Source organism: Porites lutea, chromosome 2 (genome assembly GCF_958299795.1).
Source record: "Porites lutea chromosome 2, jaPorLute2.1, whole genome shotgun sequence".
Lineage (NCBI taxonomy): Eukaryota > Metazoa > Cnidaria > Anthozoa > Scleractinia > Poritidae > Porites > Porites lutea.
The window spans coordinates 12,966,002-13,017,017 of record NC_133202.1 but is presented as its reverse complement, the minus strand read 5'-3'; the positions used below and the strand labels follow the sequence as shown (position 1 = coordinate 13,017,017).

At 39.4% G+C, this 51,016-nt stretch overlaps 3 protein-coding genes and 1 non-coding gene across 5 annotated transcripts; 2 read left to right on the top strand and 2 right to left on the bottom strand.

The window, feature by feature from the left end:
• Positions 1–3,428: 3,428 nt before the first annotated feature.
• Positions 3,429–4,805, top strand: LOC140925656 (uncharacterized protein F54H12.2-like). Its single transcript, XM_073375568.1, has one exon. The coding sequence runs from the start codon at positions 3,429–3,431 to the stop codon at positions 4,803–4,805; it is 1,377 nt and encodes a 458-aa protein (XP_073231669.1).
• An 8,191-nt stretch (positions 4,806–12,996) lies between these two features.
• On the bottom strand, positions 12,997–16,135 carry LOC140927773 (uncharacterized). 2 transcript variants are annotated; one of them, XM_073377454.1, is made up of 2 exons: positions 15,633–16,135; positions 12,997–15,113 (listed from the first exon to the last, which is right to left on the bottom strand). In XM_073377454.1, the coding sequence occupies exon 2, from the start codon at positions 13,961–13,963 to the stop codon at positions 13,013–13,015; it is 951 nt and encodes a 316-aa protein (XP_073233555.1). In that variant the 5' UTR covers positions 13,964–15,113; positions 15,633–16,135; the 3' UTR covers positions 12,997–13,012. The 2 variants fall into 2 exon arrangements, with proteins under 2 accessions (XP_073233555.1, XP_073233556.1); XM_073377455.1 differs by having other exon boundaries at positions 12,997–14,851.
• Positions 16,136–17,098: 963 nt separating this feature from the next.
• Positions 17,099–17,171, bottom strand: Trnaa-ugc (transfer RNA alanine (anticodon UGC)). Its single transcript has one exon. It is a non-coding gene; the product is annotated as a tRNA-Ala (tRNA).
• Positions 17,172–37,498: 20,327 nt separating this feature from the next.
• On the top strand, positions 37,499–42,656 carry LOC140925655 (contactin-associated protein 1-like). The gene is made up of 4 exons (XM_073375567.1): positions 37,499–37,571; positions 39,193–39,458; positions 40,740–40,854; positions 42,052–42,656. Exons 1-4 carry the CDS (start codon positions 37,499–37,501, stop codon positions 42,654–42,656), a joined length of 1,059 nt encoding a protein of 352 aa, XP_073231668.1.
• Positions 42,657–51,016: the final 8,360 nt, after the last annotated feature.

The window sequence follows — 51,016 nt, the reverse complement described above, 5'->3', positions numbered from 1 at the left end:
ATGTGGATTGCCTCCTTATTCCTATGAAACATTTAGAACATTTGGAACTGGTATCTTTTGAGGTACTCTTCTGAAACAGGCAATTACTTGTTCTGTCAATTTTTAGATAAAAGTGTTGAAAAGGAATTGTTTGTGGTTGTTTTCTTGTTAGGGATAGGGTTAGGGTTAAAATGCTAATAAGGTTAGGGTTAAACCCTAGCCCCTTGCAATTAGGGTTAGGGTTAAAATGTTAATTAGGTTAGGGTTAAACCCTAGCCCTTGAGAATTAAACATGTTCAAACAGGGGGAATGAAATGTGTTCTAAAAATAGAATATAGAGACGTATAAAAATCGATCATTTGTTTTGAAAAGTATTCATTCAGTCATAGGAAACCTTCAGTATAGAAGTACGGTGTGGATTTGTCGTCGTTTGTTAAACGACCTATGCTCTGAAGACACTTGTCCTCCTATCCCAATGTTTCAATGGATGATAAATCATAACCATACAACCTGGGGACATTATGCAGTGTACATCACTTGGCTGCATCGACACCATCCATCCGAAGGAATCAAGGTGTTTGACTATTTAAAGAAACATCATGCCAACAACATGTATTCATTTTGGTATTTAGCAAGTCGTCCTTTAGTGTACTATGTCAACGAAATTATCCCCTTCGTATGTCGATCCTACCGAGCCTGGATCACTGGGAGGTGTTGCCAAATTTGCCAAAGCACACAAGATTCCCGTGTCCAAAGCCAAGAAGGAACTGCAACAAGTACTGAGTTACACTCTGCATAAACCAAGACGTCGGCGGTTTAAAACATTACCCACCCTGATGTTTAACATCAACGAACAATTTGTGATGGACTTGGTAGACATGCAAAAACTAGCCAAATACAACAAAGGGTACAAATATTTACTGACGGTAATTCATGTGCTCTCAAAATTTGCCTGGGTGGAGCCGTTAAAGAGTAAAAGCGCAACAGCGATGGTAGAAGCCTTACAAAGACTATGGGCAAGATTAGGAGATCGTTTACCTCAAAAAGTACAGACGGATTCTGGCGGTGAATTTTATAATGTTAAAGTGCAATCCTTTTTTAAAAAACAGGGTGTGAATCATTTTTCTACGCATGGAGATCCTCACGGTTCCGTAGTGGAACGTTGGAATCGAACTTTGAAAACGAACATGTTTCGCTATTTTACTGCGCATAATACGCTCAAGTATATTGATGTGTTGCCTGCTTTAGTGAAAGCATATAATCATTCCTATCATCGTAGTATTCAAGAAAAACCTGTCAATGTCAACGAGTCCAACGAAACCGAAATTTGGTATCGTTTATACGATACGAAAAAAGACAACAAAGTGAAAAAACCGCAATGTCAGGTAGGTGATAAAGTAAGACTCAATAAAAAATTTCGTCCTTTTAAAAAAGGGTATTTGCCTGGGTGGACCGAAGAAGTGTTTTTAGTGAAACAAATCTATACGACAAAACCAGTGGTAACGTATAAACTCACGGAATGTGACGGGTCTCCTATAAAAAGAACTTTTTATGAACCAGATCTGCAAAAGGTCAATGTCGCAGACGATTCATTATTTCGTATTGATCAAGTTTTAAAACGCAAAGGAAAACAAGTCTTTGTGTCTTGGAAGGGTTGGCCGAAAAAATATAACTCTTGGGTGTGGAAAAAAGATTTGCAAGTGTTATGAAGAGTTTTCGATTAACCTTGATCAGCGATCCAACGGAAGAACATCCCCAAAACAAAAATAATAGTTTTAAAGTTCGTTTACCAGTGTGACTCAATTTAGAAGTCAATAACTGGCAAGCCAGTTTGTGGAGTGTGTCTGTTTCCGATGTAGGACATAGTTCTGCGGTCATTCACAGTAATAGTGACACCAAGATACTCAACTATCGCTACACCATGACCAAGCGTCATGCAGTGGCCCGTGATTGGTTTATTAACTTTGAGTCCAAAGACAAAACTGTGACTTTAAAAGATGTCATGGGTAGTTCGTATCCTGTCTATTGAGGTCATCAATTATGGCAGAATATTTTGACCCATATGGAACAAACCATCATGGAAGATGTAAAGTCAACCTTTGACACTTGGAAAACAACCAAAGGTAATACAGCCTCTGTTTCCCTGAAATCTACTTGGAAACCCACGTTTGAATGGAACGAAAACACCCTCGTGTTGAAAAAAGTACCCCGTGAAGATGTGTTTGCTCGTGACAAACAACTAAACATTCACCCCCTTTCCTCTGTAGGGATACATGTGGATTTTGCAGAAAAGTTTGGTTTATCGTTCAAAGACAAAAACAACCAATACCAATTAGGACCCAATTTAGACTTTGTCTTACCCACAACCACTTATACAACAGACACTCCGCTCGTCAAAAGCAATGATAACTATCAATGGCTAGGAAAGCATTTTGCGAGCATTAGTCCATTAGATTTAGGAGGAAACTCGCTATTCAAAGTCAAACAAGAGAATGGTCAATCGTATCTGTATCTCACGCGTACTGTGGATTGGCATTTTCAAAATCTAAATGCCTTGTTTAATTCACATGTGGGAACCGTAAAACAAGCGGTCATGATTTATTGCGATGCTGTAGAATCTACCATTGTAGGAGCACAACGACATTCACTGTTAAGAAAAGTGGAATTAGAAAGAAAAGGAGAAGGGAGAGCAACCATAGAACCTTACCATCGTGAATGGATTCGAGTTCGAAATCAACACATGGAAAGCATTGAAGTTTCGTTGGCTACACCAGATGGTTCCTTGTTGGTCTTATGCCCAGGCAAAACCATCATTACCCTTGGTTTTCAACAAGTATAAAAGAGACCCTTTATTATGGAAACATCACAACTACAGCAAACAACATGTTAGGAGGATCCCTGACACGTTATCATACCCCCACTATGTACGGGAGTGGTTTTATGCAAGAATTGGTAAAATTAGCGGGGCCGAGTGTAGTTCGCTCGATTGGACACGGATTACATGCTTATGAAAAAGGGGCGTCAGCCTCCGAAGCCTTAAAAGGTTCAGGAGACGTTTTAAAAAGAGGACTCAAACGTAAAATACCCGCGGCTATTGGTCTGGCTGTGAAAAGCAAAGCCAAACAAAGCTATAAAAAGAAACGACAACATTTGAAAGACATTTTAGGTGTGTAAAACATGCGGCGAGGACAAAAATCACAATCTCACATAAGACATCAACGATCAGTGGGTCGTTACCATTCTCCCTATCAACGCGGAGGCACTATTTTTAGACAACCTACCAACCCATGGAGATCCACTACCTATAAACCATTAGATCCAACGATTCTTCGTTCTTTAAGAAAACAAAAAGGAGGGAAAGTGCATCCAGTCATCTACCCTTGGAAAAACAAAGGACGGAAACGTATAAATAGACGACGCAGACGACGTTAAGCTATCAGTCCGTCAACATGTCGCTGAATCTGTTTGACATTCCCAACATTGACTATAGGTATGAAGCCAAACGGTGGATTCCTTTCAAACCAGCTAATACTGGAACACGTCCTATTCTTTTTACTGTACCGGCAGGAGATGATTATTATGATTTGAATGAAACCAAGCTAGAAATCAAAGTGCGTATGAACACCACAGGGACAGGAGGACTTTCCAATGATGAAACAGGGGCTTCGGATGGTAATGATACCAAATATGTCTATTGCGTCTACAATTTTGGTCATTCTCTCTTTAATCAAATGAATGTGTCTTTCAATGGAGTGTTGATGACAGAACAAAGCAATGCCTATCACCAGAAAGCTTACCTAGAAACCCTACAGAATTTTAATCGCCAAGAAGGAGAAACGACCTTGGCAGCTCAAGGATGGGTGAATGAACTCAATGTCCTTGAAGAATTAACCCCTACCAATGCAGGCACTAATGATAAACCCAACCCCAACGACTGGAGTGGAAAAACAGGCTTGAAAGCACTCACCAGTCGCTTACTCGGCAAAGCGTATCATACCTTTATCATCAAACCCCACATCGCGGTGTTCAAAACAGGCAAATGTTTGGTTCCTAACGTGCAGATTGATTTGGAATTGTATTTGAATGACAGCAACATGTTTCTGTTTGGTACCCCAGACACGACTACGACTGTCAACAAAAAGATTCCAACACTGGGAGACAATGATTTGTTTGTCACTCTGTGGATGAAAAAAGTCACTCTCAATGCCTCTGTGTATTCCGGGCTACAAAAAGAAAGAAGTTTGAGTAAAACCAAAAAAGTCCGCTACCCTGTAGCTCGAAGTGAAATCCGAACGTATTCGTTCGATGGAAACAGCACTCGTTGGTCTCAGGACAATGTCTTCTTGAACAAGGTTCCTGTCAAAGTCATTATCGGACTCATGAATTCCACGAATTACAATGGAGGTCTGAAGTATTACCCTTATGCTTATGAAAAGTTTGATGTCACCAGAGTTCGACAGCGAATTGACGGCGAAGAATACCCGTATAGAGCCTTGGAGCTCACAGGCAATTCCAAAGCAGAAGATTTAGTAGGCTATGATCGCTTTCTCACAGCGTCAGGCGCTTACAAGCACCACAGGGTGCCCATGCTGCTCCCAAGCGACTGGGGACAAGGCAAGAATTGTACCTTGTTCATGTTTAACAATGCTCCAGGGGATGCTGACGATCCTAACCATAGAAATCCTAAAATCACGGGGAATGTCAGCTATGAAATTGACTTCAGAGCGAATGTAGGTCACAATGTAACCGTGGTAATTTGGAGTGAGTATGAAAATGTCTATGAAATAGACCAGTGGAGAGGTATTCTTTATTCCATCAACAGCTAGGATGGAGTTCGCACCTCTCAGTGATACAGTCCTCAATTACTTAGCAAAAGACGATCGCGAATTACGACATTATTTTCGTGGTGTGTTTCCAGCAGATCAATTACCGCCTGTGTCTAAGAAACGAGTGAATGCTTACATTGTTAACACAGATCCAGCTAGTCAACCGGGTGAACATTGGTTAGCGATTTGGACACATCACACTACCTGTGAAGTCTTTGACAGTTATGGGTTACCGCTATCTACCTACAAAAACCCTACCTTACAAGCTTGGTTTAACCAGTGGAAAGAAATCATTAGCAGTGATCAGTCTTTACAAGCCATGGATAGTTTTACATGTGGGCATTACGCCCTTTTCTTTTTAAAAGCAAAAGCCAGACATGCCTCTTTTCAAGATTTTTTAGCTCAGTGGCATTCCAATAATTTAGTGTTAAATGATAGACGAGTCGCAGACCAACTGCAGCGTCTTATTAAAACAGAGCTGACAGAGTATGAGCAATCTAATGTAAACCGTGCTTCTTTTTTCATTTATTAATAAAATTGTGTGTAACTTCTGACTGCGTCATTTTTTATCATGATATTACGGGGGATGTTCAAAAAGTGCTCAAGGCACTGTTAGAAAAAGAATGGTCTTATTGGAAAGATCATAAACAAGAATGGATCAGACTCTGTCTGGATCCAGCGGAACTGTGGGATGGGTATCATTGGCATTTTCTACGATGTTTAGTGCAAGCGAAGTTGTGGTGGGACTTAAAAAATCATATAAAAGGAATAGGTGAAACGTATTTGAATGATCAGATACTTCTACTCATTCAGTTGAACTCACCGCGATTGTATCAACAACTATGGCCCGAAAGCGAAAACAACGAGTAAAAAAACGAAAAAGTCAAAAAGGGGGTGCGAGATTTAGGCGAAAACCACGTCTGGTAGATAAAATTGCCGAGAGAGTCGCCATGGGGTTGTCTGGTCCTTCACCGAATTTTATCAAATTAGGGGCCTTTTTAGGAAAACAAGCACTGAAAGGTATAAAAGATAACGTTCGTCATTATCAAAGAGGCAAAGGACTTGGCACAGTCTTATCCACAGCAGCCAAAATTGGCTATAAATTAGGCAAGGACAAAAACTATAAACGTATGGGCGCAGTGGGAGCAACGGGTCATTACACTCATTTTCGTAAGCCGTGGGAAACATGATTCGACAACCCTCTAGTGTGATTGTAGCAGGTCCCTCAGGTAGCGGGAAAAGTGAATTAGTGGAAAAATTACTCAACGAAAAAACATTGTTTGACCCTCCTCCGAAAAAATAATGTATTGTTATGACCGATGGCAACCCCGATTTGATCGCATGAAAAAACATATTATGTTTTACAAAGGACTTCCTCCTGAAGGATCTCTCGTAAAATGGTTTAAACCAGAGCATCATGGCATACTCATTTTGGATGATTTAATGGAAGAATCGGGGAGTGATAAACGCGTCTTGGATTTATTTACGAAAGATTCTCACCATCGAGGTATTACTGCTCTTTATATTACACAAGATCTCTTTCCCTCGGGCAAGTTTGCGAAAACCATTAACCGCAATGCACACTATGTGATTTGTTTTAAATCACCCAGGGATAAGACAGGTATTCGACATTTACTGCTTCAGGTGTACCCTGCAAAATGGCGTCAAGTACTCAAATTGTTTTAAAAGCTGACCTCCCGTCCTTTTGGGTATTTTATGTTGGATTTACATCCTGCCTCCGATGACTGTTTTCGCATTTGGAGTCATTTAACCAAAGAAGAGGGAGCTACGCGTGTTCATACCTTTGACGAAGAAATAAATAGCCGTTCACTCTCAAACAAACGCAAATTTAAACATGAAACGAAAAGGACAACCAAAAAGAAGAAAAGGTAAACCAGGGGTAGGAAGGCAACGAGGCGGGATTGCTCCCATGTTAGCCGCAGCGATTCCAGCTTTAGCGGCTGGAGGAAAAGCGGTTGTGTTAGGAGGTTTAAGTGCATTAACAAAATTTGGTACTAGGAAAGCAATCCAAGCGTTAGAGAAAAAGAAGTATAAAAGGAAGAGACGTCAACGAACACAAAGAAAGAAATAAACATGACGGGACGTATGACCAGACAGAGTCATTTTTTAAACGATGTGTTAAAAGAAGCTAACCAAAATAAGCGGCAACAAAAATTACGGTATGCGAATGCAGATCAAATTAATGCTGTGAGTGAGTTAGTGATGAACACGTTGCGAGGGAGTGTCAAACCTGGGAGAAAAACAGTGAGTCGTTTAACACCGTATCGTCAATCTCTTCGAGTCATTGCCAACCCTCGTCAGAGTATAAAAAAGCGCAAACATTTGATGAGTTCACAGACTGGCGCTGGCGCGTGGAAAGAATTACATCGCTGTTATCACTGTGCTAAACGGCAATATCGCTATTAAGTCATGAAACGTAAAGTGTTACAACAACTTCTTTGTCTATTAGACTATTTGCTCCTACTAGCACAAATGATCAAAGAGTTTCGACAAAAAGTCAAAGAGAGATACAGACCCAAACCAATATAAAGACAAGGCTAAACTCTTATTTTCATTAGCGAGCATGGACGGCATTTCATCCACACCGATTGAAAACTCAGTGCAATTTTTACGTTTGCGAGATAAATATAAATCTAATCTTTTAGACGATAGCCGTTTAACCAAAGCAGCAGGTTTAGTCGCGCAAAAAGAACTTTTGTTGGAGAGTCCTGCCCCGGATACACGGAAAGAACCCCGTTTAAAATCGGTCAACCGAGAATTACAACAATGGGTCAAGAAAATTCGTCAACCAGGAGGAACACGAGGAATAAGTCGCGATGAAGACGACAGTGATGAGGATGAAGGAAATTTAGTCGTAGGCCCGTTACAACAATTTATGGGAAACATTTCAAAAATCAGTAAGGCTATAAAAAGGAAAGCAGAACCGGTCACCCCTCAATCAGTGTTACAAACTCCTGTGGTCAAACAAACTCCTTCTACGAGTAAAAAACCCAAGTTAACCTTTAAGACCGGATCCAAGGCAAAGCGGTTGTTACCTAAGACCCCTAAAAGGACTCCTTCAACTGCTTACAAGACCCCTAAAAAGAAAAAGACTCCTTCCCCTCCTTCCAGTGTTTTTAGTACGGCGGACGAAGACGTTCCCGCTGAATCCCCTTGGAAAAAAACTCAGGAGAGTATTAAAAAAAAATTTAACGAGGCAGCAAAAAGAGCTCAAGAAAGAGCCTTAAAGAGACTCGCACCTGCTCCAGGTTGGAAACCGTTTGGGACACCGGCGAAAAGACGATTGGATGGCAAAGACTGGTAAGAAACAGGGTCGCAGAAAAAGACCGCAAAAGGGAAGAAAGCGGGGTCAGCGTGGGGCTGCGTTGGAAATTCAAAAATTAATTGAAAAAAACAAGCAAAGAGTTTCATTGGCCTAAAGCAAATTTTCTTGGCCCAGGGACCAGGCTTCAAAAAAGACTAAGGAGGGGTGACCGAGGCGTCAACAGATTAGACGAATTAGCGAAAATCCATGACATCGATTATTCCAAAGCGAAAAAATTTACAGGACACGTGGAAAGCGGACGATAAAATGATACGCGCTATTACAAACCTCCTAGGCAAGAAAACCAAACAAGAACGGATCGTCAAAACCAGTATGCAAGTAAAACGCAAACTTAAGCTGTAATTCTGTTTGTTTTATTCACTTAATAAAAATTTGTTGTTACAATTGAATTGTTGTGTGTCTTATTCTTTCTTAAAATGCAGTCGAATCACACACTGACTATCCGATTGAAATTGAACTAGTGTACCATCCAATTCTTTGAGCGTGATTTCAACCTCTTCCCAATGATTGTCTTGTACCTCGTAAAAGTTTTCTCGGGTGGGTGAAAACGCATAGCGTTCTCTTCCTTGAGGCGCGTAGTACACTTGACCCAGTGATTGCGTGACGGTCACGCTGTTAGCGGTCACTTTGGCTGAGACTTCCAGGGGCCTGGGGTAGAGGTTTAAGGCATCTTCAAAACTTTGATTGAGGTTAATAAAACGCCAATCGGAGAGAGTACTTAAATGAAGCCAATTGCCAAGTATTTGGGTGGGTTTTCCCGTCTCCAAGGAACTGGCTCCTTTAGTGTGATTGGGGTAGCTATGTACCAAATTTGGTCCCATGCTATCGGCTTGATTAGACTTGGTATTTATCCAATGCAATGTTTCCGCCAACGGTTTGTAGATATAAATTGAATTGTCCGTATGGCTATGAGTTAAGACGAGTTCCGGTTGCACCCCGTCTTTATTCCACGCTAATGTATGCCAACGGGCTGAACTAAACTTAAAACCATCATCCAAACTAGTGTGCGCTGTTTCTTCTATTCTATGTTTCACTGTATTAAAAAAATCCACCCCTTCTTGACAGGCACCTGCTTTTTCCCATTCACGTAAATCACTTGCACTGATATAGCCTTTTTGCGACACACCGGATTGATTTGCTTTTTCAGTCTCAGCCCATAATTCCATTAAATTCACATCGGCACTCTGCAAGTCTTTAAATAGAGACATTTTAGGCAAAATTGCCGAAGCAATTGAGACTTTCCATCCTTCCCCGAATAATCTTAACTGTGGTTTGACTTTAAACTGATTGGCCACAGTACTTGTGTACTTTTGGGTGACATCGCTTACGAGGGTCAGGTAAATGTTCGACATCTTACGAAAAGTAACTTGACCAACCCTGTTCCCTCTATTTATACAAACAGAGACCACACCAATCAATTGTGTCGCGAACTTAGTTTATTAAGCCATTTCACCTCCCTTCGATGAAATGTTACAAACCCTAATTTAATCTCAAAACAAAGCATGCAATTGTTCTTATCGGGGGTTCGCGCTTCCAAGCTACTGTACCCCTATAAAAAACTGTATACAAAAGCTAAAGCGGGTTGGCGCTACCAAGCAAACCGTACCCGCACTATTTACAAGTCCATTAAAAGTTCGACGTCTCCACCGAGCCAGTTGTAACCGTAGGGTGTGGAAGAACGAGTGGCGGGGTCAATCACACGCTTATCAAACACAAGTTGATAATGTTTTTTACGCTCCGTGAGCTTGATTTTCTTGGTCACTTGATCCCTTTGGAAAAAATCAGGAATCGTAATAGCCATTCGGCGCGCCTTTTCCAAGGGCTCGTCCAATTCTTTCAGGATGTTTTCTTTCATGGTGTGGTAATTCAAGACTTGTTTCGTCTCATAATTCAGCGAAAACCCACGTACTTTGCATTCCACTTTGCCTTTCTTGGTCAGGTACCCATAGTTTTTCGCCCCGCCACTGCAAAATTCCACGATAACGTCACCGCCAATCTCATCAGTGAATTCCCCCAAATACGATCCCAACGGTAGCTTGTCTTGACCCCGCTTGGTTTTATAAATGACCGAGTCTGTATCGTAATACAAGACTCGGTCACCTGAAAAATCAAGGGCATCATAGAGCTTTAGGCGAGCCAGCGATGTCGTAAACGCCACGATGAACACGTTTTGCTTGAACGAGCGTTGGTATTCGTCTTCTGCTTTAGTCACAACCAACTCCATGACGTCTTCCGAGCAAATCCGCACACTGTGGATATCATTCACAGGGTCTTCTAACAGCTGGAACAGTTGCGAGGGCTGGGTGATGCAGTGGGTAACAGGCTTGTTCTGCCGTTCGCCAAATTTACCCCATAAACTGAAAGATAGAATAAAAAAATATACATTTGTTATTGTTTCCTTGACGGTCCGCACATTATAATTTTTTATTTCGGTCGTGCATTTGCCGTTGCACAGTATAAAACATTTCGCCAACTGAAATATGTTGAAAAACACTGCAATGTAAGTTTGAAAAAAGCAGACTTTTTACACATATTTCCCATACATTTCCTTCTAATTTTTGTTTTGTAGCGTGCAACAACAAATGCACAGTACAAAACATTTCGCCAACTGAAATATGTTGAAAAACACTGCAATGTAAGTTTGAAAAAAGCAGACTTTTTACACATATTTCCCATACATTTCCTTCTAATGTTTGTTTTGTAGCGTGCAACAACAAATGCACAGTATAAAAAATTTCGCCAACTGAAATATGTTGAAAAACACTGCAATGTAAGTTTGAAAAAAGCAGACTTTTTACACATATTTCCCATACATTTCCTTCTAATTTTTGTTTTGTAGCGTGCAACAACAAATGCACAGTACAAAACATTTCGCCAACTGAAATATGTTGAAAAACACTGCAATGTAAGTTTGAAAAAAGCAGACTTTTTACACATATTTCCCATACATTTCCTTCTAATGTTTGTTTTGTAGCGTGCAACAACAAATGCACAGTATAAAAAATTTCGCCAACTGAAATATGTTGAAAAACACTGCAATGTAAGTTTGAAAAAAGCAGACTTTTTACACATATTTCCCATACATTTCCTTCTAATTTTTTTTTTGTAGCGTGCAACAACAAATGCACAGTATAAAAAATTTCGCCAACTGAAATATGTTGAAAAACACTGCAATGTAAGTTTGAAAAAAGCAGACTTTTTACACATATTTCCCATACATTTCCTTCTAATTTTTGTTTTGTAGCGTGCAACAACAAATGCACAGTACAAAACATTTCGCCAACTGAAATATGTTGAAAAACACTGCAATGTAAGTTTGAAAAAAGCAGACTTTTTACACATATTTCCCATACATTTCCTTCTAATTTTTGTTTTGTAGCGTGCAACAACAAATGCACAGTATAAAACATTTCGCCAACCGAAATATGTTAAAAAACACTGCAAGTTCAACTTAAAATGTGCAGACTTTCACTGCAACTTAAAATTCATACCTGAATTCCGCCACCAATCTTGGCATTCTCAAATTCCAGCCACTGCAGGGCCTCCCCACTCTGGTTTCGTTCATTGTGGCGCCACCCCCCGAGGGGTTCCAAGGCAATCGTGTAGGGTTCCAAAAACTTTTTCTGGAATACTTTAAACGCAGTACTCGCAATGGTCACACATTCCACAGTAGGGTCTATGCCTGTCAACTCTAACATTTCGCTAGCAAATTTTTCCATGGATTCCGTTAACACTTTGACATCACTTTTCAGGTACGCAGATAGTTCTTTTTGACAATCAAAGATGGCACCACTGTCCACTTTTTCTTTGTGCCAAGTCATGAATTCCTTTCTTCGTTTTTCGCTCATACGTTCAGGATGGTATTCTTCCGCTTTTGGGTACACACCAATGTAACTGATCTTGTCTTCAGAAATGTACGAATAAGGAAAGAAACCCTTATGCGCTTCCTTCAAATTAAACGTCGCCGGCAACCGTTCCAAAGGCATGTTAAAAAAATTAAGGGAATCCCGAAAAATGACATTACCACACTGAAACGATAAAAATTTCGCCCCCATACTCAAGACCTTTTCCACTTTGTAGCCCTTATCATACAACAATTGCAAAATAAACGACGAATCAAACCCTCGCATATTGTGAGCAAACAGAAACACCTGCCGTTGTTTCATTTCTGCGGTCACCGTTTTTGCCATCACATCCTCCAACATATCCGATGCCTTTCCTGCTTCGCGGTAGCTACCTTTCACATTGACATATTGCCACCCCACACGAACATCCTCAAAATCACGATTTTCATCCAACCCACATTCAAAGTCAATGCAGCACACCAGCGGTGGCGGTTTCTCGTCCTCTTCTTCTTTACTTTTTTCCAATGTTTCAACTTCGGCCAGATCTTCGAGAATCGTACGGTCTTCCTCGCTAAATTCGTCTGCTTGGTCAAGAAGCTTGCTGTAATCTATTTCAAGGGGTTGAATGTAACACTGATGGTTTGGCAATACTTTGTTTCGACAGTTGGGGCAACGATATTCTCCGCACACATGCTTCTTTTTCTTGGAATACTTGTACACTTTACAACACTCCGGGCACTTTTTGAACAAACGACATACGCTTTTCTTGTGAGCGGTAAAACAGTTTTGACCGTAAAAGGACCGACCGCAATCATTGCAGTAGACATGGGCAGGCTTTCTTTCTTGATAATCAGTGCATTTACCGTTTTTTCTTCGACACATGTCACAGTTTTGACGAGAACAATTATGGTGCTCTGCATTCTCCTGATTGTAACCTTTGTTACATCGGTGACAGTAATAGGTCTTGTTTACGAGGGCTGGCACACTTCGTAAACCGTGAAAATGCTGTTGCACTTTCAGCAGACACAGTTTTTTAGGCGCAAAATCAAACGACGGGTCACAATACTATAGCGCACCACAGACTCCTTCATAGATTTTAATCTGGTACCCTTGAGGACCAAGATGGTCTTGCATTCGCTGTATTTCTGGCAACCCGCACATTCCCCAGGAACCCCGGTTTCTTGATGCAGTTTGTACGCAAGATGACCCTGCAGTCCTTGTCCTTTAAAAATCGTTTGATACTGAGGGTCTTGGTCCACAAAGGCTTTGGCGGAAACCAAGGCTCGGGAAAAACACAGGTCATCTTTGTTCTTAATGGTAATCACGGATTTCTTTTTGAGTAACTGCTCAAAGGACTTGTTGCCAGTCTTGTTTTTCGCAGGTCTTCCACCACGTTGCTGAGTCTTAAAAAAAGACAGTTCAGCGTAAAAATCACCGCTCGCGGCATCAAAACTTTCCGCTGAGTTGAGCTGTTTAGCCAGTCTTTCTAGCCATTGTCGAGTAAGTGGGGATCCCTGAATCCACTCACTAAGCGGAACCCTCGGACAGCTGGTCCACGTATGTGTCCCTGTACTGTGGTGAATAGCCATGGACATGGAATAATCCTGAGGATTGACAATACCATTGCGAGGATCGCGGATGAAATTAATCAAACCTTGGTGGAAGGCTTCCGCCACCGCTTCTCCTTGATATTCCCCATTCGGCTGACGTAACTGCTGCAGAGAAAATCGGACTTGCATTTGAATTGCCACACCACGGTGAAAAGAACGCGGAGCTCTCACTCGCTCCATGTTCACAGAAAACAAGGGATTCCCTCCTTGCTGGTCTGCTCGGCGCGCCGCGATTAGCAAATCGCTTTCATCCTCCGAGTCCATTAATTCTTCACCTTGACTAGTCGTCCAGTCAGGTATTTCCTCCAACAAGGAATCGAGCCCATCGTTCATAAGAGCATGAATATACGGATCCATCGTTTTCAAAAAATAGTTTTGCAAAAAGCTCCACACAGTAAGACAGTAAAAACTGAATGACGCTTTCAGAGACGCGAATGAGTTAAATTAGCTGTGGAGTACGCGCTTTGAATGTCATTAAGTTATCCTAAACAAAAAACGTTCAAGGTTGTCCAAGATTGCCTAATGACCTATTTTAACTTAGTCAGTTATACTCTTTGTTCTTTTTCTAATTTATTTTTAACTGATCCCTTCTATAATAATTCTTTGTTCGTTTTTTCTAATTAATTTTTGGCTGAGTCAGCTATACCCTTTGTTCGTTTTTCTAATTAATTTTGGCTGAGTCAGCTATACTCTTTGTTCTTTTTTCCTTGAGCGTTCATTTGACAAATCTCAGTTCATTCAGTGTTAAGAAAATTCCCTCCCCAGCCTGAGCGTTCATTTGACAGATCTCAGTTTATTTCTTTTTTCCCAAAGACACAAGTAAATTACACGCAAACTTAACTTTTATTTACATTTTACCTCCCTTCGGTAAAACGGTGCAATAACTTTCTTAGTAAATGCAATGAGAGGAACGTATTTTAACCGCTAGTCGGCTAAAGTCCTTTTCAAAGCACTTTTTTCGTATTTACAAACTGGAACATATCAGATTCCTAATGAATCTGGTCCAACAAAGTCATCTTGATAATCTCGAAAGAACCAGGGAAATTCTAATCTTAGGTGAGCGAGGTTCGCTCAAAACGTTCGATCATTGTTTCAATACTAGGAAAAAAAGGATTGTCAAAAAGCTTTAAATCATCGATCGTTGTATTTAAAATTGTGATACGAAAACCAGTGGTCTGCCTATTGATTTCAATCCACTCTGTAAAAGGATTTAGCGGTGAAAAACGGATATCTTGCATCACTTTTCTAAAAGAAACCCAAAGAATTCATTATTCTCTGTTCAAGATTTCTGCGTCTACGTAAAGCGCTAGTGTGTCTATATAACTTAAAAAGTTTTCTTCGCTCACTTTGAAAATCAAAGGCTTCATAACGATTATATCTCATTTGACCCTCCACGCTCAAACCCTCAATACAAATTCGAATACATTGAGAACAGTGTTCTTGATTAAAGGAAAGCCACTGTACTGAGCTACAGCAGCGACGTCTCTTAATCTGCCTCAAACATTTTCTAAAGAAAATAAAAACAAAACTTACATAAATTCTAAGCGTCTACGAATTGGCGTATAGTAAAAACGTCGAATTAAACGCGCCTCTTCATTTTTATCAAGAAATTTCTGTTGCTTTTTTAAACGTAAACCGTCTAGTGTTAACTGCGTTGTTTTAATTCTTTTACATTGGGAACACATGGGTATCTTCGCATTCACGGGAATCCATTCTGTTTTATGGCAATACATGTTCCATCTTCGAAGTTTCAACTGATTCAAACAATTTCTAAAAATAAAACATTCAACAAGCGCGTTTAAAAACACGTTTTACAGTTCAATCATACAACATTTGGTCTTCACACTTAACCATGTGCAATCTCTAATCCAAAACAGGGATTCCAGAATCGGTCTAAAAACACAACATGAACTAAAGTAAATCATCGATTTGTTTCCACAATCGATTTAAAAACGCAACATTGCTTGGGTAAATTTTTGAGTTTGAAAACAAGGCTTCGATAAAACACAAATCTGCGTAGACAAACCTGAAATTGACGCGATGTTGTTCTCTGTACTTATTTCTGTCTTCAATGTATTGCTGAGCTTGAAGTTGTTGGGCAACTGGATGCCAAGGAACAAGAAACGTCTCTGCCATTAAACCCTTGTTTGGCACTGCGTCAAAGGCGAGCTGATATAATGTCTTCATCTTGAGCAATCGGATATCTTGACACTGTGATGAGCAGAGCAAAATGACTTTCCCAAATTCACCCTTCCTTTATGCTATTCATGCGAGATTCACGCTCATTGGCGCGGGGGACAACAAATGGGAAGCGGCAAAAACCAATTAACTTTTCTTGTTCTTTCAAGTTTTTAAACTTTAGCGGCAAAAAAGTTCGCTGCTCTTTTAAGTTTAACGGCGGCCGACAGAAACAATTACCCTTTTCGCTCTTTTTCAAGTAGGACTCTTTTGTTTTGTAATCTGTTTTAAGATGAACCAGAAAAAATTTTATTTTCAACGATGGCTTCGCCTTTTGAAACCGAGGGAACTTTCCTAACACAAGAACAAGCAGACCATATTAACGAGAGGCATGTTTCAAAGAACGAACATTTGAGAGCCTCTAAGTTTGAGTCACAAATCGATTTAGTCGATTTGTTAAAGGCCGTCTCCGAACTCACCTGGGAACATCACGAAGACGTCTCCGTAATACACGAGGGCTGGAACGAATATCATGGACGCTTTTATTTGTTCGTGTTTAAACTAAACCGGCAAATTGGTACAGATCCGGAAGGATTTCCTGCCAAACACATCGCTGTGTATTATTATGAGAAAGTACCAGGCGAGAAATGGCAAATAATTTCAGCTTACCCATTTAACTTCGCGTACTATTCTCAATTTCTAAGTAGGAAAAACAGATCCTACTAATTCGTCTTTTGACGAATCCACAAACGGTTTTTTTAGAAACCACCACATGATTTAAAGTCAATGACCAATAATGAGAAAGACTAGTTTATTTTGTAGTAAACTTTCGTCGGGAACAGGCTTAGCGCAGTGCGTTAAGCGTTAGTACCGACGACAGGTAAATTTTCATTACGTTAAAGCTTACGGGTTCGATTCTCTCTCTTTCTCTCTTTCAGGTCTTCTCTTTTTCTAAGACCTAGGGGCAACATTATTTTAGCTGACTCAGCGAGTTTTCATGCAAATTTTGAAGCGCGCGTGAATTAGCATACGAAACCACGCTCATATATCTCTCGTTCTCATTTCTCTAATGCACACACTTTAAACATGTCTACAGATAAGGAGCTCGGCGATGCTTGGTTTGGTTGTCAGGCTGAAGTAAAACATCTGAAGGCTGTCTTAAATCTTAAAGAAGCTCACATTCTCTCATTCAAAAAATATATACGAACCCTCAAAAGAAAAGAAATGAGGAGACAACAAAGAGACAAGCCTGACTACGGGTCAGGAGATTCCAGGTTCAAGTCCTGGTAGAGTCGATAAAAAAATTTTTCTTTTTGGAAGCACAGAGTTTCGATCTCTGAACCTCTCGCTTGCAAAGCGAGCGCTCTACCGATTGAGCTATACCCCCGTTCTCTTCTTGCACATTTAACAACAACGTTTTAGAACGTTTTTACATAAGATTCAGTACTACGCATGCGCAGGGGACAGACATTCTGTCCCACAATTGTAAGTCGTGACTGTCATCCACATATATAAATTCACCTTTACATATTCATAAGTAACTAAGTTCCAAGTCCTCTCCGAGCGCTCTCCGAGCGCCATCTTCAATTTTTAATTTGATTGACAACTTAGAACAATAGCCTTAAAACAATAGCGGCGACGGCATCCTTTGATACCCGAAGTGACCACCTTTACTACTCGAGCCGAGTACAAAGAAGCGTTTGCTGCAGCCAAACTCGATGACACATACAAGAAGAAGGTTTCTAATCTCTCCGTCACAAAGACCAGTGTTGGACGACTTCTCGAAGCAGACGTTCAGCCAAACTTCGTTGCACAGCTAATCGGGCACAACAATTTGAAAAGCCTCGACAGCTACTTTGCATTCAGCATCTCTGAAGTGACAGCGAGAAATGTCTGCTATCCTGAATCGTGAGCCAGGTACATCCGCTCAGTCCCAAGAAAACTAAGTCAGTACCTCCACTACAACACAGCAAAATGTCTTCACAGTCCAACAAATCCGGCCTCAGGCTTTTTTTGCCGGAGCGCATATTGACAATTTCGAAGGCTACACATTTAACATCAACGTTTTCTGTGGTGATCAGTCGAAAATCGCAAGGCTGAATGAGAACTGACCGCTGAGCGATCGAGGCACAAACAGGCATTACTTACATTGCAGTTGCACTTTTGGTCACTTTTCATAAATTGTTATTTCAACCACAAGCTTTTTCATCGAGCCTGTGTGAAAAATTTTGTCTTCATTCATTGACGAAGTTTGTACAAAGCTGCATGAACTTTGAACAGCTATTTTTTGTCCCGTTTGGACTGGAGACCAGTGACAGAAGAAAGCCAGCTAATTGCATGAGCCCGCGCAGGGAAGCAAATAAAATTATCTACGTTTTTGTTCCCTTGCTTTCTTGTTTGGCCATATAATAAACATCTTATTAACCGAGCTTGGTCGGTCTGTATGGGAGAATCTTGACCTCGGTCGCCGGTACAGACCTCACTGCGTTCGGTCTGTATTGGCGACCTCGATCAAGATTCTCCCATGCAAACCTCCTGCTCGGTTAATAAGAGCTAAGAACCAATGCTAATTGCTGATCATAAACCTCAATTTAGAAAACGCCATAATTTAAAGCATCCTAACACCCACACTCCGCAGATGAATACCTGACGCCCAGGAAGATATACCTAGAAGAGCCGGAGAAAATGATTTACTCACTTTTTACTCAGATTTTGTTTAGTATTACCTCTATAGTTTTTGCAACCGAAGAACACTTCAAATCTGCTTTTTTCATTGTTAAAGAGAATAAGCGTTCAACAGACCAAACAATTAAAACAGTTGGTTCTTCTAGTTTGATGACCTGCAGCCAGGCATGCATGAGTCGCTCATGGTGTACCTTTACTAACTTTAATTTAAGAGCAATAAAGGAAATTGAGAACTGAACAAGCACAAGTTCTCTCCAATCACCGATGACTCTAAGCTCACTGATGAACCAGGCACTACTTTCACAATGCTTCTTAACGTAAGAAAGGTTATTAACGTTTGCTTGCCGGGACTATAAGTCATTTATGTTCAGAATTGAAATCAAATGTACAAAATAAACGATTTCGCGATGAACTTGCAAAGATTGAAACATTTACAAATTTAGCGGTTTTTCATTAAGGTATTAGGTGAATCTGACAAAAAATTGTCTTTTTATTTTAATTAATAGGCACTTGATGGCCGGGGGAAATTACAAACTTAACGGATTTTAATTAAAGCGTTCTGAGAATTTTTCAAAGGGTGGAGTCAGCAACATACTCGTATAGCCGCCGGTCCCGTTAGAACTTTTTTTTACTGTTTTTAGACTTGAAAACAATGAATAAAAACCTGTAACGGGAAAATGCGTTCGGGGGACCTAAGTAAACCGCGCGACCGCATAGTAATATTGCTTTTAATCCACCTGTTCTTGGGAAACCAACCAGTATAATTAATTGCTTAGTTTTATTAACATGAGTGCACTCTGTTTTTCAAAGCAGAATTAACTATTCTACTATTTTGTACGTTTTATTTTTTCTTGTTTATTTGTTGTTGTTGTTATTTTTATTTTTATTTTTGCATTCTACGAAAAACCAAAACCCAGATTTGTATTATCATGCATTACAATAACGATATCAAGGCAAGCAATTCACCATTAATTATTTACTCCTTGCTCACGAAATTTACTACATTGATCATCTTGTTAACTAAACAGTTTCTTTTTGTTATACCGATCACACTCCATTGTGCAGCCTTATTTCAGTCGTGATCATGTAACGCGATGGGATTTGGTTGTCCGATTACCGAATGCCTAAATGGAGGCTACTGCTCTTTTCATAAAAGAAAAGCCAGTTTTGCCTGCTCTTGTAAACCACCATGGACTGGAGAAAAAATGCGAAAAAGGTAAAGCCTAAATAGTTCCAAGAGGGTTTTGTTCTCGCAGGAGAAGGACCTGAACAAATAATTCACTTTTAGAGAATAAGATTGCATTTGACATGTGCACTGGGATTCATGGATCAAATTCCTGGGCCACATTGGAGGCAAGTACTCTCAGCTCTGCTCTTTCCCTTGCTACCCATAATCCACTTGCACTTGCAGTCGACTCATTTCCAGTGTTGACGCTGCAGCGCGTACAATTCTTATGCGGAGTACAGGACATGTTGCAATGAATAATGAAGCACTCGTATCTTGTGAAAATTAGAAGTCTGAAAATAGGTTATATATATTAACGACTGGAATAACGAATTAAAGTAATAATTGGGAACCATAATTCTTATTGCAGCTGCGTCATCATGCAGCGATTTAAGAGTGGTTGTCAGAGAAAACCGGGCAAAATGTTAAAAATGTCAACGGAAGGGGGTCGACAGAATAAGTTCATACTAACATCATAGATAGGTCTGGTGTAGTAATGGACAAATATACCAAACATACGTTCTTCACTGCTCTTGTATTAGAGATACGAGCATCACTTTTTTCGACCCCCTCGGACGCCATTTTTATAAGTAAATTTTAACCATTTTCCGAAACTCACAGAACCCTCCAAATTTAACGAGCGAAGTTTATTTTTTGTATGCGATACAACACATTACAGAACTACTTTCTAAAACCATAAGATTTGTTAAGTATCCACGGACAAGACTAAAATTTTCTTATTTTATCTGACCTAAACTCAGTGTCTGCAAACGAGCAAAAAATCGGGCATTTTTGAATTGATCTACAGCACACAACTAAAACGACAGAACAACTCTGACAGCCAAATCGTAGTCTACTATCATCCATGTAACCAAAACACTAATAATCATTTTGGGCCGTTGAAACAGGAAGAAATTAGAAAACTCACATTTGTTATAGTTTCCAAGCTTTTTCTTGCAAACAGGCCGATCCCTTCGTGTTTGTTTTAAGTCCTCTTCGTGAATTTTCCATCATATTTCGCTGTAAAGTATGTTCAGCAGGTGGAGAACATATCAAAAAGCTCGAAATACCTGCTAGGGTACATTTTCAAAGGGCAAAAAGTGCTGAACGATAGGATGAAACTAGAAAATAACAAAGCGACGCCATCTTGAAAATTCAGCACTCAGGGGGTACTGGCACTAGTAGCTGCGTTCGATATCTAACCTAAGGACAAAAATTGCAAATTTTTCACGACTCAATTGTCTCGTAATTCCCAAAAGAGACTTGAGCACATAGACTACGAAACCTAATACAGAAATGTAACCAGAAAGCCTCGGATTCATGTAAGAAGTTCCTTTATCGAACGTTGGCTGTTAGGTCCTATTACGAAGTATTACCAGGAGTCCATGGGCTCCTGTAACTACCAGTAAGATAAAAAACAAAAAACAAACAAACCAGCTTATCAGCGACCTACCCCAGTCTTATTTCTTCTTCAGTTTCTTCTTTTAGTTGAATTTAGCTTGTTTTTCTTTCAAAGGAAAAAACAAGAAGAACGCTTGATCGCAGCTGGTTAATTGCTTCATTCCCTCCTCATTTCGAGGTGTCCCGTGAATGTAGATAATATTAAAGATCTATTTTGTCTCTTTATGAATCACTTAACTTCGCTCTCATGGGAGCTAGCTAGACTTGCTATATATCATCCTCGCGAGTTTCTAAGCGTGCGGGCTAACTACGGGCAGTAGATTTTGCTTGCTGTAAAATTTGCAATAATCTCTATCACCTAAAATAGACAGTTGAATCAGCGTGCGGAGCGGCCAAGAGAGCGGACGAAGTAATTTTTGAAAGCCCGGGGGGGATTCCGCATATGAAAGTGGTGGAGATGCTCGTCGTCTCGCTTAGGGGTATAAATTTCGGATTTTGGTCTCTTTTAGGGTGTTCTGGGCAAAACGCCATCATATTTAGCCGTGACGGTCTCGTTCAGGGTAGCACGCGAAAAAATATAAAAATATATATTTGATATGTATATCTTTAATTCGTTTTATTTACTCCATTCATATCATCCAAGTTTTCTCATTTGTCTGTGTTTCAACATGGTCTCTTTTAGGGATCAAAAAAAGCTTGGGCCACGCCCAGATCGGTCTCCTTTAGGGGTTTATTCAAAATTTCCGACGAGCATTCCCACCCCTTTCATATGCGGAGTTCCCCCCCCGGGTTTGAAAGTAAGCCTTTTAACCGATGATCTCATCGCTATCACTTCGCATTTCCATAAGGTAATAGACTGTTGACAAGAGCTGTCAAAATAAACCATTCCAGATCTGGTTAAACGGAAGGATTCGGAAGGAGCTTTTGTTAAAAAGTACCATTACAGGGGTTCCTACGGCTCTCACTCCGTACCCCTTCCCCTCATTGTTTTTCCTGCCCACTTCTTTTTCAGTATGCTCTTTGCACGGTCCACACAAGCTAAACGCCCCGGGTCCGGGCGAATTTTTTACCTGTGCAACCCGTTTAGAGGGAACGTGCAAATTCTCCATAGATTGCAATACTGTTTGCAGCTCAAAAACTTTACGGTTTTGCGGATCGCATGTAAAGAAAAGGCGGATCCATGCAAGTTTTTGGCAGTTCAAAAATTTTTAAAAGGGGTCTGAGTGTTAACTCGAGTTTTGACATCTTCTACATCTCTTCGTCACTTGATTTGTCAAAAACACTCTCAATACGGCGTTTAACACAAGCAGAATCCATGTTCACAGTCCTCACATTTAGAGTAATTGTTAAGGTCTTGCCTTAACTTCAGAGGAGGCACTGATGACAGAAACGGAATTTATTCATCTGCTACGGAGATAATTTCCAACGCCATTTCGTTTGTTAATCCTTTCCACGGCGCTGTTGCAAAAAATGCGCGCGCGATTCACACAAGATGGCACAAAATGTGCTGAATATTGTACATTTAATGGCTATGATACATATTTCGATGAGGTCAGCCCCATCCCTGGAAAAAGTATCCAGTTACGGTCTACTACCCCGACTTGTATATATATATATATATATATATATATATATATATATATATATATATATATATATATATATATATATATGTATATATATATATATATATATATGGCTCCTGGTAGAGTATAAAAAAGTAATTTTGTGGAATTTTGCAGCGTAATTAAACTGCTAGATAACTCTGTCCGACATCAGAAGCCCGTAAACCACAATTTAAAAAAAAATGTATGAGTAAAGACTACACATCAATATTAATATTAATAATTGTAAAAATTCTAGTATGAGCCTTTAAAATTGTTGGATGACCTTCTTCACCTTAGACACTCGTGTCAGTCAAGTGTGAATCGACGTCCGCCATTTCGAATTTTGTTCAAAAAAACCTCTGACCTAGCAGCCCGGCTGCATCTTGCGCCCATCATCTGCCCCCAAGGAGTGAGGATCTGGCCCCCTTTTCATAGGAAATTCATAAATTGTCTACTAAAACACTGTGCAATTTGGAAGCAAGGCCAATTTAAGCACTAAAAGCTGCTCAGATATCTCAGAATAGGAAGAAAACTAGTAAGAAAAAATGCTCAGAAATTACGTAAAAAGTTGCTTGAAACGAAAAATGTTGCTCGAAATACTACAAGTTGCGAAAAAGTTGGCGAGCAACTTCAGGGAAGCTCTAGGGAGAAGGGGGAGGGGGGGAGGGGTGGGAGGCTACTCAATAAAGCTTTTTTCGGAGAGGCTTCGCCCTGAGGTCCAGTCCCTTACCGTTAAATATACTATTTTTGACAAAAGGTACCCCTTTCGTGTATCTTCCATTAAAAAGTTGTACCCTTTATATCTGCTTCGTGAGAATAAATCGGTAAGAAAGGAGGTCTTCCGGTCATTTTCGAGTAACCTTAACATGTAAATGATATTGCCATAAGGCAGGTTTCTTCGAAGAATTTTAATAATAGGTTCTATAAAATACTTAATGAAAGATTTTCCTCTCCTTTCACATACTTCAACTTGTGATTTCCTAGCTACCCTTTGATACACCTGATGCTTGAAAGAGGTACCCTTTGGGCGAAGCCTTCGGGACTATGAAACTGTGCATCATGAAATCATGAACAGGAGATGAGTGGACCCTCGGACATGGACGGTGATTGAAGACTGACGCAAAAATAAATGATACAAAAAAGAGTCCAAAGAAACGCTAAGACATATGGGATAACTCAAAATGAAGTGAATGAAGAGCAAATGAAGACTGAATAAAGTAATGCCAATTGGTCACCTGTTCACCACACCCCATCATTCCGCCGAAAAAAAAAACGAGAAAAATTTAACTAAAAGTAGTAATTGAAGACGAAATAGGACTGTAATAGGTCGCTGATAAGCCGGTTTGTTTGTTTTTGTTTTTTATCTGTTTGGTAATTCATCACTTGTGGACAAGGCAGCTACTAGTGCCAGTCCCTCCTGAGTGATGAATTTTCAAGATGGCGTCGCTTTGTTATTTTCTACTTTCATCCTATCGTTCAGCACTGTTTGCCCTTTCAAAATGTAACCTAGGCAGTATTTCGAGCTTTTTGATATGTTCTCCACCTGCTGAACATACTTTACAGCGAAATATGATGGAAAATTGACGAAGAGGACTTAAAACAAACACGAAGGGATCGGCCTGTTTGCAAGAAAAAGCTTGGAAACTATAACAAATGTGAGTTTTCTAATTTCTTCCTGTTTCAATGGCCCAAAATGATTATTAGTGTTTTGGTTACATGGATGATAGTAGACTGCAATTTGGCTGTCAGAGTTGTTCTGTCGTTTTAGTTGTGTGCTGTAGATCAATTCAAAAATGCCCGATTTTTTGCTCGTTTGCAGACACTGAGTTTAGGTCAGATAAAATAAGAAAATTTTAGTCTTGTCCGTGGATACTTAACAAATCTTATGGTTTTAGAAAGTAGTTCTGTAATGTGTTGTATCGCATACAAAAAATAAACTTCGCTCGTTAAATTTGGAAGGTTCTGTGAGTTTCGGAAAATGGTTAAAATTTACTTATAAAAATGGCGTCCGAGGGGGTCGAAAAAAGTGATGCTCGTATCTCTAATACAAGAGCAGTGAAGAACCTATGTTTGGTATATTTGTCCATTACTCCACCAGACCTATCTATGATGTTAGTATGAACTTATTCTGTTGACCCCCTTCCGTTGACATTTTTAACATTTTGCCCGGTTTTCTCTGACAACCACTCTTAAAGAAGGGCGACCTTGAAGCAGCAAGTGGAAGTTACAGCATTGATCCAGATGGCGAGGGAGCTCTGGAGCCATTCTCAGTGTACTGTAACATGACAGACAAGACTAGTGTTGGCGTGATAGTCATCAGTCACGACAGTGAGAACCGAACACTTGTGATAGGATTAAACCCTCTGGGAACTACTCACGTGACATTCACTACACTGGCGCGAGTCCATCTCAGCTGGCTAGTCTCACCACTGTCTCTTCACACTGCGAGCAATCTATCAAATAATTATGAGTGTTATCACTCCATGCTATTCAGAGAGGGCGGATATGCTTGGTGGGTGTCACGTGATTCTACTAAGATGACTTACTGGGGCGGGGCATCACCTGGAAGTGGTAAGTGCGCATGCGGAATGAACAACTCATGTGCAGACCCCAGTTATGGCTGTAATTGTGATGCGAATGACAATGTTTGGCGTGAAGACAGCGGTCTTGACAAGACAAAGCTTCCAGTAAAACAGCTCAGGTTTGGAGACACTGTCAATAATACCACACTCTAGAAAAGTTTAAGTGTTATGGTATTGCACACTGACTTGTTTATCACATAGTCACACACTTGTTGATTCCATCATAATTAATGTATTGATTATACAGCAAAAGTTAGAAAAAAGACCTTTGAGTTGCTTGTGCATCTAACAATTTGTGACCCTCCACAGGAATTTGATGCTAAAGGTGAAAGCACGCGCACGACACGCTTGCACGACACGCTTAGCGTGCCCTAGATCACGGATATGCGCATATTAAATTGAAAAAACAAAGACGGACACACTTGCCTTTGTTTTGGCAAATTTAACACGCTAGACCTTTTGTTTTATTGTAGCGTGTCATATGTCACGGTAAGTGTGCGAATTATAGCACGGTTAGCGTGCAATTTGGGTAAGACGCGCTGAACACGCTTGATTACTAAAACCGCTATTAAGATGATAAAAATCGCTTGGGTTTTCAGCGGATTTAATCAGCATTGATAACTGGTCGAAATGAATCAAATATACCAATTAAGACTGTTTTGGAATTTGATCGTAACCGTGGCCATTTGAAAATCACGACTTAATGGTGGTCTAGCCTGGAGTTAACGCGAGATCAGTGTAAACCAATTCCTCCGACTGTCGGCTGTTGATCGGAATCGCAAAGAGGCCTGCTATCGCATGCGAGGCACTGAAGTTATGTCGCCTGAAAATTATAGTTATGCCACCGGAATATTTATTAGCAGTAATGCACAGAGAAATGAAGTTGAATAAATTAGTTTAATATATTTCTTTAAGCCATGCTGAGACGTACGAAGGTAATTAGATCGGAGAAACAAAAACTGCCTACAATTTTCTATAGGTTGAGGAAGGCTAAACATTTCTAGATGACCGTTCCATGCATGTACAATTTTCGAAGGTTATCTAATAAATTCCTTACGATTTTCTGAACCTTAATTTTTTCCATTTCATTCCCCAGTTAAGCTATTTTTCTTAGAGAATTAAGGAATCCTAAAATTTTCGGAACCGAAAATACGATAAAATTCTCACTTTCGTAAAACTTTCAATTGGAAGCTAAATGTTTCGGGAAAATAATGCTGAAGCCCTTGTAATTTCGAAAAGACTGAAGGATGCATTTAGGAGGAAAATCGCCGTCAGGTGCCCCTGACGAACGAAGCGCTATCAATCATAATTTATGTGAAGATATCTCGTTACGCGGCTATGCTAAGACGAATCAAGCGCTGTAAACGTGTACTATATCTCGTTCTTCACAGGACGAAAAAAACAAGAATCTGTAAACTAAAAACACTGTAGAATGAGGGAGGATTGCGGGCGACTTTTCTTTGAATTTTGCGCGGCAAAACTCATATTATCAGGTTTTGGACGACATAACTTCAAACGACATCACTTTCGAGTAGCTTGACCGTCACCCCTTTAGATCGAGCTCGATGAATTAATTCAATGACCGAACTTTATGGAACAAATGATTGCCTTCAAGAATTTCACGCGGACTACTTTTAATTTAGTTCTTTTTCTCTTTTCTCAGTGTGTGACAGACAGAGATTTAATTCTCGGATCGAACTTTAGTACTCTAAACACGCCGTATTATCTGGAAAGAACTTTGATTTTGCAATGCTAATATTAATACAGTTCTACCCATAAATCCAGTAGGTCACACCGTTCACTGTTTATACTTTTCAAGCGACAACGTTTTCTCAATCAGATACTATCGCTGCGATCGCTGAGGTATAACTTTTTCTTTCTCGATAGCTACCAAGAAGGGTGCAGTTCATAATCATTTACCGATCCTTTTTGTAGAGGAAATTTATTTAGCTTATAGATAACACGCCTTGCGTGCTTTAGCGCACACTGAAAGCGTGTTGTGCTTTTTCGCACGGAGCTTTTGTTTGAAAACTTTAACACGCTCTTTTGTTCGACTTGCCCACGCTTAATTGTCTCAAGCGTGTCCTCTGAAACAAAAGAAATTGCTAATGAGGCAAGATTGCAAGCGTGCTAAAGCGTGTTAAAATAAATTCTTTTGTTTTAAAGTGAAAGCGTGTCGTGCGCGTGCTTTCACCTTTAGCATTAAAATCCTGTGGAGGGTCACATTTACAAGCAAATGCAGCACAGGTTCAATTCAATAAATCACGTCTGCAAAGGCAACTCAATAAAAAAAATAATACGAATTAATCTGACGCACCAGTCGTGTGTATTTTACGGGCTGAATAAATACGCAACAACTCTCTTTGGGGTTCTCCGGGTCTTTATTGCCTAGACGACAGCGCGATACCCTCCAAACCCCCAAAGAGAGAAAAGGGGAGTTAGTGAGTGATGCCCTGGCTCATCTGTTTAACAGCCTCTAAGTTGTAGCGCAGTGAATGGTCTAAGTAACGCCCATACGCAGTCAATTTTCAGTTACCTTTTAGCATAATATAATCGCTAGGCACACCGCAATGCAAGGCAAATGAAGCACTCCCTCGCCTGAAGGAGTGTCCAGAGAACGCGAGCCATCGTAGCTGCAGAGATCCAGTGATCTTATTTGATGCTGACTGTTCGAGTAAAAACCTTAATGATCTTGAACTAATCCTAATTCAAGAGCTCCATGCAGTGGTTGAGTTAGGGATGAAATCTAATAGACTAGCTCTCAGTATTTTGAAAGAGGGGGAGGCAATTAACCTAGGGACGGCTATTATTCGAGGGAATACGGCAACTGACTTGGAGGAATCATGTTAATGACCTCTGCTTAAAACTATCGAGAACTGTAGGTATCTTTTCCACATTAAGGTATTATACTAATGTTGATATATACTTATGCTTTACCATTCCCCAATTTACCGCTTATCAACTTATGGTATTCAAGTTTGGGGTCTCGCATAACCAACCTACCTAAAACCAGTAACTACTTTGCAAAAGCGAGCCGTCAGAATAATGACTTTTTCCGACCCTAGATCACATTCTATGCCATCGCATTAGTCTCTCAGACTCCTAAAATTCTCTGATATGATTCACTTTGAAATGATCTGTTTTATTTATCAGTGGTACCATAGTTTAACCCTTCTTGTTTTGTTGATTACTTTAATCCAGTATCTTCCATTCATTCATATTATACATGTCAATCACAGAATGATATCTGTTTGTTGAATAGGTTCATTAACCACTCAATACGGCGTTCTTTCTCTCCGTTACACTGGTACCAACCTTTGGAATTCTTTATCTATTGATGTTTAAAAAATCAAGGCGTTTTCCAGTTCCCGTAAAATAATCAATCCTATGATTGATGATTATAATACTAGGTCCCGTTTAGGGTTGTCTGTGTTTTAACATGGTCTCTCTTAGGGGTCAAAAATACTTGGGCCACGCCCAAATCGGTCTCCTTTAGGGGTTTAATTCAAAATTTCCACCGAGCATCCCACCCCTTTCATATGCGGGGTTCCCCCGAGGTTCAGAGCCATTTTGCACTCTGCATTCTACATTCAGCGTTCTGCAAAATACCCCTGCCGCTCTTGTCCTGGGATGAATATGCAGCGGCTTTCGAACAGCTTTGCATCACTGGACATAATAATATTAAAGTTTTGCTTTGTTATAAAATATCGCTACTGTGATGGAAGACTTATGCTTGGTCGTCAGTTGCTTTCAGCACAAGTTTTCGATATTTTATAACAATATTTTATTTGGTTCAGCGATGCAAAGCTGTTCAACAGCAGTAGCAAATTCATTCCAGGAATCGATGGAAACAAAAATTGTTTTGTTCTTAGTTTGGAAAATCAAATTTCACGTTCAAACCACCACTACGAATTTTATCAGTGCTTTTTTGGCGAGCCTTCTTTTATCGTTCATGGACGGTAGGTCCACTACGGAGTTACAATCACGTACAAGTACGTTTTGTTCTAAAGGTAATTAGTGCCTCTCTCTCTTCCTCACTAAATGGCGCATTTATCGTGCTTTCATCGTACTTAAATGGCGCCATTATCGTGTTTGATATATTAAATGGTGCCTTCGATCATCGTGCTTTATTGGTGCCTCAAGGTCAAAGGCACGATGCACAAAATGACCGAGAACGATAATCGATTCTCGATGCAGGAATATGTGTCATGCATTGTCAATTTTGTGCTTTAAAAATTGTTGGTTATGCAATGACCATGATCTTTCACCAGCCAATGTCAAGCTTAAAAGAAACTTTGGTATATGTGCATCTCTAAAATATTTGTCTATTTCGGTCAATGCAATTTGATACTTTATGTTTGTTTTGGTAAAAAAAAAATCACAAGGGCAAAATGGCGTCTTAATACCACATTTCGTTGACAACAATTCTATTTCTTCATATCGAAGGTTCGTTCAGAAATTATGTACTTGCTTTAACGCACATTAATTGCACAGCAATCGTTCAGAAAATTAAGAACTGTAACAGTGAATTTGGCGCTAGGCCTTTTGTACTAAGGGACCGGTCATTACTTATCGCCCGGGGGGGGGGGGGGGGGAAGCGGGGGACGGGCGGAGGATTTGATTTTTAGCCGATTCCCCTCTTGGAATGTTACTTCACTAAGGTGATTCCCCCAATAACTTTGGATGACTTTCGCGACCCCCCGCCCCCGCCATGTCTTAATTTTCTAGGACAATTTGAGTGTTCCCCCTTCTGAATCCTTCCAAAGTTTCCAGCGATCCCCCCTTTTGGGTTCTCAATTACGACTGATCCTCCCTTTTGTTCTCCTAAAAGTCAAGTGATCCCCCTTAAAATCCTCCACCCGCCACCACTAGGCGGTAAATAATGACCGGTCCCTGAAAGGCGGTCACAAACATCGTACGCGAGGCCACAGTGAGTGTCTCTGAAAGTAGGCGCAATGTTCGAAGTAACTTCTCCGATTGATCAACACAAAACTGGTCTGATTAATATGATATTCACGCGTAACTCGAATTGTCCATTTTCGAGTTCGCTTTGACCGCTGAATTAAAGAAGTGAAGAAGCCTTTTTTACAGCCTTAGCCTCCATCTGAGATAATATATTCACAAATTCCAACGAGAAGAAGACCTGTTTATAACTCTGTCTATTGTGTATATTCAAATTTCAAACACTTACTGGCCAGAATTTCTGAATATTTTACTTTACGTCCAGGCTAACCCTGTATGAATGTGTCGTTAATGTTTGTGTTCAGCGGTAATTTTTAATTCGAAACTGGACTATTGAATAGAATAGAATAGAATAGTGTTTCATGGGTTTTTCGATCGGATTCTCTTATCGTCATAATTTTGTTATTTTACTAAACCAGAACATGATGTTTAGGCAACCAAAACTGGATTATTAAAACGTTCCCGATGTAAAACGTCATGAGTATTGTCTGTTGTGTCTGTTTTAACAAACACAGCAAAGTAGTTAACCTTCTTGTTAACAGCAAGTGAATTTTCTCTGGAGACTTTTGAGATGCCAGTTGTACCAATTTGTTTCGCTGATAGTGTTAAAAAAGATATATTTTTTTTAAGTTTATATATGCTCTTGGGCCAAAGAGATACCAGCTATTAGCGCGGGCTTTAACATTTGCAGCCTATATATATATATATTTTTTTTCTATTAATTAATTTTCCGTTTGTTCGGAGACGTTCTAAACAAAATAGCAGGTGTCAACGCAGCCAAATCGTTGAAACACAATTTCACCAAAAAACTGTTTAAGTATTTTGCAGGCATTGTACCAAAAAGGAGTAACTCTGAAAGCAAAAGAAGTGATATATTTTTTTCTCTTTAAAAGGGCAACAGTCAAGAAAAGGAACCCTGCATTAAGTTTTAACAGAAACCTATAAGGGGTTGAAACGTGTAACTCGCGTTCAATGCTTGTGAATATTCATTTTGACCATATTTGGAAATCTTAGTGACGGATATCCATTTTCAACAAAATGGCTGCTGCGCGATCACCATGCAGATGTTTTAAGACAAGAGTTCTGCATTTCACGGTGAAAAATACACCGTTAAAAGACAAAAAAATGGAAAGAGACAGTTCAAAAGAATGCTCAGCTTTCTTTCTGTGGAGAAAGGGAAGCTTTTCATCAAGAAATCGTCCTTCGAGAAATTCAACCTTGTTTTCTTCACGGCGGAGCCCATGGTCTGTTTTGAAATACAACCAAGTCAGCGAAGTTTTTGCTGAATTTTCAGGTACATTTTGCACTCCATGGCCAAGACCATTACGTTTTGGAAAGGGAATTTATGTATTTTTAAATGTTTCATAGACGTTTTATAAATTTTTCTGTTTAACGCTAAAGAAAATTACAAAATGTGCCCTGATTTGAGATGGATTTTGTGTTGAATTTTGCCATGTGCTTAGCCGATTTCACTTGTGTGAACGGATCCACAATCCAGGTAGTGTTTCCCGAATTGCTTTAAAGGACTAACTTTTTGGACTTTGAATAAAAATTTTCAAGAAACGGCTTCTCTGTCTATTGTTTTGAGTTTTTGTTCATTCATAAAATTAGCTCAAAACACGATCGTGACTACAACATCTAAGTTTAATTTAAGCTTTTAAAATGCTTCTCACATTCATTACAAGCATCACTTTTTGCGAAGATGTCAGGTTCAGGTTTTGGGCACTTTTCGATAAGCAGCTAATGAATTTTATTCGAAAATATTTTTCACTGTTAATTCTAGACTTTTAACATAAGAATTTTAAAAGCCTATTTGCAGTATAAGTTTACTGTGCAGAGGGTCAACGAGGCATCGTTTTTTGAAGTGACAACTTCAAGAAGTTGCGAGGCCGTCAATGGGTTTCATAATGTTACGTTTGCCTCGGGTGGTAAGGCAATAATATCCTGCTCAGTGTTTCGGTAATATTCCTGGTTTCAACCTGCTTTCTCGGCTTTCGGGAGTTTTTCTCCCGTTTGTCGGCCATTTTTTTAAGCGGGCGCGGGAACCTGAAGGAAAATTACGTCACGTTGTTTACGAAATTTGATTGGTCAGTTATCTCTTTTTCTCCTTCCAAATATGGTACTTTCGAAAATGAATAATCACGGGCATCGGACAAAGCATCCTCGGAGACCCAGGGGCAGTTAGTCGGGTCGATAAAATGTTCGTGGTGAAAGTTTACTGTAAGATCGAGACGAGCCCCTGGGCACTTACTCTTACCGAACCAGTTCCAGAAGCGTTTGAATTGCCTGCTTCTGATTGGCCAGAAAAATTTTTTTTCTGGCCAATCAGCGAAGAGAAGCTGTCGGGTGACTCTCGTGTTTTCTTACACGACGTAATTTTCCTCATCGATCGCCATAGTTGCGTAGCGCGTTCAACGGGGAGAGTTTCTCGACGAAAGTTTCAGAACAAAATGTTAACAAACCGCAAAATTACAACCTTTAGCACGGCTACAAGAAAAAAACACTCTCCGATGAATTTTTAGTGCGGATCTTTCCAAGGTATCGTAAATTTTTATTGCTGATACGATACGCGATGCATGACTTTCACTTCTCACACCTTAATTTGCTCACATTGTCTCGTATACAACGCCAAGCTTACATTTTAGATGTCCAGTTTCGTTGCACGACTTCTGAAACTTTCTACAGCGTGAAAATTTCCGTTACACGGGCCACGCAATTACGTCGATTGATCGTGGGAAATACCGGCTAGCTGCAGTGCCTTCTTCCTGCTTTCGCTCCAAACTCCTTTCGAAACTTTTAACCTTAAAAGCTTATAGCAGTTGACCGTACGAATTCTGCCGAAGTTGATAGTAGTGTTAACTTTAGATTCGAGGGAGGCCTCCAGTAAGCGCTTGAAGAATTAGAAGGTTTGTCTTTGTTTCCTGTGGTACACTTCAAAGCGAAGCAAAGATTTATTATTGAGAAGACTGTGGAAAGAAGAGATGTTTTTGGGTAACTGATAGAATAGTCTAACCTTCCAAATGTTGCCTATAAGCTAGGGGGTTTAAAAATCGTTAGATGTTAAAGGTTATGAATTCCCTAGTAATCCACTGGTCATAGTGATTTCACCTCTCATGTCAATTGTTGAGGACCAGGTAAAGTACTCGTGGTCACTAGGAATTCAGGCCGCTTTCTTAGGGGAAAGCAAAACAAATGAGCGAGAAATATTGAATGGATAGGGAGCATTTTCTTTGTTGTACAGAGGCCCGGAATCATTAACTGGGGGACAAGAAATTCAGGGCAATGTTCTTTACGGAGTTTTACCAGAAGAATCCCGTTGCAGGTACATACAGCTGTTCATTGGTAAGTATGCTGATTTGTTTACTAGGAAGGGTGCTACACTGAATTCATTGTTGGGAGTTCTGAAGGGGTAAAATGGGATGTTGTTGCTCTGGGAAAATGGGATTTAAGTCACTGGCAGGGGGATTCTATCACTGAGAATGGGAAAAAATTTAAAAAAATGGGAATTGAGGGTTAAACAGTTTTAATTGGATTGATATCCCCCCTTCAGGAACCTCATTATACTTAACAGTAGATGTGGCTTTAATTCAAGGATGCTCAGTAATCTTATGTCTAAAAGCTGACAGACACTTCACAAGAGTTGTCATGTTTTTTTGTCACCATTTATTGACAATTGAAAGCTGATGAAGTAAGCCTTGTGTCTGCTTAAGATAATAGTGCAATTGAACATTTACATATTATAAATGGAAAAACACTCCATAATACAGAACTACAGATGCCGTTACATGAATTTTTGTCTTTAAGCTGTTGAGATATTTTTTTTTACTTTTTTATTGGAGTTCACATGTCTACTTATAATACCGCTTGAGTTATGTATATACTAGGGAGCTGTAATATTTTATTTTATTTTAATTTGTTAATAAACATTTATGCTGGGGTATTTGTTGGTGATTCTTTCTGTCCCAAAGGGTTTGTTTTACTAGATGGCCAACAAGTATGCTTGAGTATATTATTTGAAAGCTGTCTAGAAAAATGGGGTGTGCATTATATTTGGGTGGACATTATACACAAGGAAATATGGTATACCTACACATAACATACAAAAACTGTTTTTCAACACTCTCTGGAAAAAAAGGAACTGTGCTGATATTGTCTCTTACTGTTTTCGATAATTCTAAAAGTCTTTCTTCTTTTAGATTTTATTAAGTGTACAACCTGCAGAAGAGAAAAAACTCCTTCCTTTTTTGATGACAGTAATGAAAACAGCAGAATCATTCCAAGCCACTTATGTTGTGACATCAGTGCCAAAGACTGTTAGTCTGCTTAAAGAAAATCAAGATGATCTGTGACAGGAATTTCAAGAATCAAATCTTCACTGCTTGTATTCTAGAATTCGTATTCTCTGATTGTCTTCTACAGGAAACAATAATTGATAATTGTAATAAATTATGTTCAGTGGAAAGTAGTTTAGAGACACTGTGTGGAATGGTGGCCATGTAATGAAGATTTTTACCTTTCTGAAGAGGGTGTTTAAAGATTTAAAAATAATTATCAATGAATAATATTATTGTCAGATGATGAGAATTATGATAGGGAAGTTATGAAATATCAAACAAATGCACCAAAGGAAAATTGTTAATATTGCAGCATTATTTTTTCAAAATAGGTCCAATCTTGTACCATCAATTCCAAGGGAGTTAAAACAATGGCACTGTGGATGTGTTCGAGGGGGTCAGTAAGGGGAAACATCAAGTCAATCATAGATAAATAGTTTGGCAAAAAATCACATATTATGTGAAATTACTTTTATACATGTATTTGTTAAAAGATCTCTTATAATAAAAATTCATTTCTACTATATTAGTCATAACTCTTATCACAGTGAAGATTAACCCAGGTTCTCTTATGCAGTTTAGTAAGCCAGAGACCCATGTCCTTGAAATCAAGAGCTGAAGTTGGATCTTTGGAAAGTGTCCCTGTTCCTTGGTCTCTTCTCCCTGGAATTTCCTTAAGATCGTTCACTTCTTGTAAAGTTTTAGTGACTACCAAAATATCTATATAGACATCCCACCCCTCCACGATTTAAGGGAGTTTGGTGCGAAAGCAAGAAGGCGCGTGCACTGCAACAAGCCAGCAATTCCCACGATCAATCGACGTAGTTTTGTGGCCCGTGCAACGGAAATTTTCACGCTGTAGAAAGTTTCAGAAGTCGTGCAACGAACATGGACATCTAAAATGTAAGCTTGACGTTGTATACCAGACAATGTGAGCAAATTAAGGTGTGAGAAGTGAAAGTCATGCATCGCGTATCGTATCCGCAATAAAAATTTACGATACCTTGGAAAAATCCGCACTAAAAATTCATCGGAGAGTGTTTGTTTCTTGTAGCCGTGCTAAAGGTTGTAATTTTGCGGTTTGTTAACATCTTGTTCTGAAACTTTCGTCGAGAAACTCTCCCCGTTGAACGCGCTACGCAACTATGGCGATCGATGAGGAAAATTACGTCGTGTAAGAAAACACGAGAGTCACCCGACAGCTTCTCTTCGCTGATTGACCAGAAAAAATTTTTTCTGGCCAATCAGAAGCAGGCAATTCAAACGCTTCTGGAACTGGTTCGGTAAGAGTAAGTGCCCAGGGGCTCGTCTCGATCTTACAGTAAACTTTCACCACGAACATTTTATCCACCCGACTAACTGCCCCTCGGTCTCCGAGGATGCGGACAAAGCAAACATATGAAAGTTACACGTTTCAACCCCTTATTAGTTTCTGGTTTTAATTAACAAAGTTGATATACAATCCTTGCGTTACACGTTTACACGTGCCGACATTCTATACGAACTATCACAAACTGTCATAAATGGGGAGTTCTTCTCGGATGAATTTGTTTGTTTCTCATCGCCCGACAAACCTTATATATTTTAATTATCCACGAGCAAAACATCTTTTTTTTAACGAAAAAAGTACTGGAACTTTTATTATTTATTATTCATTCATTATTTGCATAAAACGGAAAATGATTTTTTGAATTTGATAACAAATACTAGCTAATTCACACTGGTAAAAATATTTTTGAAACCTGCCGCAACACTAAATTTTCACGATTCTACTGAAGAATATACGAAAATCCATGATACTCAGTACACAACAAGAAATCAATAAGAGTTATATTCTTGGACTAGAAAATAAACAAGAAAGAACTCCACCATCTCGATCATTGGACAGCTCAGACGTCTGAGATGATATTTTCTCGTTCAATAACAAACTCCAATAGTGATCGATGGCCAGGTTCATTACGTACACTGTATAGCAGGTTGTTGCTGCAAAATTCTTCAGACCGTGCCGACCAAGGCATTAGTCGCTAACTGCGAATTCTTCTGTTGGTCTAGTATACAGAAGGATTGCAAACTAGGGAAGAGCGTCTGTAGATAACTTAATTCCGAACAAACATTTTGAAATTAAGGGAGAAACTTTTAATTGTCTTTATTTTTTAGTACAGCACATCAAGGAAGTCTTTCCCTAATCCAAGCTCTGGAAGGAGACTTGCCGAGCAATAAACAGCGCTACTCGTTTTCCAAGCCGAAAGCTCTAACTGAAAATGTTTGCTTGCTTAAAAAAACTTCCCTTTTAAAACCAAAATGACGATAAAGTATCATGTAGAACTTTGTTTTAGTATATTGAGGCACTAAACGGTAATAACATTACTCAAGTCGCCTCGGAAATAACAAATAATAGGAGTCTAAATTTATGTCACCAAGAGCCATGACAGGCATATACCGGCTTTAGAGAACAATTTTAAAAAAAATCATGGAGAAATATTATATATAAAGCACATCGGAGAAAATAACGCGGCTTGCTTAGCTTGTTTTTTTTAAAAAAGCTTAGCATTAATCTCTGAAAGTTAATAAGAAAAGCTGACAGCAGGAAGTATTATTTTTATAATTTTTTTTTAAGTGTTATCTTTTGTTTTTTAAGCTTTATTTTTTGAGCTTTATTGTTTTTGTTTTGTATAGCGGACCCCGAGAACGAGAAGGAAGGCATTTGAATACACAGTTGATATGACTAGATCTCACGAGATAAGTAAACGCTAAGAGTTCCTACCTCTTATGAATAATTTACTACATTCTAAAGGAAATTTGTCTAACTGTTATCACATTGAAAAACTTAAGTGACTCGTTTGCGGTTTGCATGGTCAGTCCATAACAACATGCTAGTCTTAACTAGGAACAACTGAAACTGAAAAAAAGAGACCATAATGGCCTCTGCTACCAGGACGATCATTTTTCTCATGTGGACTACATTTGGAATTAGCTCATTGGCTTATGCTGGTAAGGCCCAGTTCAGACGTCGTGCTTCTGCCGTGCCCAACTTAATTGTAATTTGGTTCGACTGTAGCACGGCAGGAAAACAACTTTGATTCAGACGTCGTGCCAGAGTCGAACCAAATTCAGGATTTACTGATGCCTCGTAACAATTCTTCCCCCAACTCCCTGTGGGAATGCAATCTCGCCAAAATACATTAATATAATTTATGAATTTTGTTTAGCGCGACAGAAGCACGACGTTTGAATCGCTGCCGTGCCAGAGCCGTGTAGCACGGCAGCGCTTGTCAAAATTTATTGCTTGCCGAACTTATTTCAAAAGTTTGATTCAGACGCCGTGCTTCTGCCGTGCTTTTGTCGAACTTAATTCCTGAATTTAGTTCGGCACGGCAGAAGCACGACGTCTGAACTGGGCCTAAGTGACATATTTTGTGGTTCATTTGAAGACTGAACTAGTTTTAGCTAGAAAAATCGAGATGGGAATAATAGCATGCATTCTTGGAAATTTACACTATAAATTGGCTTAATAAGCTATTTATATATCGTAGATCGATTGAAACATTTAAGTGCCTTTTTCACAAGCTTATGTTTAGATATAGGCATATCATGCTATATAAATGAAAAACTAAAACATCTTAGGCACCTCCGCCAATATTCCGAACTTAGAATTAAAAATGTCGCTTCAGGTATCATGAAATAAAACGAATTGGAGGGCTAATACAAAAAGTCTCTTTTTTTTTCTTAAGCAAAATGCATCTTTGTAGATGTGCTATTCAATTTCTCGGGGATGCATTTTCTAGTATAATATCAATTACACCTATGGCTACGTGCCCAAAACTGATTCTTTAATATAATTGCTCTATCTGAGGAAGGTGCACATTTTCGAGTTCGATTAAATACAGGTTTTACTGTATGTAACCTTTTCATTTTACAGGCGAGTTCAGGAAATCCTGAAGCTCACATATGTTCTATAAAATTTCTATCTGTGGGAGGCAAGACAAGATTTGACTGAAACGCCTGAAGGCCAAAAATGTCTGACAATGCAAACCCAAGTTAGACTACCACCCACAACTAATTGACAAAGATAGTTCGAGTGCGCTAACCTGAGACTTTTTCGCTATTTGCACATTATAATACAACTTCTTGTTTGCACCCTCTCCCCCAAATTTTGTATAATTGTCTTCAATTTCTCCTGGGACAACTGAAATACTCAGTAGAAATAAAAACTAAAGGTTATGAAAAACTTTGTGGGGGAGGGAATAAACAAGGTCTATTATAGACGATGCGCAAATGGCGAACAGCCAATTTCTTGACATTACGAAGTTTGCATAATTGTCTTTAATTTCTCCTGGGACTACTTAAATACCAGTAGAAAGAAAAAAAAAACAAAGGTTTTACAAAACTCTGTTGGGAAGGTGGGGGACGGAGCAAACAAGGTGTATTATGGAAGATGCGCAAATGGCGAACAACCAACTTTTTAACATGGCTTTCATGTTCAGCCGGCAAGTACCAGGTTTTCAGCTTTGTTAATCTCTCCTGCCCCCCCCCCCCCCATTTCCCCCAAGAGCGACAGCACAAAATTTACTTAAAATTAAAGCCTTTGTCCCACTGTATTTACTTTCTACAGTGTATGCGACGGGATACAATCGCATTTTGATGTTCAAGGAACCAGTAGACGGGAAAATACTTCCGCGTCACGTGGTAAAAACTGAGAAAGTAGCCAATGAAGGAAGTTGCCGTGTCAAGTGCTTCATGGAAACAAACTGCGTGTCCATCAATGTGGGTCCTGACGAGCACGGAGGACGCATGTGCGAGTTCAAAAACTTTACGGATGAAAGTTCATCGCAATCTGGTTTGGAGGAAAAGGAAGGGTATTTTCACTATGCAGTTGAGGTATCATAACCTTTTTTTTTTTTTAATAAATTTGTTTATTAAAATTAAGGGGTAAAGAATTTTCGAAATAAAGACATGAAAACATTTACTATTATTATTATTATGATTATTATTATGATTATTATTATTATTATTATTACTATTATTATTATTATTGCCAACGAGAAGCCTCTTGGCAGCCTAATAGAGCAGTGTACGATTGTCTCAGGGGCAGAAAAAATCTAGAATCGATGTAACATACAGTAATGTAAGGCAACACTTATAACGTAATGCAGAACAGAGAATGAATATTGTTTTCGAGCGAACACGTGATACAGAACAGAGAATCCAGGGGTAGAAAAAACACGAACGCGAACTCGGGATACAGGACAGAGAATCTACCAGCCGTGTGCAAGCTTGTGAGTCCCGGGTTCCCACTAGAATTTTTTATTGCATGCAACTAAGAAAAATAATAATGCCTCGAAATTTTTTGAGTGTCTGAAGCAAAATAATTTGAAAGGCTTCATTGGCGCACCATAAACTTTCCTTGCTTTAAAAAGAGACCAAATATAAGTCTGGACGTTGAATATTCGCGGACGTTAATATGATTATTCAAGGATTTTAAGTTGGCTTAAAAGACCACTAAATTTTACCCAAAACGCAACTTCGAACAAAAACACAAACTTCAATATCTGGAAAAATTTGCTATGTAAAGTCGAGATTTCAAATTATTTATGCCGTGAACAGTTTAAGTCACTATTTTCAAAGGACAAATTAAAGCAAGGGGCACACATGCACCAAACTCATGATCCGTCTTCCCAGCGCATCTCGTGGGAGAACTGCGGTGCGGTTCCCAGCCAACAGCTCCCAAATGTGTTGTGTGGAGCTGGCGCTTGATAGACAGCTTTGCACTCACCACGGCAGTAGGGGGTTTTTGAGACGTGGGTTTACCGCGTTCATTACCCCATAACCCCCGTTCATCGTTTGCAGGTTTGTTCAATCTCATTACAAAAATACCTCAAAGGAAAGAAACCTTTAAACAAATCATGGAACATTTGTCTCCTCAGTACATTTATTTAAGTACGTAGTAATAAGGAATCGTCTTAACAATGGCAGAGAAGATCACCCCCTTTAATTTCGTCCTCTCCTGCTCCAGTTTGCCCTAACAAAACCGGCGTCTGCTACGCAGGCTAGTGCTAATACAAAGGTGACTAGGTCAGGCCTTGGTTTATAAAGGTTTATGGTAGATATTAAGAGGACGCTTTTATCTCGTATATAAAATTAAATTATCCTCTCCAACAGAATTTCTGCCACAGTGACCCTTGCCCAGCTCGGAACTTCTTGTGTCAGGTAGGCTTCACGGATAAAGGCTACCGCTGTGTTTGCCGTGATGGTTTTAAAGGAGACAATTGCGAAGGTATGGCTACTCTATTTAACTTTGCCTTTTCTACTGCTGTATGCTACAGAGTCGTATGTGTTACAAAATCTACCTCCCGTTACTTTCTTGTTTTTATACCAGAAACGTTTTCACTTATTCTATGCAACTGTCACTTTTAGCTTTCATTGAAAGGTAAAGCATAATACCGGCATAATGGACAATGTTTCAGCATGAAGGAAAAATAATAATGAATATGATGATGGTGATGATGATATTTCTATAACAGTAACTTTAATGATAAATTTTCTCTTTCAAGTTCTTTTATTTAATTCTTAGGATTGAATATATATTAGAAGGCTAGTTGCATGCTAAGTTGAAAACTGAAAAGGCCTCATTAGGCTTGCCGCTTGTCTGTGTCCATCATAGCTGCTCTGCAATCACGATCCGTCAGTCATATTCCAATACGGAAAAGTTAGAAGCATCCTCTATCGTTAGTACATCCTTTATCGTCAGTGTGATGGTTATGAAAGTTTAAAGCTGATACAATGTGCCTGTTACAATGTGCAGTATACGTTACATTGCGTTGGAAAAGAATACGCTACATATATTTTAATTTCACAAAATAAATAGATGCGCGTCCACGCATCTATTAATAAAAGGAAACGTTAGATTGATGTTTTTAACCTGTTGATTAAGGTCAGGCTTTTCCCACTTAAGGTACACGGACTCCTTAAGCTTAACCTGATACCTCAGGTAGGGACAGAGTCTAAAATCTTAAAGCAGTCTAGGTTACAGGAGGTACGATAAGACTCTGAAGCCTGTAAGTGTTTATAAACGTGAGATGAGATTGTACGCTCCAAGTTGGCTATAATCATCCCATAACCATCAAGCGCGAGTGGAAAAATTGTTTTATTGAAAACGCCCACAAAGTATCAAGAATTCTTCTCGATTTCATTGTAAAAACAACCGATTTTCAGCTTGCCATTTTTCAGCAGACGCGAACGGTTCGGAGAGCATGGTAAAGTGGCTCATATAATGATGGCTAAGCCAATCAGAGCTTTAGAATTCCATTATCCAATTATTCAGTTTTTAATACATGGTAATATCTCTAGCATACTATCCTTTCAGCTTCCTTTATTGTCAACACTTGTACTTCTGTCTAAGACTGTCAAAAATAGGTCATTAACGACCCGAATGACTCAAAAAATGAATAATTGGGATCGCTTCTTCCTACAGTTGCGCTATCATGCACCTACTTAAAGCAAGGTGACCCTATAGCAAAAAGTGGATATTACAACATTGATCCAGATGGCGAGGGAGGCCTAGCACCATTCTCAGAGTACTGTAACATGACTGACAAGAATGGAGTTGGCGTGACAGTCATCAGTCACGACAGCGAGAATAAGACGTTGGTGAATAACTGTAAACTGAGTGGATGCTACACACGAAACATTCGTTACAAAGGGGCGAGTCTGTCTCAGTTGAACCATCTTACCAGAATCTCCTCACACTGTGAGCAGTTTATCAAGTATGAGTGTTTAAGATCAAAGCTATTCAAAAGTGGAAGGGGATGGTGGGTGTCACGTGATTCCACTAAGATGACGTATTGGGGCGGAGCATCACCTGGCAGTGGTAAGTGCGCATGCGGGATGAACAACTCATGTGCAGGTAATGGTAGCTGTAACTGTGATAAGAATGACAAAGTATGGCGTGAAGACAGCGGTCTCCTGACTGACAAGACAAAGCTTCCAGTAAAACAACTCAGGTTTGGGGACACTGAAAATGAAAAGGAAAAAGGGTACCACACGCTGAGGAAACTGAAGTGCTATGGCACAGCATAAGCACCTGGATTTCACACAGAAAAAAACTTGTTTTTGTTATCATAACTTACTATTATTGTTGTGAAATCAATTACGTTTGTTTTATTGCACATCGATTGATGACATTTTTTTGGTAACTAGTTTAACAACACGAGAGTCATTAGCAAAATCGCACTGATTAACACAAGATTAACACTGATTTTGCATAAGGTTGACAATGAAATTAGCTTCAACTCGTTGTATTTCTTTACTTATTTCGTATAATTTATACTCTAATTTTGGTTAACTTTGTAGTGGAAAAAGATCAGTCAGCAATTTCGATAAAGAAAACGATTTTAAACTAACAAGTTGGTTTTAAGAAAACTTGTTTAACTTAGGTTTGAAAGGGCGAAGACTTCCATGCATATAGGTTTGATCGAGTAGCGATATAAATGAGTTTAGTACCTTTTGAATTTACTAAATATAACGACAGTAGCTGAAAAGTATGTATTGCTTTTTAACTCAGCTACAGATATCTTGAGTTATTCGAATAAACTTCATTTTCAAGCACCAATCGTTCAGTTTGTGTGGATTGCTTTAATTGTAAATTACTTTCTGACGGCTTTTATCCATTTAGGTTCTCTTCAATAGATGCTTTTCTCTCGTTACGCACTAGTCATCAGTAGTATAGGGCGCACAAAATTAACCGTTTTTGCGGATTTAATTAACTTTCGTGTGGACTAGATTAACGCCGAAGACGTCATAACCTTTTAAAAATGGAATCTCATTTAGATAAAGTCACTCCTATTTTCAGGTGGATGATGTCATAGTTTATTTAACCTCGGACGTACATGCAATATCATACCCCCACCTTGGTATAAAGGGGGGAGGGGGTGGATGGAAACCCTTCCCGGAGTTTTTGATATGTTGCAGTATTTCAAAACGATTTTCCCTTTAGTGGAAAGCATTTGACCTTCTTAACAAGATGAGGTATATTTTATGGCCGGTGGCTCTGCTGGAGGCCAGTGACGTCACCAACAATGGTCTTCATCTTAGCCGCCATCTTGTATTTTACCAAGAATTAGAAATCAGGTTAAAACCGCAAGAAATAGTACTTTTTTGTGCTTTACATGAAAAATAACACATAAATAAGCACTTGGCATGATTTTACCCTCAAGATTTACTTTTATGATTGAAAGAACTTAAAAAAAAACATGTATTTTCACTCAGAAAACTGCTTGACCACCTACTACTTGTGACGTCATATCTCGTAACTATAGCAACTGACCATCACTGAACTCGTCTCAAAATGTGCGGGAGGGATGAACGAACAGCCACTGAATACGTCAGGCGCTGATGTTTTATCCTCTAGGAAAAAACTCAAAAAACCTTACAGGGGACGGGGGGGGGGGGGGCATCCATCATCCCCTTGTACGTCGGGGGTTAAAATTATGTGCGTCATGTCCTTATTTGGGTATGATATCATGTAGTTTATACAATCAGACCAATTTTATGAAACGCAATTCACACAAATTCGCCAGGGGCGTAGCTACGTAGCTTTTCGACTTATGTGGTAGGCCTGGCCTACTTTCATTTCCACATATCCTGAAAATTGCACGCGTGACTAGTACGTACTGACCTAAGCAACACTTATCTGGTAGAGTGTTAAAACCAAAAATTTGTAGGCCTGGTTATAAAGGTGTATGGGCTGGCTGCACCCCTGTTCACCATAAAAACTCTTTATTTTAACCTTCAATACATTACAACAATATAAAAATCAATCAACTCCTTCGTTCTCCTCTTTAGAAGTGGGATAAAAAGTGGTTTCCAACGTCTTTGCCTTTTTGTGTGTAATTGCTCCACAATCGTGACACCAAAGAAAGCCCTCTTTGATGTAAATTCTCTCCTCAGGGTTCTGGTGATCACATATGGGACAAATCTTGTAGTAATATCGTGCTAGGATCATTTAGGACATTTCATGATCAATGCCCCGTGCACATTAGAGTTCGCACAAAGTTCATAGGGATTTTCAATGTGAAAGGTAGTGGACGTTTCAGGGCTATTACTTTTTGTTTCCTTACTGTCGTTTTCAATGTCGTTGTTGCTCTCTTGGGTGTCTTCGGCTTTACTTCCATTCACAGAACACATTGCTCTCGTTCTCGTTCTCCATTTCGGTAGCCTTTTTCTTTGTCTATCTAATCACTTAGGACCTTTTCTTCCTGATCAAGCCCTTATCGACTCCTAACTCCGCAAGTCAATCCAGGATCGTATTCAGCTCACTAGGTTTGGTCACGTCATAGTTATGTGGAAGTCACTAAGTATTGTACTCAACTAGCTCTGCGATGTTTGTCACGGGAATTATTCGTTTATTTCAAAGTAACTGTCCGCGAAGAGTCCAGAACAGAAAATCTCTGGAAGTTGCCATGCTAGGTAACAAATCAGAAGCACGCGTCTTCAGACACGGCTTTGGAAAGATTACTCAAAACATCTTTAATCCGTGGTTCTTCATCCTCGCTCTCATCAGAAGAAATTTCGCTCTCTTCATTTTCACTCTAGTGCTCTTCATCAACCAAATCAATTTTTTGTCTTCATCTGGATCAGTGCAGGTGGAAGCACTAGGCTTCAAATGAGTAACTTATAGTTTCGTTTCTTCTTTTAGAGCATCAAAAAACCCTAAAGGTGTCCTGAATAAAACCACCACCCTCTTGTACAAGAATTCGACGAATTCGCTTCTTTGTTTTGTAAGGGAGATTTGTTTTTTCCAGGTTTACTACCGAGTATCTTTATATGACAACAATTTCCGCTTATTTTCTTTAGGGACGAGAATGTATTTCTAAGAAGTATATTAAATAGGACTTGGACTAATGCATGTAGTCGTTGTGGAGTGGCTCTCTGTAAGAGAAACTGGCGCTGATGAGCTGGACGAGTAGCTAACAGTTGAAGTAGATAATTATTGTTCTTCACTACGCAAGACATTGCTTCAAAATGAACCAGTGGTAGTACATGTAGCTTGTGTTTTCACATAGAATGACTAGTAGGAAAAATGAGGAGGAGAAGGAGGGAAAACACTAAAAATGAGGAGGAGGAAGAGGAGGAGTTAACAATGGGCCGGAATTTCATGACTTGCCAAACCTATATAAGTTCGAAACATTCGAGCTTTTCTCAGTCTGCATTCTGCTGCTGAGGAGTTGACATGTTCATTTTGCGACAAAACGTTTAGTAGAAAATATAATATGCAAAGGCACTTGATTTGATTGGTGATTTCCAAACATGGCAATGCTGGTCTCGATCCATTTTACACAGTTCCAATGTCGGGCGGAAAGCCGAGCTAGGAGCAATAGTTAACAGCAGTGAATGTCATATTGTAGTGAGATCGATGCGGTGGAATTTTTACTGAGTGTGGTATCTGAGGCGGTGAATGTATTAATTATAGTGAGTGCAGGGAGTGAAGAAAATTAAGTGAGTGTAGAAGATGTTGTGAGTGCAACGATTTTGCGAATTGAGATTGATGATTAAGCTAGTCAGTCAGCTGTGTCAGTAGTGGATGCAATGAGTGTTTGAATTGCTATTGTAATTTATAAATTGTTTACTCACGAACTACTTAAGAGTTCTTAAGAGCTCGTTGAAACGTGTCGACTCCGTGCGTTCTACATGGAATGGGAATTTGGAAGTGCTGTTTTTTATAGAGAGGAAATAACCAGAGTACCAAAAGAAAAACCTCCCGGAACATATGGTGTAGTCTGCTACACAGCCGTTTTTAGTGTCGTCACGCAACGCTCCTCCCACAAAAGAGCGTGCGTGACGACACTAAAAACGGCTGTGTAGCAGACAACATACGATGTCGACGCCGAGATACGAACCTGGTCCACCTTGGTGGGAGGCGAAGCTCTCATCAAAGGGCCAACCTAATGCTCCTCCAAAGTGAATATAGATGTTGAGTGTATTGATTTTAGTGTAAGAGGCTTCTTCTCAATGGTGGCGGGTCGGCCGAGGGCCGAAGCCACAACCACCGAAGCTGTGAAGAAAGAACTGCAACCGGTATGTAAGGCCACTGAAAGATTTAAAAAGCAGTGGAAGTTTCTGACGATTACAAAAGAACTCATAATCATCTTATAAAAAAAATAATTATTAATTATTGGCTAATCAGTCAATTTTAAAAAGTGGCGATTTTTCATCTATGAAATTTACGCTTGGAGACGTATTTGTTTGGCATATTTATTACTCGTTTGATCGCCATCATTAATTTCCATCTAGTTTCCTATTTCTTTGTGCTGACAGGCACCACTCTTCCCCACAATGGAGGACAGAGGGAATGGCTCCACTGGAGATTAAAAGTGAATTAGGGGCGAGTACACATAAACCTTTGACTTGAAGCGTCTCTTCTCTGTTCAATGATCCTTCAATGACCAGTAACACTTGAGTCTTATGTCTTATCTTTGAAACAGTTTGTATGGTAGTTTAATAGGTTTTCGTTATTTAATTTGGTCTGGAAGAGTTCCAAGCGTTTATTAGTTAGTACCCAGCAGCTGAATTTTTTAGTTACTTTCTCCCGTTTTTATTGAAAGAGACAAAAACAATGAAACCACCAGCTTAATGTTGTCTAGTTCTTGTAGTGCAAAACATACATTGTAAAAGAACATTAGTTTTAATTCTTTTGGCAGGTCTCCTTTGCCGTGTATAAATTACAATTAGGGAAACGAATATTAATAAACAAGATTCTTAGATTGTGAGCAAAACCTTGTCAAGTTTTCCAATTCACGTGCAAACTTGCTCGCGTATATGAGTATTGTTGAATTTACTTTTACGCCTTATTGCGGGATAAATTTCCTTGCTTATATTGACCAATGAGACATTATTTTCTCACATTCAACTGACACTTCGTTCTTCATATATCTTAATGTCTTTCTACCTAATTACGAGAGCTATTCCATCTGAAATCTAGTTTGGTACTTCAATAAAGTAACGTAAATCTAATTAAGCAATTTATGAATAAATATAGAGCCTAACGCAATGTAAAATGCAACATGTTTATCAACAAGGGGAAATAGCTCTCAGATTGATAAACATTAGATCTTTTCTTATTGCCCTGGAAAGCAATTTCGATGATGATATAGCCAATAAGAAAAGAGAAGAAACAATATCGTTTTGCACGTGTCATAATATTGGCAGCTCGAAGGCAATATAGAGGCCTAGAGATTTTAAATCACAAACACACCAAAAAAAAAAGAGGTTGACGAAACTCGCAATATCATTGTGCAAATCTATAATGACTGAGAGTTTGAGGAATTCACTAATTATATTCGATTATGATTTGAAAAATAATTTCTGGTGATGGGAACCTTTTAAACTTTTTTTCAAACTTTCCAGAAATTGTAGCAAAGTAAAAAATCGACAGTGTCTGACTCCGAAAAGTAAATTTTCATTATCAAACAATACTTATCCTTTTCAAGCAAACCAACAAAAATTAACAGCGGATTAGACTGCAGATTTTAAGAGGAAACGGGAAAAAATACCTTTTCCTCTTTCTTGAAGCGAAGATTGTTTGTCACCAGTGACCTTGAGGGAGTGTCTAGATATTTAGAGACCTTCCTTTGTACCGTGCTCGTGCCTTCACCACAGTCACGACCCGAGACGGTTAGGACTATCTACCAATACGCTCCTAAACAGGACTGCTAGCTCACAAGACTGGCTCCAAAATTAAATTAAAGTTGAAGGAAAAAAACTGACTTGATAGGGGTAACACAATAACTGTTAAACCAGTAGTTTTCATCGTGGCCCACAAGGTCAGGAATTCCCCGAACTGGCCCGAGGCAAACTCGGGGCTTAACCGATAACAAATCCAGCTAGCGGCCAGAGCGGGGATTGAACCCAGGGACGCCGGATTACAATTTCAGAGCTCTGACTGCTGGGCCATGCTACCTGCTCAGTCAAAACTTGAGATTTCATGAGTTATTAGGATTCCATTCAGTTGCAGATTGAGGCAATGTTGCCATGAGTTGTAATTACGAATTCCATTCATTTGCAAATTGAACGCTTTTATTTGTGTCAAAAGTTTTTAAAATCAAGTTAATAAATAATGAAGATAAATTATTATGTAGAAGGCAAGATATTAATCTGGTCAGGCTATCCACTAGTTGCAGCGATAAACCAAGCTATTCAGGGAGCAGTTTTTTCACGGTTTCCAGTATGGCAGGCCAGGGCAGCAGGTCACTGTTTTTGCGTGTTGGCAATCGCTGGTTGTGTTTTTGGGGGGGCTTGTCTGAGCTCCATTGTGAGCGCTCTTGAGGGTACGAACAAAGCATGTAATAAAGGTAAACGAAATGAACGCAATGATCTCGTTATAATTAGATCCTGAGTTTGGAAAAAGCAACATATAGCTCGCATAGCTGCTAAGAACCGCCGAAGAGATGAGCTATGGAGCAGTGTTTTGCTGCAAACCTTAGGAAAGTTAAATTCGCTTCAAGGTACAGAGCTTTCAGTAGTAGTTGTGATTGTTTTGGGATCGTTTTGAATTTTAACTTTGGATTCAAGGTGTTGACTGATCGAAATAAACGAAGTGAAATGTTATGAAGTGTTAATTTTTATTCAGTTATGATATGTAGAGCAGTAAGCTCATTTTTATAATGCTCTCTTGAATATACTTGCTTTCGATAAATTGGACATTTCAGTACCCAAAGACAAATACGATCGATATGCAAGAAAAACGAAGATGAATGATATGATTCTTTTTAATTTGTTAAGCATTTCTGATATCCTCTGTCGGTTCGCTTCTTGCTTCTAAAAAGTCTAAAAATATTTACTGTGGGAAAAATACTGTAATTATCCGCTGACCACCACGCTGGGTAACCGCTTTGAAAGTTGTGAGAACCTCGTTTCTCGGTCCCAGACCTCGTCTCCTACCCCCCCCCCCCCCCTGCTTTATACCCCATTCAAAACAACAAAACATGTTTAATTATACCAGGTTTTAAGACATGAAAAACAGACACGGAAAGCTATACTAGAACAGATGTTCGTAACCAGCTTTTGAAGAAAACAAGTTTGAACCGTGTTGTGAATGAGGCCATACACTCTCAAGTTTAATGTGATCTTTACGATGCTGATACTGATGATGATGACGATGATGATGGTGATAATAGCGTCCACATTTCAAAAGAGGAAATTTCGCAATAATTGACGAATGTGATATCCACTTTTAGCATGTTTATAATATTTGTTAACCGTCCACAGCAGGTGGATGTTTGCTCACGTTAGACACGTTGCTGATGACAGTTTAATTACGTTAGTCACGTTTCACTGCAAACTGGCGGCAAACGTCACATATAAGTTCTTAATTTCTAAAAAAATGCTAAAGTAAGCAGACAAAAACTCCCCAAACAATTCTTGTTTGTTACAGTGGCGTTTAATAGCAAACACGTGTGCAGATTAATGAACAATTAACGTCTTAACGTTTGCCGTTTGGCGAAAAAGTGATTCTAATTCTTTCAATATTGTGTCTCTTTGTCATGCAATCACCCTTCTCAGTTTTAGTGATGTGCCTTGCAATTCACAATCCGGTTTCGAAACCGGTCAACGCTCGTCATCATTATCGAATTTTTCAAACAGTAGTTAGTCTCAAATCGTAATTGACGGTGGGCTTGATTAGAATAGACTAAGCCAATTATTTACTCAGTTAACTTAATGCTAATTGCTACCCATGGACCTTTGGAAAGTGCTTTAATGTAGAACATCCTCCCCACAGTCCACATAAACATCACCTAACGTCGCGCTCACAGGTAGAAGTGCCCGGCGGAGAAAATGATGTTTTCACTTCAGATTTTGTTTAGTATCATCGCCTGTGCAGTTTTCGCAACCGAAGAAAACTTCAACTCTTCTAATTCCATACTTAGAGAGAATAAGCGTTTAACAGACCAGACGGTCAAAACAGTTGTTTCGTCTAGTTTGTTGTCTTGCAGCCAGGCGTGTTTAAGGCGCTCGTGGTGCACCTCTACTAACTTTAACTCCCTAAAGAAGAGCAATGAGGGAAATTGTGAACTGAACAAGCACAAGTTCTCTCCAATCACCGACGACTCTAAGCTCACTGATGAACCAGGTACCACTTTCACAATGCTTCTTAAGGTAAGAAACTCTTTTTTATTTCATTTAAACATTTTGACAATTTTTCAAAGGGTGGATTCATTAGCCGTCGCATTTCCCGTTAGAATTTCTTTTTGGTTTTTAGTCTTGAAAACGATGGAAAAAAAGCAAACCCGCATGTTGAATTCGACCCCGTTAGCAATATGTTTTTTTTTCATCCACCTGCTACTGCCATGGAAACAGACACTTGAATTGCGTCGTTCTCCAATAACATGAATCCATACAGAGCAAAAGCAACCTTCCACAAAAATAGCCGCGCCCTCATGCTT

Bases quoted from the DNA above. Each gene is read 5' to 3' on its own strand.
- LOC140925656 (XM_073375568.1), top strand. From the start codon at position 3,429: ATGTCGCTGAATCTGTTTGACATTCCCAACATTGACTATAGGTATGAA.
- LOC140927773 (XM_073377454.1), bottom strand. From the start codon at position 13,963: ATGGATCCGTATATTCATGCTCTTATGAACGATGGGCTCGATTCCTTG.
- LOC140925655 (XM_073375567.1), top strand. From the start codon at position 37,499: ATGGCCTCTGCTACCAGGACGATCATTTTTCTCATGTGGACTACATTT. The intron at 37,572-39,192 runs GTAAGGCCCAGT...TACTTTCTACAG, and splicing joins TAGCTCATTGGCTTATGCTG to TGTATGCGACGGGATACAAT. The intron at 40,855-42,051 runs GTATGGCTACTC...TTCTTCCTACAG, and splicing joins TAAAGGAGACAATTGCGAAG to TTGCGCTATCATGCACCTAC.